Below are 71,907 nucleotides of genomic sequence, written 5' to 3'. Positions count from 1 at the left end.
ATGACATAATTTTCTGGAATTTTAAAGCTGTTTAAAAGGCACAGTCAACATAGTGTATGTAAACTTCTGACCCACTGGAATTGTGATAAATTATTTATCTTATAATTCACTGTCTGTAAACATAGTGTATGTAAACTTCTGACCCACTGGAATTGTGATAAATTATTTATCTTATAATTCACTGTATCTGTAAACAATTGTTGGAAAAATTACTTGTGTCATGCACAAGGTCAACTTGCCAAAACTATAGTTTGTTAACAAGACATTTGTGGAGTGGTTGAAAAACGAGTTGTAACGACTCCAACCTAAGTGTATGTAAACTTCTGACTTCAACTGTATTCTCCAAAATTGAAATATTCTATGTATTTGTATGTGCACTCTAGATGTACTTTAACAAAATCCTTTTCAAAATCAGCTATGAAAACCAGGCCTGGTTTCCCCGATATTCCATAGTATTCTATTGTTTCCAGTACTTGTCTTATATTATCTACAACGTATCGTCATCGTCCATGTAAAAAACCTGTCTGATTAGGATGAATAATATCTGACAATACCTTTTTAGTTCTATGCACCAAGCATTTTGCTAGAATTTTTGCATCACAACACTGAAGTGAAAGTGTCACACCCTGATCTGTTTCACCTGTCTTGTGATTGTCTCCACCCCCTCCAGATGTCACTTATTTCCCTGGTGTATATATCCCTGTGTCTCCTGTCTCTCTGTGCCAGTTCGTCTTGTATGCCGTTGAAGTCAACTAGCGTTTTTCCTGTCCTCCTGCTTCTATTCTCTTTTGCTAGTCCTCCCGGTTTTGACCCTTGTCTGTTTTCTGGACACAGTACCCGTCTGCCTGACCATTCTGCCTGCCTGCCCATTCTGCCTGCCCTGACCTCGAGCCTGCCTGCCACTCTGTACCTCCTGGACTCTGAACTGGTTTTGACCTTTTGCCTGTCCACGACCATTCTCTAGCTTACCCTTTTGGATTGTTTATTAAAAACCAAGACTCAAACCATCTGCCTCCCGTGTCTGCATCTGGGTCTCGCCTTGTGCCCTTAAAGTAAGAGGCCTCCATTTTTTTTTTAAATGGACTAGATCTTTATATATACACCACTTGGATCCTGTTTCAGTAATAATGAAATCAGACCTTCTTGTTGAGTGTCTGATAATCTACAGTTTATATAGGAGTGGTTAAAACATGATAATAATGGTCCTCTGAGTATATCAAAAAAGGTTTGGTATACTTCCACTGGTATGCCATCCAACCCTAGAGTTTCCCCAGCCTTAAAGATTTTAATTGTGTCAAGAAGTTCCTCCTCTGTAATTGTGGCTCCACATGAGTCTTTCTGTGCAGATGTTCATTTTACATTATTAATAGGAAGAAAAAAAAATTGCTTCGGTTAGTGGCGATGGAGGAGACAAACTAAAACATTCTTAAAGTACTTTACTACCTCTTTCAAAATATCATTTGGTGAGTCGTGCGTGACTCCATTTGTAACAAGTTTCAATACTTTTTTTTGGTAGCATTTCTATGTTGAAGATTGAAGAATAATTTGGTGCATTTCTCCCTGTATTCCATCCAGTTCGCTTTATTTTTATAATATTTTACACTTGATCTTTCTTGAATAAGTTCCTCCATTGTTTTTGTTTTTTCGTTTTTCCTATAACTTATTCTGTGCCTCTATGGTAGAGTTTCTATTACCATCTAACTGTACTGTTAGTCCTTCAATTTCCTTTGTCAATATGGACTCTTGATCTAAATTGCTTTTGTTTTATAGATGAATACTGAATTGCATGGCCTCTAAGGGAACATTTAAATGTGTCCCATACAATAAGGGGATCTGCTGTACCTATGTTATGTCAGAAAAAAATCAGTAATAAATTATTCTGGCCAAGCTATAAACAAGTTATCATCCAGTAGGCTTTGATTAAATGTACAATATCCTCGCCCTCGTGGAAATTCTGTAAAAGTAATATACATGCCAATTATGTGATGATCCGACCACATTCTGTCCCCTATCAACACCTTTTTACCTGCACCTGTGAGAATGACATAAGAAAGTAGTCAAGGCGACTAGCTTGATTAAGCCTCCGCCACGTATATCTCACTAGGTCAGGGTATTTAAGTCTCCATATATCCACTAATTCCAATATATCCATGACATTCATGATTTCCTTAAGTACCTGAGGGTGATAGTTTGTAGTGTGATTTCCTTTACGGCCCAAAGAGGTATTTAAAACTGGAATATGAACACTTTGTATTTTCTTAAATTAACAAAAATGAACTACAGTAACTGTTGGCATTTCATTTTCCCGCTGTACCGAAACTGAACTATGACCCCAGAACCGGAATACTTACCCAACCCGGGTTTTTGGTGGCAATCAGCTTTGAAATCAGCATATTTTGTTTTATGGTTAGTATATTATCCCAAACAAAGTACTCGGGTAGTGAATTGATGTTAGCTTTAGCTATCAAGGAAAGTTAACCTACAAAGCTGGAAGCTACCAGAATCTTCTTGCAATGTACTTACTATAACTGATATGTGGTTGTCCCAACTAGCTACGTTATCTTAAGACGAATGCACTAACTGTAAGTCGCTCTGGATAAGAGCATCTTCTAAATGACTCAAATGTAAAATGTAATGAGACGATAACTGACTAAATACACCCAGAAAAAACTATAACTAAACAACAATTATGTTTCATTTCAGTTGACTTAAACAAGAGGAGACAAAAATGACCTGTGACTAAAATCGGATGACTAAATGGATTGGACAAGAGTTTTTGGAGAGATTGAAAACTTTTTTTTGTGGTAAGCACAGTTAATATTAGCAGCACAGATGTGCAGTATAGTTCTGTTCAGTAGTAGGAAGGACACATCACACCTGGCAAACACAGATTGCGTCAGCTGGTGAGCTGCGGGGGAGCAAGCGATAAGTATGGGCAGACAGGCAGACAGGCTTCGGCTCTGCCTCCGATTATACACACCGCACAGGCGACTCTCTTGCTTCACCTTAGCTAACCAGGCTCCACCATCCTTCTTGTTAGCTACTCTTTGCTTGGTTAAGAAACACAAACTGCTTTAATAAGAAAAGAAAATAGCAGCATTGAGTTTAAAAGTAAATTAGGCTATTAGGCTATAGAACAGTAGGTTGTGCCTCTCAATCCTTACAGTTTTCCCACTCCATTCAATCTACATGTTCTGTCCCCAACATAGCCAAGTCTCTCTATTTTCTTCAGAGAAAACAGCTTGATCCCAGCCCTTAGGCTACAATTCAAAGACATGACCCATAATACCGGCACTACGTTTTTTTACGTTCTAAAACTAGGCTACTTGCGGACCTGATCGAAAAACTTTTTTTTTCAGCTACACCTTGTTTAGTCACTTCATTATCTTGTTATAGCTAACAGCCTGCGGTACATTCAGCAGGACGCAACGTTTTGGTATGTTCAGATAGAAATGTCATGTAGAACCAACATGCCTCTCTGACATGTTGAAGAAGGAACAACTTAGTCTACAGTCATGGAAATTCCATCGGTAACATTGGAGAAAATGTTTCAACTGAACATGGCCCTGGTGACATTACCAGTAGCCTACAGTATATGGTGGCACAGAAAGAAAGGAAGGATAACAAACATTTGACTAAATTCCTCCTGCAACTACCTGACTAGTTAAATCACTTTTTTTGGGGGGGGGGGGGACCTAGTGACTCGGACTTCAGCCAAAGAGACTTGGGATTTGACCATTGATGACTTGGACCTCGAGGTTTGACATACTACTTTGCGGCACCATCTGGTGAGAGTGTCTCTCTCTCTCTCTCTGTCTCGGTCTCGCTCTCTCTCTCGGTCTCTCTCGGTCTCTCTCTCTCTCGGTCTCTCTCTCTCTCGGTCTCGGTCTCTCTCTCTCTCGGGATCTCTGCAATAACGAATTTACATAGCCACATAAATCTTATATCATGTATTGTTATATACTGTATGTTTGTCATATTTCTGTTGTTGGAGGAAAAAACAGCAAAAAAATATGTTGGTAGGACAAGGCTATGTATGTTTGACTATAGATTAATGAGGGCATACAAATGGCATGTGACTAAAATGTGACAAAAACGAAAGGGCATCTAGTTGACTAAAATGTCCCCCCAAAATGAACACCGTGTCACATTATTCAAGTGTGTCAACTTCTGTGCAGTATTAGTGAGGCGGTAACATGGTGCAGCCCAGACTCACAGTGTGGATAGCAATGACTAAGTGGAGCAGGAATGTTGCGGCTATAATAAGGGGTCGGCTGTACTGATAGACAGGCTTGATCCATTCGACAGAAATACCGAAAGTAAAAAATACTTTCTCAAACTCAAGGTGCCATGTCATAGCTGACAACCCAATTTTCTGCAGACATCTTTTAATCTTAATTAGATGTTTTTGGAAAACGTGGTCGCAATAAAAACCTGAGGGAGGTTTGACCGTAATTCCGTTACCATGGTTTGCATCTGCACAGTTCTTCCACTACATTTGTCTTTGTAAACTTTTCAAGGCGAATTGTTAAAAGTAGTCCTTGTGCATAGACTTGTATTATGGTTTGTTAAACTTTGAAATCAATGTTAATGTTTGGCATACATTATAAAGTGAAAAAACTGAGTCAAAGCATAAGTCTGTTAATGTTTAATTGCCCTGGGGTAAAATGCAATGCTTGGACCTGTCATTGTAAATGACTGGGTTGTCATTGTAAAGCACACTGGGCCATGCGTCTGGCTTATGAACAGACAGCCCCTACTAAGGTCAATGCTCGGGCCTATCACTCATCACATCCTTTCAGCTCAGAGGAACGTCGCCATGTTGTCATTTCAGACCCTGCCCTCCCCCGCTGTCTCCTCTCAACAGCGTCACGCTGAGAGAATCACCTTCGGCAACTAAGGCAAAGAGGAAGAGAGGAAAAATGTCATGTCATAAGACAAGCGTGTTGTTTGAATTGCAGTGGCTAAGAATGGGTCAAGTAAAACTTGTGTTAAAGTGAGATGTAGTGGGGATGATTTGGGAAGAGCTGTCTAAGTGAGGTTGTTAGCAGTGACGTAGTGGTAACAAAACAAAAAATGTGGCTAAACTATAAACCCCAGTGGCCGATCGAGATAAGACTAACAACTACCGATATAAATGGAAATGTGACTATTTTTAGAAATGTATTGTTTGCGTTCTGGTTGCATTTTAATGTAGGCCTATAGGGAAGACAGGCCATGTCTGCCTCCTCCTTCATGTATTGCAGCCTGCCTCAGCCTCACCACTGTCTGCCACACCACTGTCTGCCACACCACTGTCTGCCACACCACTGTCTGGCTCACTAGTACCCTCTGTAAAGCAACATTATGATGAGAACTTCGTAGCTTAGGAGCTCCCTCCTACTGGAGTCAGCTTGTTACTGACATCCTTCTGGCTCACACTAGCCAGAGCCCTTTAACGTTACGGCAATAAAAGTATATGCCGGCAGCTAGCGGGGGTGGTGGGGGGGTTATGTAGACAGTTGAGTGGCAGACCTTTAAGAAATTGCCTCATCTGTCCGACAACTTGCAAACCCACTCCCAGCAGCATCTCCAGTTAGGCTACTTACCGTTGAGCTGCTAAAGCCCGACTCCGAGCTGGGGTCGTTTGTTTCACATCTCACTGGCCCTCGACCTGTGCCGCGACAGGGTGGAGTTAAGGCTCTTCCAGACATGCAGTGGTAAGCGGTGAAGGTCTCATAGACTTCAATGGGGCTAGGGCTACGGGCGGCAAAACGCAAGTTCGGTACTCAAGGTGCCAAAATATGAAATCAACTGAAGTCTTGACTAATAAACATTGTTAATCTTGTCAACCAATCAAACAATGTTTAAATGACAACATTTGAGCTGACAACAACTGGGACTCTACAAACGGTAGGCAGATTTGTACGCAGTTCAATTGTCGTTTACCACGGCCCGTGTGTAAGCGCCTTTAACCGTTTGAGAGAGTGGGGACTGTGCTGCTATAACAAGGCATATCTGTGGTGCGCTGGAAAACATAACGAACAAACAACGGTTCATGATTCCACTCGTTCACAATGAGGTGGGCGTGATTAGAACTCAGATCACGAATACAAGGATTCTGCCTCCCGAGTGGCGCAGGAGTCTAACGCACTGCACTTACAGACCCGGGTTCAATCCCAGGCTGTGTCGCAGCCGTCAGCACACAATTGGCCCATCCGGGTTAGGGGAGGGTTTGGCCTGCCGGGATGTTCTTGTACCATCGCGCTCTAGCTACTCCTTGTGGCGGGCCGGGCGCATGCACGCTGATGTCGGTCACCAGTTGTACGGTGTTTCCTCCGACACATTGGTGCGGCTGGCTTCCGGGTTAAGCGAGCAGTGTGTCAAGAAGCAGTGCGGCTTGGTAGGGTTGTGTTTCAGAGGGTGAATAGCTCTTGATGTGACAAGACTAACTACCAATTGGATGTAAAAATGTATATATATATATATATATATATATATATGGATTCTGAGCTTTGATCAACACTGGGAATGTGATAATACGTGATTAAATGCTAAATAACAAAATAAAAGGTGAGTAAATGCTATTTCACAAAAAAAAGGTACGTAAATGGTGTTTACCCTCCACTACATCCCTGGTTGTCGTCAGGCAAGCGTTAGTATTGTTTTGCTTTGTGTTCGACCTCAGCTTCTCAGTGAATATTATATTTTCAGGCAAGTGACCTGATGGAAAATTGCTATTGATTAAAAAGAGGACAAACTCACTGCTTTGGTATCTCAATGCTGAAAGCCACCCGCAAAACACACACACACACACACACACTTTCCTCTCCTACTCCTTAGCAATGGCTGTCACTGCTCTGAGCTGGTTCAAGCCCCTGTTACTTGGGCTTTTGCTGTTGGGCGGCAGGTAGCCTAGCGGTTAAAGTGTTGGACCAGTAACTGCAAGGTCGCTAGTTGGAATCCCAAGCCGACAAGGGGAAAAAAAAAAAATATATATATATATATATATATATATATATTTTTTTTTAAATCGATGTGTCCATGAGCAAAACACTTAACCCTAATTGCTCCAGAGTTGCTGTTGAAAATGGCAGATCCTGGCCGTGACCCCACTCTCCGAGGATGTCTCGGGAGAGTTGGGATATGGAAAAAACACATTTCAAATTCATACAGGTGTATTAAAGATGCATTATAAAAGGTTTTGCATCATTTCAACCAATCATTTTGAAAATAGTGCTCACGAGCCCAAACCAGTCCGCGAAAAATGTGCACATCCATTTGGTATGATGTGGTTATGTCCTGCAACAACAACAAAAAATATGCAATTCCATTTCATACAATATGTTACGAATTTGTAAGTGGTTAAGATCCCATTCAATCGCTTTAACACACATTTGTGAAATAAGACAAAAATTAGCACCCACCAAATTATAATTCTTACTAAACCTTGAGTGGAGGCTTGTGCTCGGCTGTTTGAGCCAAAACCAAAGAGGAGAAACACACAAAAAAAACTTTTCGCTAACGAAAGGCAAAAGAAAAAGGAAATGAAAAACAGAAAAACTGTTTCGGTTTGAATTTGAGCTTAAATCTTTTATATGAGATGACAGTACAGGGTGTGACCTTTTATTTGAATGTATTTTCATGCATTCTGGAAAGTATTCAGACCCCTTCTGTAGCTCAGTTGGTAGAGCATGGCGCTTGTAACGCCAGGGTAGTGGGTTCGATCCCCGGAGATTACAGCCTTGAGTCTTCTTGGGTATGAAGCTACAAGCTTGGCACACCTGTATTTGGGGAGTTTCTTCCATTCTTCTCTGCAGATCCTCTCAAGCTCTGTCAGGTTGGATGGGGAGCGTCACCGCACATCTATTTTCAGGTCTCTCCAGACATGTTCGATTCAAGCCCGGACTCCGGCTGGGCCACTCAAGGACATTCTGAGACTTGCCCCAAAGCCACTCCTGCGTTGTCTTGGCTGTGTGCTTAGGGTCATTGTCCTGTTGGAAGGTCAACCATCACCCCAGTTCTGAGCACTCAGGAGCAGGTTTTCATCATGAATCTCTCTGTGCTTTGCTCCGTTCATCTTTCCCTCGATCCTGACGAGTCTCCCAGTCCCTGCAGCTGAAAAACATCCCCACGGCATGATGCTGCCACCACCATGCTTCACCGTAGGTATGGAATCAGGTTTGTGCCAGACGTGACAATTGGCATTCAGGACAAAGAGTTCAATCTTGGTTTCATCAGACCAGAGAATCTTGTTTCTCATTGTCTGAGAGTGTTTTAGGTGCCTTTTGGCAAACTCCAAGTGGGCTGTCATGTGCCTTTTACTGAGGAGTGTCTTTCATCTGGCCACTCTACCATAAAGGCCTGATTGGTGGAGTGCTGCAGAGATGGTTTTCCTTCTGGAAGGTTCTCCCATCTCCCCAGAGGAACTCTGGAGCTCTGTCAGGGTGACCATCGGGTTCTTGGTCACATCGCTTCTCCCCCGATTGCTCAGTTTGGCCAGGGGGCCAGCTCTAGGAAGAGTCTTGGTTCCAACCTTCTTCCATTCAAGAATGATGGCCAATGTGTTCTTGGAAACCTTCAATGCTGTATAAATGTTTTGGCACCCTTCCCCACATCTGTGCCTCATGAATGAATCATGAATAATGATGCGTCCTGACTCTCTGTGGTCACTAAAGATCCCATGGCACTTATCATAAGAGTAGGGGTGTTAACCCCGGTGTCCTGGCTAAATTCCCAATCTGGCCCTCAAACCATCACGGTCACCTAATCATCCCCAGCTTCCAATTGGCTCATTCATCCCCCCTCCTCTCCCGTTGCTGGTCCCCAGGTCGTTGCTGTAAATGAGATTGTGTTCTCAGTCAACTTACCTGGTTAAATAAAAACAAACAAATTAGTGAGAAAATTACAGAGTCAAAAATATCATATGCCCCAAAAATGCCAACCTCCCTGTATTGGTAATGGTGAAGAGGGTAGCGTGTTTTAGGGGCATGAAAAGTAGCAGCAAGGTATTTGGTGGGTGTATGTGTACATGTGTGATAATGTATGTGTGTGTGTGTGTGTGTGTGTGTGTGTGTGTGTGTGTGTGTGTGTGTGTGTGTGTGTGTGTGTGTGTGTGTGTGTGTGTGTACCTGTGTGTGTGTGTGTGAGTGAGTTATGGGTGTGTGTGCGTATCAGGGGAGGCTGGTGGGAAGTGCTATAGGAGGACAGGCTCGTTGTAAAAGGCTTGAATGGAATTAATGAAACGGTATCAAACACATCAAACATATGGAAACCACATGTTTGACTCCATTTGAATTCTTCCATTCCAGGCATTACAATGAGGCTGTCCTCCTATAGCTTTTCCCACCAGCCTCCTCTGGTGTGTATGTGTATATGTGTGCATGTGTGTGTGTGTGTGGATAGAGACCTGTGAGTGTGCATATAGCCAGTACAGGTAGAATCAATAGAGATAGTCCGGATCGCCATTGATTAGCTATTCAACAGTCTAATTGCTTGAAAATCGAAGCCTGTTGTTCCGAGACATGATGCTTCGGTACCACTTGTTGGAAGGTAGCACAGAGAACAGTCCATGGCTTGGGCGGCTGAAGTCTTTGGCAATTTTCTGTGTTTTCCTTAGACACCAACTGCTATATAGATCCTGGATGGCAGAGAGCTCGGCCCCAGTGATGTACTGGCGGTGATGCAGAGGGCGTCCGCACCACCCTCTGTAGAACCTTACGGTCGAGAGCTTTACAGTTGCTGTTCCAGGTGGTGATGCAGCCCATCAAGATGCTCTCAAATGGTGTAGCTGTAGAACTTCTTGAGGATCTGAGGGCCCATGTCAAATCTCTTAAGCCTCCTGAGGAAGAAGCGGCGGCGCTGTTGTGCTCTCTTCACAATTGTGCGGGTGTGTGTGGACTGGCCCTACTCTACTACTGACACTACTCTACCACCGGCCCTACTCTACCACCGGCCCTACTCTACCACCGGCCCTACTCTACTACCGGCCCTACTCTACTACTGGCCCTATTCATACTAACACGCTACTCTCTCCCTTTCCCCATCTCAAACAAACACAGACACACACACATTGCGCATGCACATTCACTCTCATAACAAATGACTCTCTCCAACAAAATACACAGGGGGATGGACAATGCTGGAAATAAGTCAGCCCAGTTCCTGGTGCTCGGAATGTGTCACATCATGGAAGACAGGCCGCAGGACACAAGGCAGCTGCAGCCACTAGGACTACAGTATCCCCCATTGAAAAACAACAGCCCTGTCCCCACTGAAAACAGACAGTACTGTAGGAAGATTGGAGGCCATTGGGGATAAGGGTAGGTGGTGGTGCCATACACATCCACACACAGATGTTTGGTCTCGGTCGAGAAATCGCAGATACTGTTGTTGTTGTGAGGAATTCTGCACGCACACACACAGGTGTTGAGACAAGGAAGGGACTGGAGTAGTAATGAGTACTCAGGGGGATACTATCTGCACTGCCTATCTGTCATCAGCTCAGATAAGCTCAGTCCTGCATGTAGACACACCCGAACACACACACACACACACACACACACACACACACTGCCTAGACTAACACATGACTCAAACACACACAAAACATGTCAAATGAACAGTCTCATAAGTACTAGCCAGTTTCCCACCGGGCACACCGTCATTTAAATGTGGATCATTCGGGTAATTTGGTGGAGACATTGATCATTGAGATTACAACCTATCACCCACTCAAAAAGACAGCCAAAAGTTAGTTGAATTTCCAATATGTTACCACTATGCTTCAAACCATCTAAAAGCACAACCAAATTCCAATGGAAAAACTATGTCCGATTGGTGTTTCCCCTATATGAAATCATGGACGCCAGTGCAACATAATAATAAATAGAATAATAACAACAAAACAATAAAATAACAAAACAAAATTCTGATATAAAGTATGTAGAAAAGATAATGGAGCAATACATTTGAGAACTAACAATCACCTAAATAAAAGGTAGACAGGGAGAATAAAAAATTTAAAAAAGTTAAATGTCATTGCATAGGGCCCCCATTCATTTTGTTATCTTTGAGTCATTCAGAACAAGACATGGCAAAATGTGTAGAATTGCAGAAAATTAGCTTTGAAGCAGCCATTTTCTCTCAGCCCCATGACAAAATGTGTAGAATTGCAGGAAACTTAGTTTAAAAACTGCAAAATGTTCTCTCTGCCCCATGGCAAAATGTGTAGAATTGCAGGAAATTACAGCGCCTGACAAAAAAAAAAATCATAGTGGAAACACTGTCAGATTTTTGGTTTAGCTGTCACCCAAATGTCTATCACTGCGCTTTCAACCATTTAAAAGCGCAGCGAAGTTCAAATGGGAACGCAATGTCAGATATTTGGTGTATTTATACAACAGTCCTTGGTCTAATAGAAGAACCAAATGACCTGGATTGCAATTGAAATTACATTAAAAAGTACATGGTGCAAGTGACAAATGCCATTCGAGATTCTACGCAGATTATTACAGCAAATGTGAAGTTCTCCAAAGACCTGCGACGACCTATGCATGCTATCTTGAACACGCTTTATATGATTACATAAGAAATGTATAGTAACAGAAACCTCAAAATGTGGCCATTGATGTGTTCGTCTTTTTTATGATATCCAAGTTGGTAGTTAGTCTTGTCCCATCGCTGCAACCCCTGTATGGACTCGGGGGAGGGTCGAGAGCCATGCGCCCTCCGAAAACGCTACCGTGCCAAGCCACACTGCTTGCTTAACCCGGAAGCCAGCCGCACCAATGTGTCGGAGGAAACCCCATACAACTGGTGACCGTGTCAGCGTGCATGCGACCGGAGTCACTAGAGCACAATGACATCCTAGCCGGCCAAACCCTCCCTAACCCGGACAACGCTGGGCCAGTTGTGCACCACCTCACGGATCTCTCTCGGGTCGGCTGAGACACAGCCTGGGATCAAACCCGGGTCTGTAGGAACGCCTTAGACTACTGCGCCACTCGGGAGGCCTGTGTTACTCATGGTAATGTTGAATGTTACCATTAGCTTGTATTTCAAAAGTAATATTGAATTGTGTTTGGTTGACAACGCAAACCAAACATCAACATTTGAAGGAGATTTATCTTCAAACCAACACAATTCATTCAATATCACTAAATATCATTACATTTGAAATCAACCAGAGCTTGAAACCCTAAGCCTATTGTATTTTCTATTTTTTTGTTGCATTTCTGGGTTGAAATTAAACAATCGTTTTTAAGTGGAGCACTCGCAATAATCACTTTCACAATAGCACATTGATAATAGTCAGTAACAAATATCATAGCTCTGCTTGGTTAAAACCCTGGATGGCAGACCTAAGGATAGCTGTAGAAAGATCAATTCTCCAGTAGCAGGTGCTGCCCAGCTTGTTTTTTTCCCCCTGAGAGTGGATATAACATTGAAGACCTGACATTGTTTCAAAGGTAAAAATTCAACCTATTTTATACAAGGTTGGTCAATGTTGAAATGTGGTTACCGTGACGACACAATCCCGTGGTTGAAATTTCACCCTCAAAACAAAACATGATGTTGATAACTCTTTTCAAATCCAATGTATTGTCCACGTCGATTCCACGTTACAATAAGTCAACAAATGACTTTGGAACAACGTTGCCTCAACCCGTTTCTGCCCAGTGGGTTATCACTGTACACGTTCATGGATTGGTATGTTGGTTCTCTGGCTCCAACCCCTCTCCCCCAATGTGGAGAGACCATTTTCCACCCCATAGTATCCACCCCATCATCCAATCTAAGTCCTTTATTTTACATAAATGTAAATCACCTCATACACAGACTGCCTAGCAGTTACCTGTCCCACATATACAGGTCCGAACGTGTATGTGTAACAAACATGCCTGACCGCAAACGTCCATTGACGTAACCATTTCACACAGGACTCTTAGTCACGCATGTACACTTCAAGTTAGCATTGAACCCACAGGTACGGTAGGGAGACCTGCAGTAGCATTGCAATCTATACCGGACAGAAATTGAAAACGCAACACGCAGCAATTTCAACATTTTTGGGGATGATTTACAGTTCATATAAGGACATCGGGTCAATTAAAATAAATAAATTAGGCCCTCATCTATGGACGTCACATGATTGGGCAGGGGCGCAGCCATGGGTGGGCCTGGGAGGGCATAGGCCCACCCACCAGGGAGCCAGGCCCAGCCAGTCAGAATGAGTTTTTCCCCTCAAAAGGGCTGTAATTACAGACAGAAATACTCCTCGGTTTCATCAGTTGTCCGGGTGGCTGGACTAAGACGATCGGGCAGGTGAAGAAGCCGGATGTGGGGGTCCTCGGCTGGTGTGGTTAAAAGTGGTCTGCGGTTCAGAGCCGGTTGGACGTACTGCCAAATTCTGTAAAACGGCGTATGGTGGAGACATGAATATTCTCTGCCCACAGATCTGGTGGACATGCATGCAGTCAGCATGCCAATTGCACGCTCCCTCAAAACTTAAGACATCTGTGGCATTGTGTTGTGTGACAAAACTACACATTTTAGAGTGGCCTTTTATTGTCCCCAGGACAAGTATAATGATCATGCGGTTTGATCAGCTTCTTGATATGCCACACCTGTCAGGTGGATGGATTATCTTGGCAAAGGAGAAATCCTCACTAACATTTAAACAGATTTGTGCACAAACTAGAGAGAAATAAGATTTTGGTGAGTATGGAACATTTCTGGGATATTTTCTTTCAGCTCATGAAACATGGGACTTTACATGTTGCATTCATATTTTAGTTTAGTTTAAATGGACTCACACATTTCATGACAGCTTGCTCAGAAATCCAATTAAAAGGTCTGCTAACGATGTACTCTAAATGAAGAGAGGCTAATGAGTCACAAAGCTGTGATCAGGCTCATGGCAGATGGATTGGTTTATTAAAAGGCATTAGTTAGCACCGAGCCTGTCAAGACTACGCAGGTGTAACAGAGGTATTTGGGAGTACCACACTTGTGTGTGTTGGTCTTTCTCTCATGCTCACACACACATATATGTGCATACTCTCTCTCTCACACACACACACACACACACACACACACACACACACACACGGCCCCTTTAGTTAGACTGCAGGTGTTCAATTCGGACTACTTTATCAAAGCCCCTGGAGTGTCGATCTTCCTCCACTCCATAACATCCACAAATAAAGATTTATTACATTAGGACACAGGTCAAGGACCATAGAAAAATAATTTGGGTTAGGACTAAAGAGGAGATCTAACAGAGGGGTAACACGTATGAGGAAGCCAAGCTCCAGAAACTGACAGCAACATCTGTTAAGAGACCACCACACCTTGTGGCCAATGTGCATACTGAGACCGAGGGAAGGGCGGAGAGAGAGAGAGATGGACAGAGAGGGCGAAACAAAATGATACAGACTGATGGTGAGAAAGAGAAGGGGAGAAAGGAAAAGAAACAGAGAGAGAGAGAGAGAGAGCGAAAAAAGAAAGAGGAGACGAGGGAGAATAAAAAAAAGGGGGCAAAGAGAGAGAGGAGAACTGCTTTGTGGTCCGGCAGATTTCATTCTTATTAAAGCTGACGGCTCCATTCAGATGAGAAACATCTAAAATATTGAAATTGTCTGACAGAGAAGCAGCCACATTTGTCCCGATACATTTAAACCAAATCAAATGTGTCGCTGCAGGGTAGAGAGAGAGAAAAGGAGAGAGGGAGATAATGCCTTCGACTGTGAGACGCATCATGAAAATTAATACCTCCTGTCATGGGGACACACTTTCATTTTTCCACCCTGCTGCGATCCCTACCTCCCCGACCTGTGAACAAAGCCTCAGGTGAGCTCTCTCTCCCTCTCTCATTGTGTTTCCCAGTGGCCATAGTTGTCAATGGTCCATGAGGATTTCACTTTCTGTCAGCACTACTGTTACACAATGAAGCCGCCTGTTATTGGAAGGTTTAAAATATATATATTTTTAAAACACTAAAACACACACACTACCCAAACACACATGCCATTGACCCCTGCCCTACACCCCCCATCCACACATACACTCACAAATGCACTCACTCACACGCATGCACACACACACACTCAAAATACACTCGCTCTCGTTCTCTATCCCACTCTTTCTCTCAGTCTCAATTACAGCACTCCAGCTGTCCGTAGGGGAGTGGAACGGCTTGCTGGGATATGTAAGTCCTCCAGAGCCCCCACTGTAATTGGGTGGACTTGTCTGCTGACAACTTGCCATTGGTGTGGGATGGAGAGATTGGGAAAGTGGTGTGTGTGTGAAAGAAATGGAGGGAGAGGCAGAGTGTGCCTCTGATCAAAGTGTGAGTGTTTGTGCGAGAGTGAATGTGTATGTGTCAGAGCTCAATGCTGCATGAAAAGTTTTTCCAGCACAGATTGAGCAGTGCTGACCAAAGGGACCCACTGGGGCCATTTGACCAGCTGGACGGAGCACACATACGCACACCAGCCCAGTTTACTGACTACTCCTCTCCACCCCACGCCTCATCACGCTCAATCTAATGAGGCATGCTGGGTAATTAACGCCTAAATTAAGTGGCTCATTTGCATAGCTGTCCGGCTTAACAAAGGCCTGACGTCCCCTTTACAAAACCAGTACACCATGAAACGAAGATGTTACTCAAAGACAGGGGCTGGGGGCCAGGAGGGGGGTGGAGAAAGGGTAAAGGAGAGTTCGGGATCAGTTAAGGGTGGGAAGAGATGAAGAGAGGGGGAGAAAATGGGACAGAGAGCGAGACGGAGAGAAACAGAGGAGAAAAGAAAACATCTTACATTCACATCGGACCAGTAATCCTTTGAAATGCAAAAACATCTCAACAGAAGACACTTGAGAGAGAGAGAGAGAGAGAGAGAGAGAGAGAGAGAGAGAGAGAGAGAGAGAGAAAGATATAGAGAGTTGAAAGAGCACATTTGTCCTTTCTCCATCTCGTGGCATTTTTTCATCACATCTCTCTGCCTGCCCAAAGACGTCAGCTGAGCGAAGGAGAGAGAAAGGCAGAAGAGGAGAGAAAGAGAGAGAGAGAGAGAGCGAGAAGGCAGACGGAACAGTTCCCAGGCACTGCCGTGTTCTTAAGTCACCGTGTGAAAAGCCTGAGTTATGCTCCCTCGTTCCACTTCAACAATTTATGTACCACTCAGATAATGCTGCTTCTCCAGAAAAGGCACCCATAAATCTGACCCTGTCTTTCAGCGCTCTTGTCTCTCTCTCACACTCTCTCTCTCCCCCCTGTTGTGGTGTATGTCTGTTTTTTTTTGTTGGAAATGAAACAAAAGATAAGGCTTTGTCAGATAATGCTGAATGATCTTTGTCTTCAGAGATATCTCACCTTCACTCACAAGCGCGCGCGTGCGCACACACACACACACACACACACACACACACACACACACACACACACACACACACACACACACACAGTTCAGGAGTCTTTCTTTCCTTGCACCTACATTTTGATAATGTCACATTCAATGCCAGTGGGAGTGAATACCATCACTGTAACGTAATACCAATCATCCACCTTCTCACACTGACATTAATGTTGTGGCGGAGTCAAGGCACACGCGAGGATAAGGCCTCTGCCAAAAAGGTCTGGACCTTTTTGACACGGGCGGTAGTTTGCTTATCTAAAAACTGCACGGTTGCAGGTTCAAGCATCACTTTAAGTAGTTACCCAGGAAATCACTGAATTACAAATAGAGGATGAATCATTGTTTATTACAGTTTTTCCTCCTTTCTCAGCGGACCAATTGCAAGAGGAATATGCAATCTGAATCAAGAGAAGAAAAATAACAATGTTTACTTACAGATACAGATACATTTTCCAGCCCAACCCCATTGTCTCACCCTTGAGACTCAATTAAGACTTGCTGTGCACCGCGGATGCCCTTTTTAAACATGACTCTGCAGTAATTTGTTTACTTTGAAGGCGAGAATAGGACGAAGCATTATTACAGATAGCATATCTACCATACCCCTTTCATGTCTAATACTATAGCCTAGTCTACAAACGCCAGAGAGCTGGGCAGTGGTGTGTGAACGGTCAATGAGGTCCCTATTCTATGCATGGCATCGCTGCGTTATTTGAAGCACGCACCAGCCAATTATTGACTATAAATTGATAGTTTAGATTATATGCTGTTTGCCAAGCTTCTGAGGTCAATAGAGTGCAACTTCCAAGGGTCTCGACAAGATTCATGTTTTGCAGTCTGCGGGAACGCTTTTGTTGAATGATTCATTTCATACATGACTCTTGTTTTCTAAAAATACATTGCACAGCGTGAGTTCAAACAGGAAAGAAACATCTGAAAATCGTTGTGAAGTCTACGCTCGCGTCCGCCAATGCCTCAGCATGCAGGATCACAATCTGTAAGCAACTCCCCTACCTTTTCCAGCGAGAATGCAGGACAGCCCGAAAACCACCCAAACCAGGGCAAATGGCACTCCAAGCATCTTCATGACGGGAGAACCAAGACAAGACGACCTGTCTCTCTCTCCTTCACTTGATATCCCTTACTTTCTTGCGATATCTGTTCGACAACACCTTCTCAATGCGAGGTTAGCGGGGAACTGACGCTGACTGCTAGAGAGACAGAGAGGAGTGGCAGTCCTACTAGGTGGAGCGGTGCTTTGACGTGCTGGCTGATGTTTTGATATTGGGAGGGACCGGCACAGATTTCAGTGCGCCCCGGGACTAGAATTCCACGTCATGCAGGGAAAAATCTAACATCTAACAGCTTTTAGGCTATCATAATTTCCTCTACTTACGATGTGTTCGATTTGATTAACCTATCCATTGAACTGTGCCTATGTAATCATCACCAACCGCCAGCATTTACTCACAAATATTAATGGAATCGATTGCATTCTGGTGCAGCCTATAGAGAGAGTATAGGAGTATTTGAGTTCATGTGGAGATTGGGCAAGGTGAAGTGACTAAACGGCTTGGAGTAACCCTGGATTTTAAACTGTCATGGTCAAAACATGTTGATACAACACGATGTGGGGAAGTCTGTCCATAATAAAGCGCTGCTCTGCCTTTTTAACAACTATAAACAAGGCAGGACCTACATGCTCCTTTGTCGCACCTGGACTACTGCTCAGTCGTGTGATCAGGTGCCACAAAGAGGGACCTCGGGAAAATGACAATTGGCCTAGAACAGGGCAGCACAGCTGGTCCTTAAATGTACACATAGTGTGTTGTGAAAAGTGTTATGAAATGTAATGTGGTAAAAAGAGCTGCCTTGATGTTACTGGACCCCAGGAAGAGTAGCTGCTGCTTATGGGGATCCTTCATAAATACAAATACAGACGTTGCTTACTATATAGTTAGTAGCCTATTATAAACCAAAATGACCACAACGTGTTAATGAAATCCATATTGTTCTCTCAATCATCTGAATATGACTTTTGTTGTTATGAAACCACGTAATTTGACCAGTTTCTCACAGCATGAGAATAATCTTGCAGCAACAGGAAATGTTCATTATTGACTGTTTTTGTAAATGTTGATAAAAAAAATTGCTACGGCAAATCAATTCTGAAATGTTAAAGTGGAAGTTCAACTTTAGAAGTATTTTTTAAACCTCTAAATACAGTACAAGTTTGCATTTCCTGCAGCGCAGGAAAACACAACAACTTGGTGCTCATATTGTGATTCTAAATCTGGATGTTCTCTAAGATGTCTTCGATGTTCGCTGGAAAGGCACAGCTTTGTGGAGGCCATTGTTCAATTCCAGCAAGAGACTGACAAAGGCTTAAAGCCTATTGTATGGAACATCTGCTCCCCCCCTCACAGATTTAACTCATCCAAGTAACCAGTGGCAATATGTCTGGTTTCCTCTCCCGTTATTATTTTCACAACACTCCCTGCCTCTGTTGCGTGTGGTGAGGATTATTGTGTGTGTTAAGCCCCTGTGGTGTTGCCTCATGCTGTCAGGGGCCAGGGGCAGAAGGGAGAAAGTCCCTAGTGGGTCACTCAAAAAGCACAAGAAAGAGTATTTAGACACCCACCATCTCAGATTGTTCTGAAATCGTTTCTGCAGTTAGTAACAGATACATTCCTGAAACATTATTGTGTTGAAATATCATTTGATCTCAGAAATGAAGCTAATTGATTTAATCCAAAATGGCCATTTTAATTCATAGGAATCATATAAAATTCAATAACTATAGTACATAACATCATATTTGGAACAAACTTTTTCTAACAATGAGTTAGACATGAGGAATCCAAAGGAATGTTCAAAAGCCAACCACGGATCCCCCCACAGTATGGAGCTGCAGCCCTGAGTATTGTTTCTTTATCCTATGTAATGTATTCTCAATGAATTAGGTGATGTTTTTAATCGCCCTGTTCAGAGAAATTATTCATTGAATTTGTTCAGTTTATGTCCCATCCTACATCCTGATATTACCAGGTTCTGGCCACTAGATGGTGGTATTCAACCACTAGATGGTGCTGGTCCTGCTATTAGGTGTTTTGTTGTTTAGATTCCCCCTCCTAAATGGTAAAGGTAAAGTTCACCCAAATTGCAAACATAATTAGTTTCCTTACCCTGTAAGCAGTATATTGACATGGTATGACAGCAGCCCATGCTTTGGTTAAGTTGGCCACTGTTTTACATGCGTTGCACAAATCCAATGCAAGTCAATTGTACCTATATAAGCATTTTCACACTTCAAATCATCCTAAAGTGTCTAAAAATGGATTGTGTAACTCAATTATGTTACTTGATGATTGAATGTGAATTGTGAAAATGCTAATATAAGTACCATTGACATTAATTGGATTTGTGCCACAAAGGCTAAAAAGTTAGCATTTGAAACAGTGGGCAGGTAAACAAAACCAAAGCATGGGTTGCTGTCATACCTTGCCCATAGACTGCATACAGGGTAAAGAAACCAATATATCATATTGTGGGATGGGGGTAAAAACATCACCAAATTCCCTGAGAATACATTAGAAGAAGCAATACTCAGAGCCAAAGTGCCTTACTATACTGAACAAAAATATAAACACAACATGTAAAGAGTTGGCACCATGTTTCATGAGCTGAAATAAAAGATCCCAGAATTTTTCCAAATGCACAAAAAACATATTTCTCACAAATTTGTTTTACATCCTTGGTAGTAAACATTTTTCCTTTGCCAAGATAATCCATCCACCTGACAGGTGTGGTGGCATATCAAGAAGCTGATTAAACAGCATGATCATTACACAGGTGCACATTGCGCTGGGGACAATAAAAGGCCACTCTGTGTGGCTTTTGACCACTTCTTTGGACTCCTCATGTACCGCCTGCCGTGCGGTAGCGGAGAAAACAGCCCATGTGTCACGCCCTGGTCGAAGTATTTTGTGTTTATCTTCATGTATTTGGTCAGGCCAGGGTGTGACATGGGTTTTTGTATGTGGTGTGTATGTAGTGGGATTATAGCTTAGTGGGGTGTTCTATAGGAAAGTCTATGGCTGTCTGAAGTGGTTCTCAATCAGAGGCAGGTGTTTTTCCGTTGTCTCTGATTGGGAACCATATTTAGGCAGCCATATTCTTTGGTTGTGTTGTGGGTGATTGTCCTTAGTGTCCTGATGTCCTTGTTCTGTGTCAGTTTACACAAAGTATAGGCTGTTTCGGTTTTCGTTCCGTTTATTGTTTTGTAGTGTTTGTGTTTTTTCGTGTCTATGTTGTTTATTAAAACATGGATCGCAATCTACACGCTGCAGTTTGGTGTTGGATTTGCCTGAAAACATAATGCTTTGTACTCAGGAGATAAAGTTAATTTATTTGCCACATGTTTTGCAGTTTTACTGTAGTGTCGTAAAGCAAACCGGATTCATGTCTTGGAATATTTTTTATTTTGTACAGGTTTCCTTCTTTTACCCATCTACCAACAGCTGCCATTCTTCATGAGGCATTGGAAAACTTCCCTGGTCTTTCAGATTAGATCTATGTTTGACATTCACTGCTCGACTGAGGGATCTTACAGATAATTGTACGTGTGGGGTACAGAGATGAGGTAGTCATTCAAAAGTCATGTTAAACACTATTATATGCAACTTATTATGTGACTTGTTAAGTACATTTTTACTCCTGAACTTATTTAGGCTTGCCATAACAAAGGGGTTGAATACTTATTGACTCAAGACATTTCAGCTTTTCATTTTTTATTCATTTGTAAACATTTCGAAAAGCATAATTCCCATTTGACAATGTGGGGTATTGTGTGTAGGCCAGTGACACAAATCTAAATTGGCTGTAACACAACAAAATGTGTAAAAAGTGTGAAGGCACTATTTCAATCATATTGAAATAAATGTCATATTCAATCAATTGACTTCTATTTTGCGACTAGGCTACTTTCTGTAATTTTCCCCTCAATGTGTTGCATGATGTGTGACAACATGTGCACAATTATGCGCCCAATCTGTGATTTAGTGCATTATTATTGATTAAGCGTAATAAGCCAACTCGCCCTCAATAGCCTATTTGCAGCCAAGGTGGTAATATCTCTCTAAGAGCTGATCCGTCATCGGTATTGTGGAGTAATTATAATGTTAAGGTAAAATTTGAATGGAGGAAGCTGATCCAAGAGCAGTGCTGCTTTTCTTTCGATTCTAGTGATCCCATCAGTATCGACACATGGTCTTACGACTTAGCGAACATGATCTCTAATGTCCTTGTTTGGGAAACACAAAAAGTTGACTCGTAAATGCATCTGTTACAATCATTGTAATGCTTAAGTTACATCGCAACTGGGAAACGAGGCCCTGGTTGCATTAGAGGCCAAACCAGAACCCAAAACTAGTGGTCAACCTCTTTACCCTTTCAGTAGACACTTGTCCCTCATATCTAGAGCACTATTCACTGTGTGAGTGTGTTCTTCAAACCAATGGATCTTATTGGACAATAAATAAATAACAGGGATTTAGAATGAATATGAACAGCGAATACTAAAATGTGAAAATAACACATGTCATGTCTCAAAATCGATGTCCATCTTCTCTCTATATTGTTTTATGTCCTGCAGATTTGAGAAGAAAGATGACGAGTTCAACGGGAAAGTTAGACGGTCAGGCAGCCAGTAGACTTAATTCTTGCACAGTACCCAGCCGAGCTGACACGAGGCAATTTTCCTGATTGGTTTACCACTTTTTTTTCTCTGGCTCCCATTGATTTAGTCACCCTTCTGGCCATCCTACAAGGGTAAAAACGGCAATTACTTTTGAACGGATTATGATAGAGACATGAGGAATGGGACATTGGTTTCCTTAGAGGATTAGCTAGACAATTGGATTATTATTTTACACATTGGTCAACATGTGTATTTTTGATTGGACACCTTTCATGCTGTGTAGCAGAGTTAAATGACATCATTCATTTCACGTACAAAACAAATGACTCAAATTGGTTTGGCTATTTAGATGAGGACTATGATAACCTGTATCATTAAGGTATATTATTAAGGTATATTATTATACTACCTTGATATTCAAACAACAAAAAAGGTTGTGGCAGTTCATTGTGCATGTCCTAAAGATAGCGTTTTTTTAAAGGCCAGGAGTATTAAGTGCTTGAGCAAGTGTGCATCTGCCTCTTTCAGAAGGGAAATTTAAGAGGCTCGCCTCAAACTGATTTACACTTGATTTAATTCCCTCTTTTTACTTTTATTTGACCTGTTTTGAGCACCTTCTGTTTTATTCCTCCGGGAAAATAACAGATACAAACCTTGCACTGATGCAAATGCCCAATCTGGTGCGCCATTGACAGCTGCATGTTGGATTCAAATCCCAATGCTGTACCTTTGACCCATTACTATTTGTAGAAATGTATACCTCTTTAAAATGATTATATGCTGTATAACCTGAACATTTAGTACATAATACTAGCTGTTTAGTACATAATACATATAATAAATTTAGTACATAATAATAGCTGTTTTGCCTGCATTTTCAATTTTATTTTTTCATGACAATCAAATGCAAAGGCCTTGTATTTTATCCCCAATTTCCCATAGTCCCATGTGGTTGCCTCATTGCGTATGTTTAGGCAGTTCTAGTTTGCGGTAAACATATTCCATCGAATTATTGCTAATCTCCTTTCCTGTGTTTTTTTCCCCTTCTGTTTCTTCCTCTAGCGTTAGGATATTCAGCACCATGGACAGCGGTCGGAGTTTGCTTGCAATTTATATTGTCCACACGGGGTCAGACTTGAGTCAATTAAAAACATAACAAAATTGACACGTTCTTGTGTGCATCTTGAGCTGGTTGTGGCAAGCTGTATAAGTCCAATCATTCACCAAAAGCTCAATGGCGAATACAGTGGGTTAAGCAGCATAAGGGTAAAACATATTTGGGGTGAGAATCTGTCTCTGCATCTAGTTAGTTCAGTGACCTTCCAGCTTGTAGTTCAGCAAAAATAATTGCAAACAAATTGTAAAGGTAAGTACAAGGACGTCGTTATAACAGCTCACATTGTATTTAAATGATATAGCTAGTGTGTGTGTGTGTGTGTGTAGGGTAATAAGAAACCTTCCCTTTTTTTCTGCAGGTTGTGTGTGTGTGTGTGTGTGTGTGTGTGTGTGTGTGTGTGTGTGTGTGTGTGTGTGTGTGTGTGTGTGTGTGTGTGTGTGTGTGTGTGTGTGTGTGTGTGTGTGTGTGTGTGTGTGTGTGTGTGTGTGTAGGGTAATTAGAAACCTTCCCTTCTTTCTGCAGGTTGTGTGGAAGTGTTTGTGTGGTAGAGACTTGTGCTAATTGTACAGTGCCTTCAGAAAGTATTCAGAACCCTTGACTTTTTACACACACACAAAAAGCAAAAACTGAAATATCACATTTACATAAGTATTCAGACCCTTTACTTGGTACTTTGTTGAAGAACCTTTGGCAGCGATTACAGCCTTGAGTCTTCCTGGGTATGGCACACCTGTATTTGAAGAATTTCTCCAATTCATCTCTGCAGCTCCTCTCAAGCTGGATTGGGAGCGTTTCTGCACAGCTATTTTCAGGTCTCTCCAGAGATGTTCGATTGGGTTCAAGTCTGGGCTCTGGCTTGGCCACTCAAGGACATAGAGAATCTTGTCACGAAGCCACTCCTGCGTTGTCTTGGCTGTGTGCTTAGGGTTATTGTCCTGTTGGGAGGTGAATCTTCGCCCCAGTCTGAGGTTCTGAGTGCTCTGGAGCAGATTTTCATGAAGGATCGCTTTGTACATTGCTCTCTTCATCTTGCCCTCAATCCTGACTAGTCTTCCAGTCCCAGCCACAGAAAAACATCCCCACAGCATGATGCTGCCACCAACATGTTTCACTGTCGGGATGGTGACAGGGTTCCTCCAGATGTGACCCTTAGCATTCAGGCCAAAGGGTTCAATCTTGGTTTCATCAGACCAGAGAATCTTGTTTCTCATTGTCTGAGAGTCCTGTAGGTGCCTTTTGGCAAACTCCAAGCAGGCTGTCATGTGCCTTTTACTGAGGAATGGCTTCTGTCTGGCCACAAACAAAAAGGTCTGATTGGTGGAGTGCTGGAGAGATGGTGGTTCTTCTGGAAGGTTCTCCCATCTCCAAAGAGGAACTCTGTCAGAGTGACCATCAGGTTCTTGTTTACCTCCCCCTGACCAAGGTCCTTCTCCCCCGATTACTCAGTTTGGCTGGACAGTCAGCTCTAGGAAGAGTCTTGGTGGTTCCAAACTTATTCCATGTAAGAATGATGGGAGGCCACTGTGTTCTTGGGGACCTTCAACACTGCAGACATTTTTTGGTACCCTTCCCCCGATCTGTGCCTCGACACAATCCTGTCTCGGAACTCTACAGACAATTCCTTCGACCCCATGGCTTGGTTTTTGCTCTGACATGCACTGTCAACTGTGGGAACTTATATAGACAGGTGTGTGCCTTCCCAAATCATGTCCAATCAGTTGAATTTACTACAAGTGGACACCAATCAAGTTGTAGAAATATCTCACGGATGATCAATGGAAACAGGATGCACCTGAGCTCAATTTCGAGTCTTATAGCAAAGGGTCTGAATACTTATGTAAATAAGGTATTTCTGTTTTTAATTGTTCATACATTTGCAAAAACTTGATTTTGCATTGTCATTCTGGGGTATTGTGTGTAGATTTATGAGGGGAAAAGATAGTTTAATACATTTCAGAATAAGGCTGTAATGTAACAAAATGTGGAAAAGGGGAAGGGGTCTGAATACACTGAATGTACTGAATGTACAGTACTGAATGTACAGTACTGAATGCACTGTACTAACATGTGTCGTCCTTTGATGTGTGTAAATATGTCAGTTTCATGTGAAGAACGCAGATCTCAAACAACGTGTGTTCTTTTTGTATAAAAAAAAAAGAAAATAACGTATGTTCTGTATTTTTGCCACTAGTTGTCTCTATCGTGCCATAATACTACAGAACCTTTATTCAACGTTGCTCCAAACTGGGGAAGGCAAAAAGTGTAAGTGTGTGTACACTACATGACTTTCAAAATCCTAACATTGCTGAGCCTCTCACTGTTTGTTTTTTTTGTCTTGCCAATTTAGTGGTGAGCACACAAAACGATGTGGCACAGACTGGATGTCACACACTACAAGATTATTCACTTGATCGTGAGGATTGTCGATACCACGCTGTGTCGCGAAAACAATGATGTGATTAGATTATCTTCAACGAGCTGTGGCTCAAAGCAGCCTCATAAACGTTTTCATTCAGACATTCACGCTTGCCATACAGAGTTGAAATGTATAGCCAACATTTTGGTTTGAATAACAAGAGTATACATATTCTGGCCACCGGATTATTTACATTGACATCCTCCATTTGTTTTTATTTACACTGCTGCTACTCGCTGTTTATTATTTATGCATTGTCACTTCACCCCTACCTATAAATGACCTCGACTAACCTGTACCCCCGCACATTGACTCGGTAACGGTGAAATCTACCTTGAATGACACAAATAAAAAATGCTTTCTGCTACTAAAATCAGAGAAATGTAGGCTAAACTGACAACGGAGTGAAGAGCAGAAATCTCATCTAGCAAGCAAGTCGCAGCAATGAAGAATTGAGTACATGCGCGTTCACGTGAAGGGGGGTGCTCTCGTCTGCTTTAACACCAAATATTGATCCAGGTTAGATGTGACAGCAGAGATGAGGTGCGCACTGTCGACCAGGCTCGCTGCCTTTGAGAATCTCCGGCGCGACATGCATCAAGCATGGTGGTGAGATCAGACTCATTTCCAGTTGACTGTCCCACATTAAAATAATGTGATGGTGAGTTGAGAAGACAATCAGAAATACTGTTTGAATGTTTTTCAATTGACTGCCATATCCCCAAATTTAAAAAAGTCAACATTGGCAGTTAATTACATATTTTTTTCACATGTTTGGGTTTGAGAGAATTTTCAGATATCAAAATGGGGTTGAGGGCCAAAAAGTTTAGGAACCCCTGGTATGAGACATTCGATGTGTGTATTATAGTTAGCCTGCTATCAATGTCAATCACCTGTAGCCACCTGATAAACACTGGTAACTAACCATGTCTGCCATCTATGATGGACTAGGTAGCTATGTAGAAAAAAAAGACTAGCTAGATGTGGAAAATAGTTTTATTTTGGCAGTTAAATGTATGCTGTACCTAGTTGCACCCAAAAGTCACTGGTTGTACCGTCTGTCCTTGTGTTATTATGAAGCTATGTCCCATTCCGATTCCGTACACTTCCTCAATAAACCCCAAAATCACAACCTAACTCCCATCATAGTTACCATGATTAATACCTCAACATCTTTCCACAGTGGTAAACCTTCTCTTAGTGAATTTAAGCCCTTCAGTACCTATGGTAGATAATCAAGTATTCAATTTATGCAGGCATTATGTCTGAATTGCTGGTATTATTGAATGCATTTCCCCAATCGTCACTAATTCTGCATTTTAGTGTTCTATGGAGTTGACCATGGTTTGAGGGAATGTGTGTGTACATACAGTCTACTTATATCAACCAGAGAAACATTACTGCACTTCAGTTGGAATAAATCATTATCTTAGTTTCCAATGGACCCCGGACATAAGATATCAGCTGCCCTATGAGAATGTAAACATGTACATCATGGCTGTATAGTATAAACTATATGGCATGATTACAAGAGATTTATTTTCCCATATTGTAGAAAACACTTTTTTATTTTTAGATACAGTACAGTAGATATAGAATTGCCCTTAATGCCATAGCCGTGTGACTGGTCTTAGCCCTTTCTGGGGCAACAAGGAAGAGAATATCACACTGTCAAGGAGTGGGGAGGATCAAGACTCTCATCAACCAATCATTTCCTTCCTTTCAGGTCAGTTCCAGGTGGTGGGTGGGATTGTGTCTACAGTGAGAGACGGTTATGGCAAGCAGGGCCTGGTATTGGCCAAGCACCGCATCGGCATGGCAAGGCTGGCACTGCAGAGCTCATACTGAGTAAGGAGCCCTACCGGACAGCGACGGTGTTCACAATGAGGTGTAGAGCCACACATTTTCTCAGTTTCAACCTTTAAAGTAATTGATTCAAGTAACTAGTACACATCCCCAAAATGGCTTCTCTCTGAAAAAAAAACGTTTTGAGAAGTCTTTATTACGAACATGAGGCGAAAGTGACGAACTACACTTGCTGTCTCTGCCTCTCCATTGGGATTATCTGCCTCTAACCCTGGTTCCGCTCTAGGTTTCTTCTTAGGTTCCTGCCTTTCTAGGGAGTTCTTCCCAGCCACCGTACCTTGACATCTGCATTGCTGGCTGTTTGTGATTTTAGGCAGGGTTTCTGACACCTGCAGATGTAAAAAGGGCTTTAGAAATACATTTGATTGATTGATTTTTTACAGTTTGGATGAGCAGTGTAATACAGTACACTCAGAAATGTATATGATTTGAGATTTTTAAAGGATCCGCATTGCCTTGCGATGTAACTGGGCATATGAACCACACATTCATCATCATGCAAATGAGCCACTAACTGTAATCCCTTCATAACTTTGTCTGGAAGTCTTTCTGTTCAAAATAACGCAAATGTCACGTCTACTCCCGCTCCCGATCTCCGGTGCTCAACGTCGCCGGTTTACTAATCACTGTCTCTGACAACCACCATTACGCGCACCTGCGCCTCATTATGAGACTCACCTGGACTCCATTACTTCACTGATTACCTCCCCTATATATGTCACTCCCTTAGGTTCATTCCCCAGGTAGTATTGACTATGTGGATCATGTTCAGACACAACGCTTCGTTTGTATCGTGTCTTGTTCATTGTATTATTAAACTCACCACCTGTTTCTCGACTCCAAGCGTCTCAGTTACAGAAAATCGGATTCAGAGTTTTTACGTAAGGTCTGATAGGTCAGGATTCCACCTCAAATCTTAGTGGCGGCAGGTATCCCAGAGGTTTAAGAGCGTTGGGCCAGTAACTGAAAGGGCGCTATTTCAAATCCCCGAGTTAACTAGGTGAGAATTTGTCAATGTGCCCTTGAGTAAGGCATGATAGCGTCTGCTAAATAACTGAAATGTAAAGTCGTTGAAAAGTGTCGTTACCCCAACCAAACTATGCTGGTCAGGTTTGAATTCTGAGCGCTCTGGACTATTGTTCAAGAGGTTTACTTAAGAAATCCTTCAATACAGCTCTATGTACATGAAATATTATGTTGTAAACATTTCAAATCCCCTTTGGCGTAGACAAAGAACATCTCAGCATGCAGAGGCTTGATTTACCCGTCTACACCGGACATTTAAAATAACTTCTATAATCCTATCACAAATGGTTAAAACAATCTCCTTAAGGACTTAGTTTTCATCCACACCCTGTATTAAAATGTGTCCCACCATGATGTCACATCATGCCTCTACTGTCCATGTTGTGAGTGATTTCCCACTGCAATAATTTTGACCATTTTATCGACTACACAAGGCATCCATCTACATGTCCACCGGCTGAGGGGGACAATACGTTTCAGGTGCTTCTGTCTATTCTGCTCCTGTCCATTAACATAACATTTTACTGAATGTGGACAACGTCTAATCACATTTGAATACCAGGTGTACACTGGTCCGAAGCCTTGGTTTCTCTCCATGTTGTGCTCTACAGCCCCCCTATCCTTGAGCTCTCCATTAGCTGTTTAGCGCTCTGTATAATCTCTTCTTCCCGCTCTGCAATAGAAAAACAATAGAGCTCCCTGGGTAGAAATCCCCTCTTCTGCTGCTCCTTGACAACTGTCCATAGTGCTAGAAACCAGTCCAGATTTAAGTCTGAGATGCCAGAGGTTCTAGGGATATTGCGCCAACATGGGGCCACGCCAGTTCTGGGTCTTTACTGGGGTCAGCTCTGGGTCCCTCGCTGCTGGCTGTGGTTTTTTTGCTATTGTGACTTGACACTGTGATTAAGTAGATGTAGGACACTTGCGTTTGGTGCGGCTGATCAACGAGTTGACGCTATGCATACAGAAAGTTACCTCCACTTTACATGCGTGGGACGTTAAAATCTCCCACAATGTTAGTCACTGGGGATTTGATCGAGAAGTCAAACAAATGCACCAGCACTTAATTACACATGAACATGACATGCATTTAGTTAAATGTAAACAACCGCACATCACTCTGTATTTATTTGGACAGTGATAAAATGTGTACATTTTGCTCTCTACTGCAGCATTTTGGATTTGAGATCAACTATTTCATATGAGGCGACAGTACAGAATGGCACCTTTTATTTAAGGGTATTGTCGTATCTGTTTTACCTTTGAGAAATGAAAACACTATGTGTATCGTAATGTGAATAAGTAGTCAAAAGTTTAGTATTTGGTCCCATATTCCTAGCACGTAATGGCAACATCAAGCTTGTGGCTACAAAGTTGTTGGATGCATTTGCAGTTGTGTTTTTGTTGTGTTTCTTCAGCCCAATAGGAACTGAATGGTGAATAATCTATTGTGCCATTTTGGAGTCACTTTAATTGAAAGTACGAATATAATATGTTCCTGAACACTTCAACATTATTGTGGATTTCACCATTATTACAGATAATCCTGAATTATTCCTGAATAATAATGAGTGAGAAAGTTAGAGAAACAAAGATCATACCCTAAAAACCAGCTAACCTCTCACCATTACCAAATAACAGGGGAGGTTAGCATCTTTAGGGGGTATGATATTTATGCCTGTGTAACTTTGTCACTCAGCATTATCCATGATTCATTCATTATTATCCATAATCATGGTAGCATCCACATTAATGTAGAAGTGTTCAGAAACATATTCTATTCATATTTACAATGAAAGTGACTCCAAAATGATACAATACATTATTTACCATTAATTTCTGTTGGGCACAACATATAATCCTAAACACAACCAAAAGAACTGCAAATGCATCTAACAAGTTTGTAGAGTCGGAGAAAATCGGAAACATTGCAAGCAAAACATCTTTGTGGCCCCCCTCTTTACAGTGGAAATAATTGTTTTACATTTTAGAGGTAATTTTGTGCAAATCTAGACATTTTGCCATGGGGTGTAGAGCAAATGTTTCCGTTTTAAAGCAAGTTTGTTAGCAATTTTCTAACAAATTTTACACAATTCTACTAATTTTGTCATGGGGCAGAGAAAAGATTTGAAAAAGTTCTAACAGATTTATTGCAATTCTCCTCATTTTGTCATGGGGCAGAGAAAAGATTTTAACATTTTCTAACAGATTTATTGCAATTCTTCTCATTTTGCCATGGGGCATAAAGGAAAATTAGCTGTTTTTACAGCTCCTTTTCTGTAATTCTACACATTTTGCCATACGGTGGGGAGAAATGTTGGCAGTTTTTAATATGATATCTGACTGAGACTGACTAACAAAATGACTGGGGCGCCCTCAGCTGGTAGTTCAACCATGATAACAAGTTTAGATTGCTGGCCGCTACACTAACTTACCAATGTAAATAATGTTAGCTGACATGGGCTAATTGACTGACTATCAGTGACTGACATAAGAGAAAAACTGATGCACAACCACATTTTAAAATTGCACCTGGTGTATTCTGCTATTCTACCTAGCAACAATAAGAAAGGCCGCTAGTTGCCCATCCCCGTTGTAGTCATTGCATGCTAGGAATATGTGACAAAATACTAAACTTTTGACTGCTTTAATACTTAAGACACCTTCAAATGGGGGGATAAGATACAGTGCTTTAATTTCTAAACGGTAAAAGAGATGCGTATGAAAATACCCTAAAATAAAAGGTGACATTCTGTACTGGTACCTAATATTTAAACATTTGCTGGAGTATAATGCCAAGAGCTAAATTAAAAAGTTTTAGCTTCACTGTCCAAATAATTACGTAAGGGAGCGTATGTGCACCCATGCGAATGTAAACACACAAATGCACACACAGCCAAAGTGCTGATTCCACTTGTGATGTATTATACAACTCCCCCTGCTCTGACAAATCTTGTTGTGCAAGTTATCGGCGCTCTAAGCAGTGTTTGCACAACAAGGGAGCAAATTAAACCAATGATGTGGCCACATTGGAGCAGGGCTGTGGGAACCTGTGATATTATGTAAACCAACGCCGAACAGAGATCTTCTGAGACATCTGTAAGAGGCTTTGCTCTCAACAGTAGATTCCTTCATTGGTTTTCTTTGCGTTTGTCATACGTGTATTTGTGTTAGTTTCTCCCTTTACTTTGGTCTGCTATTATTATTATCTGTGTTATTACTTTTCTGTATTTCCTCTCTCTGCATTGTTGGGAAAGTCCCGTAAGTACGCATTTCACTGTTAATCTACACCGGTCGTTTACGAAGCATGTGACAAATACCATTTTAAGACCCTCCTTTACCTTGCACTCTCTAGCTCCGTCCCATTCCACCCCTTAGCCCCTTCTCCTTTATATGTTCAAAGATCTAAAAGGAGTGGATAGGTCAGTGGTCTGCAACGTGTGGCTCTGGATCCGCATTAGGCTCTTTACTTGCCCCTTTGTGGTTCCAATGGCAATTCTATAATGAGTATTTTTAAGTAATCAACTATACAAGTAGTTGAATTAACAAATCAAATTAGCTATACTCACACTTAAACAACTGCATGAGAAGTATTTTACAACCATTTAAATTGGCCTTCCTTTCAACACAATTTTGTTTTGTGAGAATTTTTATGCGAAATGGACTAAAATGCAACCATCCTCCATTAGTTATAAGCCTCCAAATTGGTACCGGCCTCCTTTCCTCACTGTTTAATTACCTAGTTTGAATCTTATTTAGGTTGAAATATGTATAGGGTCTGTTTTTTCCTATTCTGAAGCAAACTAAGTCGTCTTTTATGCCCTCTTACGCATGCTTCTCTATGGAAGCAGCTTTATGGGAGCAGCTTGCTCATTACAGCTAATGATTTTTAGGGGGGTTGCATTGAAGTTTCAGTATTGGCCAGGGAAGATACATTGTAAATTGAGCCAAACGCACTAATAGACACACAGCATTCCTATCCAAGTCTGGTGGATATCTGTCAGAGAGAACTCTTATCAGAAATTCCTTTGGGGAGACATTATCTACACTGAACAAAAATAACATAAGAGCAACAATTTCAAAGATTTTACACAGCACAGAGTTACAGTTCATATAAGGAAATCAGTCAATTGAAAAAAAATCATTATCAAATAGTACTGGTCACTTACTCATGGTTAACAGATGTTATTGCGAGTGTAGCCGAAATGCTTGTGCTTCTAGTTCCGACAGTGCAGCAATATCTTACATGTAATCTAACAATTCCACAAAACTACCTAATACACACAAATTTAAGTCAAATTAGCCCCTAAACTATGGATTTCACATGACTGGGAATACATATATGCAACTGGTGGTTACAGATACCTGTGGGGTAGGGATGTGGATCAGAAAACCAGTCTGTATCTGGTGTGATCACCATTTGCCTCATGCAGCGCAACATCTCCTTCACATAAAGTTGATCAACCTGTGGAATGTTGTCCCACTCCTCTTCAGTGGCTGTGCGAAGTTGTTGTATATTGGCAGGAACTGGAACACGCTGTCGTAAACGTCAATCCAGAGCATCACAAACATGCTCAATGGGTGACATGTCTGGTGAGTTTACAGACATTTTCAGCATCCAGGAATTGTGTACAGATTATTGCGACACGGGGCCATGCATTATCATGCTGAAAAATTAGGTGATGGCAGCAGATGAATGGCACGACAATGGACCTCAGGATCTCGTCACGGTATCTCTGTGCATTCAAATTGCCATCGATAAAATGCAATTCTGTTCGTTGTTTGTAGCTTATGCCTGCCCATACCATAACCCCACCGCCACCATGGGGCACTCTGTTCACAAGGTTGGCATCAGCAAACCGCTCGCCAACAGGACGCCATACACGCTGTCTGCTATCTGCCCGGTACAGTTGAAACCGGGATTCCTCCTTGAAGAGCACACTTCTCCAATGTGCCAGTGGTCATTGAAGGTGAGTATTTTCCCTCTGAAGTCGGTTCTAATGCCGAATTGCAGTCAGGTCAAGACCCTGTTGAAGATGACGAGCACACAGATGAGCTTCCCTGAGCCGTTTTCTGAAAGTTTGTGTCTGGGTGGCTGGTCACAGACAATCTAGCAGGTGAAGAATCCGGATGTGGAGGTCCTGGGCTGGCGTGGTTACACGTGGTCGGTATGCAGTTGAGGCCGGTTGGACGTTTATCTAAATGACTTAGAGTATGTGGACAACTACTCATGCTGCCAAATATACCCTCGTAAAACTGACCATCCTCCCGATCCTCAACTTCGGCAATGTCATTTACAAAATAGCCTCCAATACCCTACTCAATAAATTGGATGCAGTCTATCACAGCTCCATCCGTTTTGCCACCAAAGCCCCATATACTACCCACCACTGCGACCTATATACTCTCGTTGGCTGGCCCTCGCTTCATACTCATCGCCAAACCCATTGGCTCCAGGTCATCTACAAGACCCTGCTAGGTAAAGTCCCCCTTATCTCAGCTCGCTGGTCACCATAGCAGCACCCACCTGTAGCACGCGCTCCAGCAGGTATATCTCTCTGGTCACACCCAATACCAATTCTTCCTTTGGCCGCCTCTCCTTCCAGTTCTCTGATGCCAATGACTGGAACAAACTACAAAAATCTCTGAAACTGGAAACACTTATCTCCCTCATTAGCTTTAAGCACCAGCTGTCAGAGCAACTCACAGATTACTGCACCTGTACATAGCCCATCTATAATTTAGCCCAAACAACTACCTCTTCCCCTACTGTATTTATTTATTTATTTTGCTCCTTTGCACCCCATTATTTCTATCTCTACTTTGCACATTCTTCCACTGCAAATCTACCATTCCAGTGTTTTACTTGCTATATTGTATTTACTTCGCCACCATGGCCTTCTTTTGCCTTTACCTCCCTTATCTCACCTCATTTGCTCACATTGTATATAGACTTATTTTCTACTTTATGTTTGTTTTCCTCCATGTGTAACTCTGTGTTGTTGTATGTGTCGAACTGCTTTGCTTTAACTTGGCCAGGTCGCAATAGTAAATGTGAACTTGTTCTCAACTTGCCTACCTGGTTAAATAAAGGTGAAATAAATCAAAAATGACCTAAAATGACGTCAGAGGCAACTTATGGTAGAGAAATGAACATAACATTTTCTGGCAACAGCTCTGATGGACATTAAGACACCAAAGACATCCGTGGCATTGTGTTGTATGACAAAAGTGCACATTTTAGTGGCCTTTTATTGTCCACAGCACACCTGTGTACCTATGATCATGCTGTTTAATCATCTTCTTGATATGCCACACCTGTCATGTGGGTGGATTATCTTTGCAAGGGAGAATTTATTTTATTTTATTTCACCTTATTTAACCAGGTAGGCCAGTTGAGAACAAGTTCTCATTTACAACTGCGACCTGGCCAATATAAAGCATAGCAGTGCGACAAAAACAACAACACAACACACATAAACAAGCGTACAGTCAATAACACAAAGGAAAACAAACATAGAAAAATCTATCTAGGCCATAGAGGCAAAATAATTCAAATTTGGCATTAATACTGGAGTGATAGATGTGCAGATGATGATGTACACGTAGAGATACTGGGGTGCAAAAGAGCAAGAGGGTAAGTAATAATATGAGGATGAGGTAGTTGGGTGTGCTATTTACAGATTGGCTGTGTACAGGTACAGTGATCTGTTAGCAGGTACAGTGATCTGTTAGCTGCTCTGACAGCTGATGCTTAAAGTTAGAGAGTGAGATACAGTATAAGACTCCAGCTTCAGAGATCTTTGCAATTCGTTCCAGGCATTGGCAGCAGAGAACTGGAAGGAAAGGCAGCCAAAGGAAGTGTTGGATTTGGGGATGACCAGTGCAATATACCTGCTGGAGCGCGTGCTATGGGTGGGTGTTGCTATGGTGACCAGTGAGCTGAGTTAAGGCGGGGCTTTACCTAGCAAAGACTTATAGATGACCTGGAGCCAGTGAGTTTGGTGACGGATATGTAGTGAGGGCCAGCCAACGAGAGCATACAGGTCGCAGTGGTGGGTAGTATACGGGGCTTTGGTGACAAAAACAGATGGCACTGTGATAGACTACATCCAGTTTGCTGAGTAGAGTGTTGGGCGCTATTTTGTAGATGACATCGCCGAAGTCAAGGATCGGTAGGATAGTCAGTTTTACGAGTGTATGTTTGGTGGCATGAGTGAAGGAGTCTTTGTTGCGAAATAGGAAGCCGATTCTAGATTTAATTTAGGATTGGAGATGCTTAATGTGAGTCTTGGAAGGAGGGTTTACAGTCTAACCAGACACCTAGGTATTTGTAGATGTCCACATATTCTGGGTCAGAACCGTCAAGAGTAGTGATGCTAGTCGGGGGGGAGGGTGCGGGCAGCAATCGGTTGAAGAGCATACACTTGGTTTTACTAGCATTTAAAACCAGTTGGAGGCCAAGGAAGGAGTGTTGTATGATGTTGAAGCTCGTTTGGAGATTTGTTAGCACAGTGTCCAAAGAAGGGCCAGATGTATACAGAATGGTGTTGTCTGCGTAGAGGTAGATCAGAGAATCACCAGCAGCAAGAGCGGCATCATTGACAAATACAGAGAAAAGAGTCAGCCCGAGAATTGAACCCTGTGGCACCCCCATAGAGACTGCCAGAGGTCTCTGCCAAATGCTCTGCCAACTGCCAAATGCTAACTAACAGGGATGTAAACAAATTTGTGCACAACATTTGAGAGAAATATGCTTTTCATGCATATGACGAATTGGTAAACCAATGCCTATTCTTCCCCTCTCAAAAAAAAGCAAACAAGAAGAGGACCTCTTCTTAAACTTGGTAGTTACAGTGCATTCAGAAAATATTCATACCCTTTGACTTATTCCACATTTTGTTGTGTTATAGCCTGAATTCAACATGTATTAAATATAGTTTTTTTTCTCACCCATCTACACACAATACCCCATAATGACAAAGTGAAAACATGTTTTTAGAAATGTTAGCAAATGTATTGAAAATTAAATAAGAAACGATAGGGTATTGTGTGTAGATGGGTGAGAAAAAAATATTTTTCAAATTGTGGACTTCAGGCTGTAACGCAACAAAATGTGTAATGAGTCAAGGGGTATGAATACCTTCTGAAGGGGATGTAGAACCATGCCAAAATGGAGTCTGAGCTCTAGAATTTTAGGTAGTCGGTCTTAGTTGGAACTACATATACCACACATGGAATTGAATTGAATACATTTTTTTGATCCTCTTTTTAATCATGAGATTGATCTACTCATTAACTGTCTTTCCAGGGTTTGGTGAGCACTCTTTCCATGAATACAGGTTACCATGGTTTATCTGCACAAATGACTCCATATCCCCAGTCCTGTCACTTTTAAAACAAGCTGTTAAACAAAAAAAGCGTAATGGATTTTCAGTCCCATATACAGTAGTGTGCCTGTGCTTATGGTACCTTATATAGACAGGTGTGTTTCTTTCTACATCATGCCCAAACAATTGAATTGGCCACAGGTGGACTCCAATCAAGTTGTTGTGACATCACAAGGATGCACCTGAGCACAGTTTGGAGTGTCACCCAGCGTCATAACACATTATGACATGGTCATAATCATGTCATAACAGCTGACATAACGTGTCATATAACCTGTTATAATATAGCCATAACACTGTCATAACATATATATTTAGACCTGTTGTGACAATTGCATTATTTTATGACTGCGATGTCGATGACAGCCTATGGCTAAATGCTCAAGACAGGCTTGATGCAAACTATTGCCTGCTAAACTTTTGTTTCTTTCATTCATTTCATGTGTTTCATTTGATTACAGTACACCCATGTTGTAATTATAACTGAACAAGACATGTATTCTTTGCATTAAAAGATTGTGAAAAATGTCTTCAAGGATCACCCCTTTGATCACACATGGGATATAAATGATGGAAATGGGATTTTCAGTCAATTTTGATGGATAGTGCAAGTGTATTGTCTAATGTCAAAGCAGTGTAATGTACTACAATGTACAGAACTGTAGCATATTCCATTCAAAGGGCCATTTAGAAACATGTATCTTGCTTTTTTTTAAACTATTGGATGAACTGGTTGTTAAAACAACTCAATTGAGAAGATATCATTATGTAGTGTTTTTGTGATTAAATCAATGTTCTCATGATATTTCACAGTAAATGTATTTTTTGGATCAATGACTGTGTGGTGACATATGACTCCAAAATGAATGTACAACAAAAGGTTTTGAATATAAGACTGGCTGCTTTACTAGTGTTACTATATAGTTTGGAGTTTTGTGGCATACCACATTGAGCTCTTCATTGGGTAGGCCCAGCCATTCTGTACCCCTCTATCGGATGTCACACTGGGTGACTCAGAGCTTTTCTCTCAGGATTTTAGTAATCCTGACAGTCCCCTGCAACAACGAGAGGTATTTTCTCATTTAAAAGAATGCCAAGCGAAACGTCTCTGTGTTACCAACCCACTTGGCATGTGTTACTAAGATAGTGGCTGCCATGGTCAGCTCAAAAGACGGCTATAATCGAATTAGCTTAATTACTTCATTACAAATGATGTGCCAGACCAGTCGTATATGGTCGCCTTAGAGAACATTGTGCTAAACAGAGCGTTGGAAGTTATGCGCATTGCGCTGCATAAAAAAACGTGTTTTCAATAGTTATGTGGTTTGAATAAGATAGTAGCCTATCTGTACAAAATCGAGTCGCATTTGTCGTACCGTGAAAACGTGTATCATAAAATTACACTTGACATTTTTGTTTTTCATCCAAACTAGGCCGAAGAGAAATATTCTTAATTAACCTACTCCTAACTGATCTTAATAAGCACTTTTAAATATATAGCACATGCATTAATGCATGGGAAAGTGGGGTACATTTATCCATTTTTTTTTTAACATTCAGCATAACTCCGTCAAGGGAATATGGGGTGTTTCTTAAAATGCTAACTACTGTGCTGCGAACTACGCAAATTGGAGCACGGGAGGGTCAAGAGTATGAGTCCAAATCAAATTATGCGAAAGGGAGCACGGAGGGCACTTCTCGAATATGTATACTCCGTTTGCCTGTTAAACTATCTGGTTAGCTACATTATTACGCTTTACATATAGCTAGCTGAAGGTTGTGAAGTAAAAAGGTTGTTTTGTGTATATCTTGATTAATCTCTCTCCATTGTTGTCCTGGCTGGAACACGGTTCAGGGAATGGGTAAATCCATAGTACGTCAATATGGCTATCACGAATAATTGCTACTATAGCTACCAGCGAAAAATGTCTACCTTGCATAACATTAGTTTAAGGTCATTTTGCCTGTTTTACTAGCTGGCTGGCTAGATAATTATGTTAGATTATTACAATTCACATATCTAGCTGATAATTATAAAGTAAAACGTTTTCTTTGTGCATATCTTGTTTTGTCTATTGTTGCCATTGTCCTGCCTGGGAGAAAGTTCAGTGGAAGCGTGAGGTAATACAGTACGTGGAGTCCGAGTGCTTCTCAAATGTATTGCTTTATACATTCTCCACACTCTCGTCCTCACAAGAACGTACTCAAGAGAACGTGGTCGGAGAATGCACTCGGAGCATGAAAGTGTGGAGCATGGCAATATGCGCATTGAGAAACACCCATGGTGTTATTTCTAACAAAGATATCAACATATATTTCAGGATGTTGAGGCCCTGTAAATAATCATGTCAACCTTACGGTTTTGAAAACATAGTTTGTCCAAAAGAAGTTTCTCTTGGTATAACATAACTGAAATTGAGCATGGGGACAGGTAAATTAAGCCACCTACACATTTCTGTAATGAATGAAATATTACCACATAATTTGTTTAAAAAAACACGTCTATCTTTAAATACCGCATAAAAAAACATGAGCTGGCACACACCCAGAGGAAAGTATTTTATGTAGAGGTGCTGACTAACAGCGAATAAACTACAAGCTATAAAAAGAAGGCACAGTAATGTCGAAACGTTGGTGATTTACCCAATAAATTACTATGAGTTTATATATAGAGTGTGTGACTCTCTTTATTTTTTATTTTGATAGCTTATATCTTTATTTCCAAAACACATTTCAACACAATCACAATCGCTTTATATATTTTAAGCATATTTTAACACAGGCGTAACATCTAACAAACAACTTGTACTTTTTAAAACACTTTTAACATTTGCCAGGCCCTGTTCTTACCTCATATCCCAGCGATAATGCCTGGCATCATTCCTGGGAAAGGCTTAACATCTAACAAACAAGTTGTACTTTTTTAAACACTTTTAACATTTGCCAGGTCCAGTTCTTACCTCATATCCCAGCGATAATGCCTTGCATCATTCCTGGGAAGAAAACACTTAAATTTGTTCAACTTGCCATTGTCTTAATTTACCCCATGGCCATTGGCTCAATTTACTCCAAGGCAAACATGTTTACTATACTAGCCCACACAGCTACATGGCTGCACTTTCATGCTAGGTTTAGGACCTCATATTGAATTTTATAGAGACCCCAACTGATGCACAGAACCATCTTTAAATTATCTACTTTGGTTTACATGCAAGCATCATGAAACCTCTTAACACAATAAATTAATTGGATTTGGTGATAATCCGTTTTTTGGATTTAATTTGTTTACCACTTTTTCCATGTAGTTTCTTCCTTCACATACTCCATGAAATGATAACCTATTCATAAATATTTGGTCAAATTATACATTTAGTGTATGGTTTCAAAGGTGGTTCAATTTACCCCTATAGCTCAATTTACCCAACTCTCACATATGTATAATCTCGTCCCCAGCCTGTTCTCTTGAGTCTAGGCTGGCGTTCATTGATGTATGGCTCGTTTCAAATGCGCAGTTTGCGTAGATCAGCTGTGGTGGGAGGGCGTTTCCAATTCTTGTAAAAAAAGAAGAAAGCTGTTAAGTAATCGGATTAAAGGGATTCTGGTTCAAATAGGAGGCCTGGACAGCAGTCATGCATTCCGTCGCAAGTGAACAGCGATATCGGATCTCCTTTGCCCATTTCACCAGGAAGTAAGGAAACTAGAAACACAGCCAATATGCCAGTTGATCTGAATGGGTATTGGAAAATGATCTCAAATGACAACTTCGAGGAGTACTTAAAGGCCCTCGGTGAGTTGTTACAGCATTTTTGGGGGATGATTCGTTGAAGGGGGACTCCAAACTTCAGTTAAATTGATGATGCGCAAGGATATTGCTGCTCCATACGTCGAGTTCCGTTGCATCAGGACCACTGCGCCCTGCGGTCAATATTGAGCTCTAAGCATTAATATACCTAGCTAACGTTATGGAATTTAGTATAGTTCAAAAGTGTGTTTATTGGAGCACGGGTGTAGATACTGACATATTGCTTGCGTTTGAAAGTGCTGCATATTTACAAAGTATCCCAAAAATAGCGAGATTGCTGGTATTAGATCCGGTTATGGCCTATACAGAAACATAGGTCATGAAAGTGATGTTAGGCTATAGATGACTGTAGCTCTCTCTCTCTCTCTACTCGCTCTCTCTCTCTCTACTCGCTCTCTCTCTCTACTCACTCTCTCTCTCTTCCCTTTTTTGGGGACCCATCACACAGATGTAAATGTTGCCATTAGGAAAATTGCCACCTTGTTGAAGCCTGACAAAGACATCAATCACGATGGTGACCACATAGTCATCAAGACCCTCAGTACCTTTAAGAACTACAACATGGATTTCCATGTTGGCAAGGAGTTTGAAGAGGATCTGTCAGGGGTGGATGACAGAAAATGCATGGTGAGTTGACAAGAACATTCCCATCACACATTCAGTTGTTGTTTATCAAAACGTATTTCTGGAGACTAGAGATACAGAACAAGGATTCATTTTGATGTTTCAGCAGTGGTTTGTCATATTCTCTCTAGTGTGAGATCACAAATGGCAGTCCTTATGTGTGCTCATCAATATTTGATTGAGGTACCACTGCGAACACAAGGGGCCTTGAGTTGAGGCTAAGGGGGAAGCAGTAGATTGCTGCATTAGAGAAGACACCGGTGTCCTTGAAAACATAAAAGGGCTTTTCACACTACTGAGCCGAACAGAGCAGAGCCAAACCTAGCTGCACTGAGCTGGCCTAGTTGGGCATCCACGTAGTTGCTGGAACTGCTGAAAAGGACAATGTGAAAACGAATAGATGTTTTGTCAGGAGATCTGAGAAAAACTTGTATGATACAATTTTTCTTCTGATAAGATTTTTTTTCCCTGGGACCTGATTAGGATCTGCATATTTTTCTCCCCCCAAAAAAGAACAGCCCTTGTAAGCCTGTAGGCTGATTTCTTTCCAAGCCCATAAACCATTACCTTGTGGGCGGCTGCAAATACCATCAGGGAATGGAAGTCCTTTATTGGCCACTGGGCCAACTATATTCTGTATTGTTGTAACTTACCATTTGTGAGACTTTGCTATATCTATAACTTTACGACACCTTTATGACTATTTATAGAGTTTAATCCTAACTTGTTTATGTAATGAAAGAACTGGTGTGTATAATATATGGGAATTATTGAATATATACTGTATAGTCATTATTACTTAAAGGAAAAGTGGACCCAAAAACTATATTTTGGTATTTGTTTCATTAGTCCATTGTTGACATAGTCCCAAAAAGTTTTCAAGATATGTAACTTTCAAAATACAGCCGGTGAATTCAAGTCGAACCACCTAGCCTCCATCTCCCATCGAATTGTGGTATCTAAAGGGTTTCATTCCTATGCTGTGAGCTCTGAGCTACAGAGCTGTCTGTCCTCAGAAGACCCCTTCCAGAGCAAAGGGTGAGGGAACAGACTCCTAAGCCAAAAAGGACATTGAAATCGGGAGGATGCTCAGAGAGGTGCGCCGGAGTAGTGCGTTATCGAACAGCTGAAGGCCTAGTTTTCCCATGGTGCCCCAGGTTAATGAGTTAATAATTGCTTGATTCAGTTAATCACGCAATTAGAAACTTTAATCATTCGATGAACAACAGTCGTCACATTAACTTATGCAACGTCACGACACATGCGTCTGTTTGTAAGTCTGTAAGTTGTTATATATTCCTGCACACTACTGTGTGTGTGTGTGTGTGTGTGTGTGTGTGTGTGTGTGTGTGTGTGTGTGTGTGTGTGTGTGTGTGTGTGTGTAGGGCATGCTCCTATTTGCTAATTGACAGTAGAATGCATAATGTTGTCTGTCCTCTCTCTCTGTAGACCATTATCTCATGGGAGGGGGACAATCTGGTGTGTGTGTGTGTGTGTGTGTGTGTGTGTGTGTGTGTGTGTGTGTGTGTGTGTGTGTGTGTGTGTGTGTGTGTGTGTGTGTGTGTGTGTGTGTGTGTGTGTGTGTGTGTGTGTAGACCACTATCTCATGGGAGGGAGACAATCTGGTGTGTGTGCAGAAGGGAGAGAAAGAAGGAAGAGGCTGGACCCATTGGGTGGAGGGGGATGAGCTTCATCTGGTAAGAGAACACATTCATTCATAGCATTTAAATGCAAGTCTTCTTCCTCAGTTCCTGATTTCACTTTTTGTCACAACAGATCTCAGATCAGATGAACATGTAAGACAATAAATAGCATAGATGAAAAACATTTATTCAAAGCTTTTGTGAAAATATAGCTGGTTTCTGGCTTTGGTAACCTCACAAAAAAAGATTTTAACTAAGTGTGGACCACCAGGGCAAATACTCCATGACAAAATTCCTACACTTTGTGGATAGAATTGGAGTTTAGGGACCCTCAATAAAATAGTATATTTGTAGTGCACCTCTAGTGTACCCATACATAAACATTAGTAAATCTACTGACCTCGACAATGACCACCGTATGACCACTTTCATTACCTTGTCATTACGGATTTTCATTGCTATGATTATTGTCATCAAAGCTGAGTAAAAGGCATCTGACTGCCAAATTATTTAGTCAAAGTGATTCTAACAGATGTTCGCAATTAGTAGCCATGAAATTATTCATTAGCAGAGTGGCTCCCTGGAGTCACTAAGCCCAGGAACACTGAACAGCAGCTGCCTCTGCTGGTTAAAAATATAACTGCAAGTACATGTGCTTTGCCTTTGGTTTTCTCCATAGAGGAGATTGATTACTGTGAACATTTTTGACATCTTCACAGCTGTTTACCTCAATTAATGATGATAGGGTGGTATACAAAAACAAATAAATAATGGGATTTATTAAAAATCCTGTTTAATCTCTCGATGAAACATAATTTTACCTTCTGTTCACTCTGCAGGAGCTGAGAGCTTGTGGAGCTGTGTGCAAGCAGGTCTTCAAGAAAACCTAAACCAGCACTGGAATTACAGAATGGCGCCCCCTACCTGAGCGCTCAAGAGAGACACAGACACAAACCAACCCTGTGACAAAGAACCCTCTAATACACTCATCCATCCATCCATTCAACCATCCATCCATCCACCCACCCGCCCACCCATCCAATCATCCATCCATCCATCCTTCCATCCTTCATTCCATCAATCCTTTCACATTTCTTTCCATCATTCAAACTATTCAAACTAACAGACAGGGGTGATGTATCTCTCGATCACTTGTACTGTAACTCTGTCTCAGGGTGAGAGCCCCTTTGATTGACATGTTATAGGTGTGTGGATACATTAACACTGAAGTACGTGTAGTAGGCTTTGTGATTAGTGCCTCAATCTCTAATGGTGTCCTGAGTTTACAACTGGGGGTGAACTTGACCAGAAGGAAGGAGGGTTTTAGTAGAGTGAAAAAGAAAATGAGGGTGAGAGAGGTAAAGAATGAAAATGAAATGGAGAGACAGCAGAAGATGTGACAAATAGCTCCCAGGCCTGTGCAGTTGAGACATCATCACCGTCTTAGTAGAAAACTTTACAAGTACTAACGTGTTCAGGAAATAACAGCAGACTTTGTCTGTGTTTTTCCTCAATTCATTTGGGAGTGTCCCCTTGATAGGAAAAAATCACTCAATAAATGAATCTCAACAATGTGGTCTGTCTGTGAGAGTTTTTGTCTTTAAAAGTGAGAAAACAAACAGAAATGTTTCTTTCACCAATGTAAAGTCAACTAATATTTGGGCCATGAGCGAAGCAGCAAAATTCATTCAAACACAATATTTTTTTAAATATAAAAAAAATCTGTAAGTAAAGAATACAAATAAATACAAAAAGATGCTGTGATCATGTAACCAGGAAAACAATCAAATACAATAAATCATTGATTTACAATATGTAAATCGTTGCTCTTGTTTTCCTTTTAATAGGATGTCGGTGGGCGGAGCCAGGAGGGTTATCATTGAAATGGGACACACCTGGGCTCAGGTGTTCCGGGATAAATGCACCACTTCCCCATTCATTGAGGAGACTCTCTCCATGCAGACACTGATAGATTTTTTTTTGTGTGACCGTTTTGTTTGTTCATTATCACATTTATGCATGAGAACACCCGCTTACATTACTGCCTACACACACACACACACACCATTGTTAATTGTATTTAGTTTACTTCAGTTAATAAATATATTTTGTTATTCCTCATTGCCATGTTTTCTCACTTTTTGTTATGAACTACGAGCTGGGTTTGTGACAAGAGGGGGCTCGTCTGTGATCATGAGGTTGGTTCCTAGACATTTTAGCGCATAGCACTTTGTTGCATTATGGAGGACTAATACTAGTGTTGTTGGGCTTACTCGTATGTGTTGTGTTTGGGGGGGTTCATGTTTGAGAACTCTGTAGGTGCTTCATAACTTTTGTTGCAGCTTTTGAGTTGTATTGTTTGGTAGGCCCAGTGTTTGTTGCCTTTGTTTGGTATACTTGCTACTGTGGTGGATAGTTTGTGTGCTGTGTTGGAGAGAGTACATTGGTTAGTTTCCAGGCCTCTGCCCAGGCTGGATACTCTTGCTCTACTCACTTTTGGGACATTTGTCTGAGATGAGTACAATTAGATGTGTACCTCAGTGGGCTATTTGGATAGGGTAGTGACACTTGCTACCTGGAGCTGTAGCCTTTCTTTTTTCCCTATTAGGCTTAGTGACATGTTTCACTTTGGAATATGTTGGGCATTGTTATTTCTGTGGCATCTATGGACTGCGCAGTTGTCTTGGGGGCACATCTGTGGCTTGGGGAAATCTGCCAGCATATTGTCCCCCCCCCCTGCCAGCTGGGAACAGTGTAATTACCCACTGCAAATCTGCACGATGACTGGGGTTGAGTTATTGTAGGTTTTGGGGAAGCTCCATATATCTCATCTCTCTTCTGTGGTGCCCAGTGTGATTTGTAATTTCTCTGGTCTGGTGTGCTCAGCAGAGGAGAAGAGCAAGAATTTTTGTATTTACTTGTGACTATGGTGTCTTGAGTCAAAGTTAATTTGCTTTTCATCAGAGGAACTGTTAGAATGATGTACTAAACAGCTGTTGAAGATCGCTGAACACTACAAGGTTGAAATTAGTGATAAACGTCAAATTCTGTTAGGTTGATATTGAAAGCCAGAGTTGGTTATGGAAGGAAAGCTCTCAGGGGAGAGTTTGCTCTGGGAGGTGACCCAGATTTACCTAGGGGTTGCTCTTTCGGTCATGCCCCGGACACATTTGTTATTGTTGGGAACTTACGGTTGTTGCCAAAATTTAATGAGGACCCTGAGACATTATTTTCCTTGGTGCTGGTTGCTGACACGCTATCTCGCTGTTCCTAAATGTCCACGTGACTGACCTGTCTTGTTTGGTATTGTCCTGTTCTATCGCTCCTGTTTGTTCCCTTCTGGTCTTGTTTTTGTCTTTTCAATTAAAGTTTGCTTCCTGTGTGCAAAGGTTGCTGAGGTCTGGGGAGAACAAAGTTGGCTGGGGCAAGTGGAAGTGTGAACATGTACCCCCAGTATCAATTTGGGATGCTGGGTCAGATTTGTTTGACTGGTATGATGTTTCTTGTTGAGCCCTAGTTTTATTGGGGGGGACCCTCCTTCTTTGCTCTTGTTTTCCTTATTAGGATGTCGGTTGGCGGCGCCAGGAAGGTCGTCATTGAAATGGGACACACCTGGACTCGGGTGTGTGCCAGGATAAATACCTCTTCCCCATTCATTGAGGAGACTCTCTCCATGCAGACACTGGCAGATTTTGGTTGTGGCATTATTGTGGCTGTTTAAATTTTTGGCACCTTTCAACACCTTATCACATCTATGCACACAACCACTCACTTATGCTACTGACTACACGCACACCATTGTTAATTGTGTTTAGTTTACATGAGTTAATAAATAAATTCTGTTATTCCATATCTCTATGTTCTGACATAAGTGACTCATTATTTACCATTTCTATTGGGCAAAAAATCTGCAACACAACCAAAACAAACAGCAAATGCATCCAAGCTTGGGACAGCCACAAGATTGATGTATTCATTGCTAGTAAAGAACGTCACGCTCAGTGACTTCAACTTAGCTATTATGTTGCTAGATTTAGCAACTTTTCAGACTACCCTGCACCCTTTTTTCAAGCAGCACCTACCAACAAATGTAGCTACTTTTAAAATGTATTTGGAACTTTTAGCAACTTTTGAAGTGACTCAAACGCTAAAATGCACGCATTGTCCCTCTAAATGAGACAACGATTTTTTTTGTCAGTCACAACACACGTGCCTGGCTGCAAAAGTGCATTGAGTGACTTCAGCAGAGTGCACAGGCAGCAATTTCAGTAAATTGCATTGTTGGCTGCAGCAGTAGTACGGGTTCGACGAGCCAACCCCAATGAATACAGTTGGTTACGAATGCTTGATCTTGAACAGAACTTCTATCAAAATTGTACAGCCAGCAGTCGGTACCTGAACAAATGTCAAATATTTTTTGCCGAGATGGCCATCAATTTGAATAACGTTATTGTGTATTCAACGTAATGACAGTTTTACGTCATCTGGCACTGGTCATGCTGCTTACCACTTCCTTCCTCACGTGATCGCCCTACCTCGAGCGTTTTAGCCGATTGCACCACCTCAAAAGCTAGCTAATGAGAAGATGCAAGTGGCATTTCAGGATTAGGAGTACATTTCACACATCCCCTACATTCCCCCCTCAAATTTACTCAGTCAAGAGCGTGCAGAGCTGTCATCAAGGCGAAGGGTGGCTACATTGAAGAATCTAAAATATATTTTGATTTAATACTTTTTTGGTTACGTGATTTCATGTCTTCAGTTTTGATGTCCTCACTATTATTCTGTAATGTAGAAAATATTAAAAACAAAGAAACCCTTGGATTGGAGTAGGTGTGTCCAAACTTTTGACATAAAAATAATCCCCATCAAAATCCGCCAGTTTATGTTATTTAGATTGACACTCATTAACGTTAATAGACTCGTAAGGGTTTGTCCAATAGCAGTCATGTAGGCTATTGTTATCCTCATCACAAACTGCTAAAGTGGTGGACTTGTTATCAATATTGTTTTTTTAACCGTGGTTCCGAGCACACCTCTTATCGTGCTTTTATGTTGAGGATTCAAAACGCATGTTTATTATAACGCATAAACTCTAAAACATTATAGGCCTGCATGTAAGTGTAACAATCTGTGACAATTACATGAACTAGGCACTTTACACAGAGAGCAGTTTCACCGGTCAGTCAAATACACGTGATAACATAGTTCAGGGTTTCCCAACTGGTGGTCTGCGTCCGAAGTTTTCTGAGCACAAAAAAAAGAATGTTATAATTTTTCAATTTTATGGTTGCACATTTTTTTTAAAAAGACTGTAACAGCACCAGCATATCAGCTCCAAGTGATTTTTAAAATCTGTTCCAAAGTATTCCCACGCATAATAAAGAGATATGTGATCATATATAAATGTAAGTAAGGTTTGAAAGGATGTTTTAGCATACATATCTGTTTGGGCTTCTTGGTGTTCATTTTCAGTCTACAATTCTTTTGTAATTATGTTCTGGCCCCCTTACTATCCTCTCAGGAATAAATCGACCTGTGGCTGAATCTAGTTGATGATCCCTGGCCTAGTTGCTTTGATGATCAGTGCATTGTGACAGGTATGTTAATTAGGACTACATCTACAATTTTAATTGGCTGAAAAAACTGTGCCAATATGTAATCACTTCATCTGATGGGACCAGCTACAATTTACAGTATGTGCAAGTAAATCAAACATTTTAATTGGCTGATATGCATTTTGTGCGTGAGAACCTGTTTAACTTTAAATGCTTGCTTATATTCACAAGTATGTCCCCCTTCTGTTTTCTGTTAGCAGATACTGGATTTGCACATGTTGAACTTACTCTACCTGCATGCTCAAAGTTAAATAGTCTTTTGAGCAGAATATATGCAAGACACCAAAAATAATAATCTAACTTTAAACTGTGCAGTCTCAGTCGATGAGTCTCACTCTGCCTGTGTGTGTGTGTGTGTGTGTGTGTGTGTGTGTGCGTGCGTGCGTGCGTGCGTGCGTGCGTGCGTGCGTGCGTGTGTGTGTGTGTGTGTGAATTGGCACTACTTACTGTATCTCCCGATAGGCCTCTTCTATGACCGCTCTTCCCATCCCATCACCCCTCCTGTCCCCCCTACAGCCATAGCACTCAACTACTTTATCAATAGTACTCTGCCCTCTGCCTTGGCTGTTATATAAAGAGGCTGGGACACCGTGTACCTTCCCATTCTGATTCAGCCCAAAGTTCACCAGCCCACAGAACCAACATGCCTGTAGACTTCAATGGCAAATGGGAGTTGGAGAGCAGTGAGAACTTTGAGGATTACATGAAAGCACTGAGTAAGATCTTTCTTCATTATCTCTATGGATTACCACGATGGAATATATCATATTTTTCCATCCATCTGTAGAGAAGGGTGACAAGAAAAGGGGATGTACAAGTGCCTGTGCAGTGTGCACTACCACTGCCAATATATTGTAACTGTATAATGTGCAGGTCTATTGTACAATAGATTTAGATAGTACTTTTCAGCAGTGTTAACTGAGAGATTCACATGGGGACCACCGGATTCTGAGGTGCAATATGTAACATGTATAGTGGTGCAACATTTCATGCCTGTATTCTGCTTTGATTGTATATTTTGCATAGAGCTAAAAGGTTCAACTAAAGTATTGCTATTGTCCTTTTAGACAGATTTGATGTTATAAACATGCATACTATTTCCAGTTACATCTCTATTACTCAAATGTTACGTGTGATTTGATCCTTACAACTTTTTTCAAGCTTTTACATATTTTACTTTTTTTTTTTTTACCACAGACATTGACTTTGCCACACGCAAAATAGCAGTGCAGCTGGCCCAGACCAAAGTGATCATCCAGGATGGAGACAAGTTTGAAGTCAAGACGCTGAGCACCTTCAGGAACTATGAGCTGATGTTCACTGTGGGGGTGGAGTTTGTGGAGCACACCAAAGGACTGGACAACAGGGTGGTCAAGGTTGGACACGTGGGCTGTGTTCAAATACTGTAACAACGCATCCTTCTTGCTCTCTTTTTGGGATGCACATGTAATCACTACTGATCGCACGTGATTAGCTAGGTGTAAGCAATGATTTATTACAATAAAAAGTCCAGTCACATGAACGATTACTTCAAATAAGGAAGAAAAGAAGGATGTAGCTTTAAACTATTTGAACAGATCGGTCCATCTCTTCCTCATCTACCTCCTCCGTTTGATATTTTTCTACTTTACCGTTTGCTTCTTTTTTTTCTGTCCTTAGATCTTGGATAATAGCATTTTCACTTTTGTGTCACAAATGTGGTTTCCTTTATAACCATACATTATCAATTTTGACTGTACCTTAACAGGCTCTTGTGGTGTGGGAGGGGGACAAACTAGTGTGTATCCAGAAGGGGGAAAAGGACAACCGTGGGTGGAAGCACTGGATCGAAGGAGACAAACTGTACCTGGTGGGTTAACATTATTTACTTAATTGATCATGTTGGTGATACGTTATAGTGTCGTAATAAAGAAATAGCAGTGTAGTATCTCCATCCTTAACATTGCAGGTAGAAATATGAATGTGGGCCTGAAATGAGTCCTTACTTTGCAAGACAGAGAACATGTTAGTGCTGCACATCAGACAGTCCTATACTTCTACTGTATCTCAATGTTCTTTAAAGTTGCACCTTCCTCATGAGCTGATGAACAGCATAGAGATATCGCCACCTGCAGAATATAAATGTGAAACTTATTTTACAGACAGGAGAATGCCATTCCTAGGTAGCATCAAAGACGGCGGATTATAAAATTGACCCAAAAAGGCCTTTTAACAAGAAACTCTTTTTGTTTTTTTGTTTACAGTTCCAGTCTACTTAAGGGGTGGCTCCTCCATATGCACCAATGTGATAGCAGGTCTACTTAGTTCATTCTCCATGTTATACAAACCAGAAAAAAGGAGCCTTTAATTGTCTCACTTTCTCTATCATCTCTGGTAGCATATCAATGGTCCTTTCCTTAATTTGCACTGATCGACCAGGACTAACCTGTTTCTTCAAAGGGAATGAGATAAGGCGAGGAATATGGCACCCCAAGCTCCTAATCCCAAACTTGATATCTAACCTCAGACTGAGATCTGACATCAGATTTGTTCTCTCTGAATTCACAGGAACTGACGTGTGAGGACAAAGTCTGCAGGCAGGTGTTCAAGAGAAAAGAATAGAAAGACAATATCTGGATATCAGTTGCTGGATTCATCCACTTTTTCATACCTTGTGTCAATATAGTAAACTCCTGCTGTTACCATTTAAACTTGTCATAACGGTTTCAAACTCACAAGCAAACCTGAATAAAGCATTGTATATTGTTCACTCTTCTAAGCCTATTGGTACTATATTTATTTTTTTGTTGGGCAAATCTTCCTTAACTAATACGTTGTTAGTCTTTTCATACAAATTAAATAGTCAAATGTTAGCCTATGACTTCTCAACGTTGACCATGGGAACCCACGCTATTGCTCAATTTCCCTCTGGCTGATCATTGTTTTGCCACTCAGTTGTATAGCCCAGTGTTTCTCAACCCTGGTTCATTGACCGGTGCCAGTCCGTGCGATGTGGCGTTCCTGTCGCTGAGATAGTTAACTTACACTAATGGAGTCAGTTTTACAGTGCTATTTTAATGTGAGTGTCCTCCATGGAGGAAAACCATAACTTGCTGGTCCCTGACACAAGAGGGACCATAGTTTGCTGGTCCCAGCTGGAATAAAATAACTTTGAGAAACGACTACCTTATCAATGACAATCCGCCTATGGCCATTGGGTGATGATACACAGAGATTTTGCCCTGAAAATAACACTGTCTGAACATGCTTGTAAACTGCAGTTCTTAAAATGCACAATTTGTACAGTATATGCTATGTTTGAAATAATAATTTTAAAAAGTTATAGCTAAACTGCAGACAGCAGTGCAGCTCAGGACACCATGGAAAATGGGAGAAAAGTGCCACGCTCCAAAATGACCCAAAATGAACCTCCAAAATGGCACGTCATCGTTTCCCATCGCACGCCGTTTCAGGAAGTTCCACGTCACTCGACAGTCCGTCCACAGAAAACGCAACACCGACTGGAACTATTCATAATTCATTCACATAAAAAGAGACAACCCACTGATAAAACATGGTGAGACAAGTGTGCATTCATTGTTGAAAGATGTGTAGTCTGAATTGCATGTAACCAGTTTATTTCAGTAAAGCCGGTGTCGATTGTGATAGGCCAGCCATGTTAGCTAACAAGAAAACAAGCTAGTCCTCTGTAGCTAGCTAACATTAGGTATCTTACCATTTACCGACCTAGCTAGTCCGATTCATTATTATTTATTGGGATGATAAAAGCTAAGCACTCGTCAGCAATCTAGGTCATTCAGCAAGGATAATGCTAACTAGCTAACGTTAGTTGTGTTAGTTTCGTCTATCCGTGGCAAGGATGCTCGTCTTCTTTGCTAACTAGCTCCATGTCACATCTATACTAAGCGTGAGCAGTTAGCTAAGTAGTTATTTCTACGTTTTGCATGTAAAATCGTTTTATTTAGATGGTACGGTACCTTGATAGATATTTTGCTGTCAGTGTTGGCAGTTTTTTGGATGTGGTCATGAAGGATTATGGTCGTGTTTTTATAAGCTAACGTTATCACTTTTAGCAAACGTTATCTGGCAAGCTAGCTAGCTCTCTGCAATCAGATGAGTACGTTGTGCACTGCCCTGTCTGTTTATTTGGATTGACTTGACATCTGTCTCAAAGCCTCTCAGGCTGGACATCAAGCGGAAGCTGACAGCCCGGTCAGACCGGGTGAAGAGTGTGGACCTCCACCCGACCGAGCCGTGGATGCTGGCCAGCCTGTACAATGGTAGTGTCTGCGTCTGGAACCATGAAACACAGGTACACGCACAAACAGGTTGATGTTGAATATTTGCACAATGGAGATGAACAGCTCTAAGCTAAACTTGTATGCAATTAATGAGAATGTACAATTTGTAAATATATCCTTTTCAGACCTTGGTGAAGACCTTTGAAGTGTGTGACCTTCCAGTGAGAGCATCAAAGTTTGTAGCCAGGAAGAACTGGGTCATAACAGGAGCTGTGAGTGATGCTTTAAATTCAGGACAAGCATCTAGCTAATGAGAACTTTTGATGGTTTATCTTCCCATGGAGACTACACGCTTACTGTATTTGCAGGGTCATAATATGTCTTTCCTCCCTTCTCTGTGTAGGATGACATGCAGATCCGTGTGTTCAACTACAACACCCTGGAGAGGGTTCACATGTTTGAGGCCCACTCTGACTACATCCGTTGTATTGCCGTGCATCCCACCCAGCCCTACATCCTCACAAGCAGTGGTACACAATCAGTAACTTGTCTTTTATGACTTGCATCATTTTATACATATGGGTCAAATACATAAACTGATTATCTATCACACAAGTATTATATTAACTAATTGTGTGTGTGTGTGTGTGTGTGTGTGTGTGTGTGTGTGTGTGTGTGTGTGTGTGTGTGTGTGTGTGTGTGTGTGTGTCCAGATGACATGCTGATTAAGCTGTGGGACTGGGAGAAGAAGTGGTCTTGCAGCCAGGTGTTCGAGGGCCACACCCACTACGTCATGCAGATCGTCATCAACCCTAAAGACAACAACCAATTTGCCAGCGCTTCTCTGGACAGAACCATCAAGGTAACACCAGACACAGTGTGTTTGTTGACTTTACCACACAAGTCATGTGTGTGCTTACAAGAACCTAGTGTAGATGTTTGTGAATAGTGTGAGTGTATTTATTTGACTAACTCATCCTCTGCCCTATCCCAGGTTTGGCAGCTAGGCTCCTCTGCTCCTAACTTCACCCTTGAGGGCCATGAGAAAGGTGTCAACTGCATTGACTACTACAGTGGAGGGGACAAGCCCTACCTTATATCAGGAGCTGATGACCGCCTGGTCAAGATCTGGGACTACCAGGTAAGACGGCTGAGGAATGAAACAAGCACTTTTAGCTTGAGAAAGCTGGTAACCTGTTCAGCAGATGGGTTTTCTGGTCTTTGATGATACTGTATTGGTCCAGGCAAATGTCTCACACTGCTGTCCTGTGTCTATTCAGAACAAGACGTGTGTGCAGACCCTGGAGGGACACGCCCAGAATGTGTCGTGTGTCAGCTTTCACCCAGAGCTGCCCATCATCATCACAGGCTCAGAGGACGGTGAGTAAATACCTTATACACACTTATTAGATTCTGATCCTTTGTCGATACTTGTTCTGTTTGTGGTGAGCAGACGAACGGCTATGTATTAACTAGAGGTCGACCGATTATGATTTTTCAATGCAGATGCCAATTATTGCAGGACCAAAAAAAGCAGATAACGATCAATCGGCCGTTTTAAAGTTCTTTATTTGTGATAAGGACAATTACAACAATATTGAATGAACACTTATTTTAACTTAACATAATACATCAATAAAATCAATTTAGCCTCAAATAAATAATGAAACATGTTAAATTTGGTTTAAATAATGCAAAAACAAAGTGTTGGAGAAGAAAGTAAAAGTGCAATATTTGCCATGTAAGAAAGCTCACGTTTAAGTTCCTTGCTCAGAACATGAGAACATATGAAAGCTGGTGGTTCCTTTTAACATGAGTCTTCAATATTCCCAGGTAAGAAGTTTTAGGTTGTAGTTATTATAGGAATAGGACTATTTCTCTCTATACCATTTGTATTTCATTAACCTTTAACTATTGGATGTTCTTATAGGCACTTTAGTATTGCCAGTGTAACAGTATAGCTTCCGTCCCTCTCCTCGCTCATACCTGGGCTCGAACCAGGAACACAACGACAACAGCCACCCTTGAAGCAGCGTTACCCATGCAGAGCAAGGGGAACAACCACTCCAAGTCTCATAGCAAGTGACGTTTGAAACGCTATTAGCGCGCACCCCGCTAACTAGCTAGCCATTTTACATCGGTTACACCAACCTAATCTCAGGAGTTGATAGGCTTGAAGTCATAAACAGCTGCTGGCAAACGCACGAAAGTGCTGTTTGAATGAATGCTTACTAGCCTGCTGCTGCCTACCATCAGAGTCAGACTGCTCTATCAAATCATAGACTTAGTTATAACATGATAACACACAGAAATATGACCCTGAGGTCATTAATATGGCCGAATCCGGAAACTATCATCTCGAAAACAAGACGTTTATTCTTTCAGTGAAATACGGAACCGTTCCATATTTTATCTAACGGATGGCATCCATAAGTCTAAATATTCCTGTTACATTACACAACCTTCAATGTTATGTCATAATTATGTAAAATTCTGGCAAATTAGGCTGCCCAAACTGTTGCATATACACAGATTCTGCGTGCAATGAACGCAAGAGAAGTGACACAATTTCACCTGTTTAATATTGCCTGCTAACCTGGATTTCTTTTAGCTAAATATGCAGGTTTAAAAATATATACTTCTGTGTATTGATTTTAAGAAAGGCATTGATGTTTATGGTTAGGTACACATTGGAGCAACGATATGCACCGCATCGATTATATGCAACGCAGGACACGCTAATATTACTAGTTTAACTAGTGATTATGATTGCAATTTTTTTTTTTTTATAAGATAAGTTTACGTGCTAGCTAGCAACTTACCTTGGCTTACTGCATTCGTGTAACAGGCAGGCTGCTCGTGGAGTGCAATGTAATCAGGTGGTAAGAGCGTTGGACTAGTTAACTATAAGGTTGCAAGATTGAATCCCCCGAGCTGACAAGGTAAAAATCTGTCGTTCTGCCCCTGAACGAGGCAGTTAACCCACCGTTCCTAGGCCGTCATTGAAAATAAGAATGTGTTCTTAACCGACTTGCCTAGTTAAATAAAGGTGTTAAAAAATATTTTAAAATCGGCCAAATCGGTGTCCAAAAATACTGATTTCCGATTGTCATGGAAACTTGAAATCGGCCCTAATTAATCGGTCGACCTCTAGTATTAACTCTACTCTGTACAATGTACACATGTTTTTTATGTATAAAAAGCTCACAGTTCTGAAAGAAACCAATCGTTTCTCTGGTTCCATAGGCACTGTGCGCATCTGGCACTCGAGTACGTACCGTCTGGAGAGCACGCTGAACTACGGCATGGAGCGCGTGTGGTGTGTGTGTGGCCTGCGAGGCTCCAACAACGTGGCCCTGGGTTACGACGAAGGCAGCATCATCATCAAGGTGTGGAATATGGCCATATACACTACATGACCAAAAGTATGTGGACCTGCTAGTCAAACATCTCATTCCAAAATCATGGGCATTAATATGGAGTTGCCCCCCCTGCTGCTATAACAGCCTCCACTAGCAGTCAGCCTTCCAATTCATCCCAAAGGTGTTCAAAGGGGTTGAGATCAGATCAGGACATTGTCATGCTGAATCGGGAAAGGGCCTTCCCCAAACTGTTGCCACAAAGTTGGAAGCACAGAATTGTCTAGAATGTCATTGTATGCTGTAGCGTTAAGATTTCCCTTCACTGGAACTAAGGGGCTTAGTTCGAATCATGAAAATCAGCCCCATCCCTCCTCCACCAAACTTTACAGTTTGCACTATGCATTCGGACATGTCGTGTTCTCTTGGCATCCGTCAAACCCAGCTTCGTCCTTCGGACTGCCAGATGGTGAAGCGTGATTCATCGTTTCCACTGAGTCCAATGGCTGCAAGCATTACACCACTCTAGCCGATGCTTGGCATTCCGCATGGTGGTCTTAGGCTGCTCGACCATGGAAACCCATTTCATGAAGCTCCCGACAAATGGGTCTTGTGCTGACGTTGTTTCCAGAGGCAGTTTGGAAGTAGGTATTGAGTGTTGCAACCCAGGACAGACGATTTGTACGCACTACACGCTTCTGCACTCTGTGGTTCCGTTCTGTGAGCTTGTGTGGCCTATCACTTCGCGGCTGAGTCATTGTTGCTCCTAGACATTTCCAATTCACAATAACAGCACGTCCAGTTGACCGGGGCAGCTCTAGCAGGGCAGAAATGTGAAAAACGGACTTGTTGGCATCCTATGACGGTGCCACATTGAAAGTCACTGAGCTCCTCATTACGGGCCATTCTACTGCCAATGTTTTCTCTATGGAGATTGCTTGGCTGTGTGCTTAATTTTATACACCTGTCAGCAACGGGTGTGGCTGACAAAGCCGAATCCACTAATTTGAAGGGGCATCCACATACGTTTGTATGTATGTATGTATGTATGTATGTATGTATGTATATGTGTATTTGTGCATAAGATTCAAAACAGAAGAACCCACAGCTATTTCACAATAGAGTTTGATAGAATTTCAGTTTGTACACGTTGCGCACATGCCCTTTTTCAAAGTACCCTTCTATGTTGAAACAACTACTTGGTGACATCTCTGAAAGCCACGGTACTTTACTCAGTCCATCCTCTCCTCCACCTCTCCTGCGTGCTGTAGCTGGGGCGTGAGGAGCCAGCCATGTCCATGGACACCAATGGGAAGATCATCTGGGCCAAGCACTCAGAGGTGCAGCAGGCCAACCTGAAGGCCATGGGTGACACGGAGATCAAGGACGGAGAGAGGCTGGCGCTGGCCGTCAAAGACATGGGCAGCTGTGAGATCTACCCCCAGACCATTCAGCACAACCCCAACGGAAGGTCAGTCCGACATCAGCTATTCAGTGAACCTAATTAAACGTCTTGCACAACAACTCCATGTTAGTGTTTGTGTGCCACACATTTTAAAGGCAAGGTAAGTTGTTTTCAAATGTTTGGAGAAATATGATATATTTATCCAAACACTTCTTCTGTTGAAAATCTGGATTATTTTGTGGAGCCTCTCTTTAATCCAAATGTGTTGTCAGGTTTGTTGTGGTGTGTGGAGACGGAGAGTACATCATCTACACTGCCATGGCACTGAGGAACAAGAGCTTCGGCTCAGCCCAGGAGTTTGTCTGGGCACATGACTCCTCTGAGTGAGTCCAACACACACACACACACACACACACACACACACACACACTCTTTGTTATGGATGGTTACTGTCTGTCAGTGGTTAATGTGCTTGGTCTGCCTTGTCGCAGGTATGCCATTAGAGAAAGCAACAGTGTGGTCAAAATCTTCAAGAACTTCAAAGAGAAGAAGTCTTTCAAGCCAGACTTTGGGGCTGAAGGTAAGTGGAAGAGATCAGTTGCAGGTAGTTTGTAGTGTGAAAAAATATACTGCATAAGAAGATGATGGCAGTTTTGATGGAATCTGGCAGGCAACAGAAAATGTTTTAAAATGTTTTGCAACAGAAAACAAAAATGTTATTCGACATGTCCAGATAGCTTAACTGAGGGACTAACTGTGTGTGTGTGTGTGTGTGCAGGTATCTATGGAGGCTTCTTGCTGGGCGTCAGGTCGGTGAACGGTCTGGCCTTCTATGACTGGGAGAACACAGAGCTGGTCCGCCGCATTGAGATCCAGCCCAAACATGTGAGTACTGCTGTCGAGGAAAGGGCATCTTGATCAGAATATAGATGGGTGCGAGACTGCCCTTGCATGTACAAATGTTTGTTTTGGTCAATGTTTGTTTTTCCACCCAGTACCATATTGGTAGAAATGGCCATATGACACAATTTGCATTATCGTCATGAAATCAGGACTGTAAGTGAAGCATGAAATAACACTTCCTCTCTCTCTCTCTCGGGTTTGTAGATCTTCTGGTCAGACTCAGGGGAGTTGGTGTGTATAGCCACAGAGGAGTCCTTCTTCATCCTGCGCTACCTGTCCGAGAAAGTAGCCGCCTCCCAAGAGAACAACGAGGGAGTGACTGAGGACGGCATCGAAGACGCCTTTGAGGTGTGTGTGTGTGTGTGTGTAACAGGCTAATACTCGATATTACCTTGTACCTGCACTGACCTAGCAGGTAGACTCTGCAACTCTACAAGAGAGGCTTATGGTTTCGACTGAAGACAAAGCACAATGCCTATAGCCATCCAGTAGAGGGCCCTAGACAACAGGGCACCAGTGAACACTCACCATCTGCCCTCTACCCCCAATCTGTCCCCAATCTGCCATTTTGTGTCTTGATCCTCTAGGTCCAGGGGGAGATCCAGGAAGTGGTGAAGACAGGTCTGTGGGTGGGAGACTGCTTCATCTACACCAGCTCTGTCAACAGACTCAACTACTTTGTGGGGGGAGAGATTGTCACCATCGCTCACCTGGACAGGTACTGCGTACCAGGGTTGTATATTTACTAGTGCACAGCGTAGCAATATTTTGCAACTGAAAAAGAAAACAAGTGTTTGGGTAGGTCCTACCCGTTTTGGCCCACTTGTTTCATTTGGCTCCTAGTGAATACTACCCAGGATTAATAGGCTGGAGTAAGTGAAGCTCAATACTACTGTTGCTTTGGGTCTGACCCTGTTTTTTTGGGGTGTAAAGCACCAATGTTGGGGATGTAAGACCAGAAACAATAATCTCAATATTCAAACGTTGCTTTTTGGAGAAGGATTAGACTAGCTGTTTGTTAAGTCAGCCAATATTATCTTAATGTTAAACCAAAAATCCCCACTAGTGTCCTCCATAGGGCTACATTTGAGTCCGTCAAGACATTTTGTGTTTTGAAAGCCCACCCATTATATAAAAAGTCAAGTTCAGAGGGCCTTCCAAGAGAGTGCCACCAGTTGCCCATCCCTGTATTAGGTGGCTTAGAGTTTAAAGATCACATGATCAGAGAGCTTTCACACCTTTTCGTGCGCCTGTAGGAGAATGGCACTGCTATTGTCAGAGGGCTTCTCGAAGCCTCTATATGTACTTCATAAGCAGGTCCACCTCGCTTCTGTCTAGCAACGTGCTTCTGCTACATTGACATCGCATTTATCCTACAACAAGACTATTCAACAAATTAAAATTGGGGGGGTGTAACCCCTACATACAGCCTAATTTACTTCAAAAAAATACATTGAGGTAGTTTTCCAGACAAAGATTAAGCCTAGTACCATACTAAAAAGATCTTCCCATTAAAATCTTCCTACTAAAAAGTTCTTCCTCCATTGAGCATGCTTTTTAGTTTAGAACTAGGCTTCATCTGTGTCTGGGAAACCATCCCTAAAACTCCATCTCAAAGTGTGTTTTCCTTTTTAATTCCAATAACACGTTATTGATCTACTCCATCCGTAGAACCATGTACCTGCTGGGCTACATCCCCAAGGACGACCGCCTGTACCTGGGCGACAAAGAGCTGAACATCGTCAGCTACTCCCTGCTGGTGTCTGTGCTGGAGTACCAGACAGCTGTGATGCGCAGGGACTTTGGCATGGCCGACAAAGTGTTGCCCACCATCCCCAAGGAACAGAGGACCCGTGTGGCCCACTTCCTGGAGAAACAGGTCAGAACCAGGAACTTCCTGTTAATGAAGGAAATGAGGTGTGTAGAATGGGGTACTTTAACTCTATGGGGGCGCTGGGGGGAGTGAGTAGATTCCAGCTAGACTATGGAATGTTATAGGGTGTCCAATTCATAATGCATCTTTTGACCAAAATAATGTTAATTGTGTATATAACCCTCTTAAGAAAACCTATGGTCCAAACCTCATGTCTCAAAAGTAGAGTTTTTATCCTTGTAGGATGGCCAGAATTAGGGTGATGAAATTGATGGGGGGGTGTAATTAAATCAGGAAAATTACATTGCGTCAGCTAGACTGGATTCTGTGCAAGGCTCACTTTCCCATTGAACTCGTCATCTTTCTTCTCAAATCTGCAGGACATAAAACAAAATAGAGTTAAGATGGATATCGATTTTGAGACATGTAGTATTTAAAAATATATATATTTTAGTATATGTTTCTCATATTAATCTGAAATTCCTGGTCTTTTTAGAAGGTCCCTTACATAAACAAGCGTATCCCTGAAGCACTGACTGTATACCAGGCTTTTTATTCTCAAAGCCTCTTACATTTGGTTCAGCTTGTTATGCTAATTTGAGCTTTTTTTGCGATCCACTAAAACAACTTTGAAGACGACTACCACACAATGTAAAATCCTCACATGTTGTTACGATAAACCTGCACTGCTATGTCAAGAGCTCGGTGCTTATTATGGGATGTATTGGGTTACGAAATTTGACTTTTTGGATATAATGTCAATGATTTGTAATTGGGAGAAACATTTATACAGTTACATATCGGATATTATTTTTGACAATATATAATTCTGAGCTCTTCATCTTCAACACGGGTCAAGCTGCGTTTTGTGTGGCTGCTGTTTTACTGTTGTGAGAACTGACTGTGTTTGTGTGAAATGTTATGTTTACTGACATGTTATTTTTGGTCATCCAGGGCTTCAAGCAGCAGGCTCTGGCCGTGTCGTCAGACTCGGAGCACAGGTTTGAGCTGGCCCTGCAGCTTGGGGAGTTGAAGATCGCCTATCAGCTGGCTGTGGAGGCAGAGGTGAGATCTTCAGTACACTAGACTTTGGAGAGACCACTTCACACACACTACAAGAGAGTTCAAAGACTGTAAATCAAATGTATTTGTCACATGCAACGAATACAACTGCTGTTGAAATGCTGGTATTTTGCTTCCCAATGATGCAGAGTAAAAAATACAAATAAAATAATAACACATGGAATAAAATAACCAAGAATGGAGCTACAGTGCCTTGCGAAAGTATTCGGCCCCCTTGAACTTTGCGACCTTTTGCCACATTTCAGGCTTCAAACATAAAGATATAAAACTGTATTTTTTTTGTGAAGAATCAACAACAAGTGGGACACAATCATGAAGTGGAATGACATTTATTGGATATTTCAAACTTTCAAAAATTGAAAAAAAACAAAAAAACAAATCAAAAACTGAAAAATTGGGCGTGCAAAATTATTCAGCCCCCTTAAGTTAATACTTTGTAGCGCCACCATTTGCTGCGATTACAGCTGTAAGTCGCTTGGGGTATGTCTCTATCAGTTTTGCACATCGAGAGACTGAATTCTTTTCCCATTCCTCCTTGCAAAACAGCTCGAGCTCAGTGAGGTTGGATGGAGAGCATTTGTGAACAGCAGTTTTCAGTTCTTTCCACAGATTCTCAATTGGATTCAGGTCTGGACTTTGACTTGGCCATTCTAACACCTGGATATGTTTATTTTTGAACCATTCCATTGTAGATTTTGCTTTATGTTTTGGATCATTGTCTTGTTGGAAGACAAATCTCCGTCCCAGTCTCAGGTCTTTTGCAGACTCCATCAGGTTTTCTTCCAGAATGTTCCTGTATTTGGCTCCATCCATCTTCCCATCAATTTTAACCATCCTCCCTGTCCCTGCTGAAGAAAAGCAAGCCCAAACCATGATGCTGCCACCACCATGTTTGACAGTGGGATGGTGTGTTCAGGGTGATGAGCTGTGTTGCTTTTACGCCAAACATAACGTTTTGCATTGTTGCCAAAAAGTTCAATTTTGGTTTCATCTGACCAGAGCACCTTCTTCCACATGTTTGGTGTGTCTCCCAGGTGGCTTGTGGCAAACTTTAAACAACACTTTTTATGGATATCTTTAAGAAATGGCTTTCTTCTTGCCACTCTTCCATAAAGGCCAGATTTGTGCAATATACGAATGATTGTTGTCCTATGGACAGAGTGTCCCACCTCAGCTGTAGATCTCTGCAGTTCATCCAGAGTGATCATGGGCCTCTTGGCTGCATCTCTGATCAGTCTTCTCCTTGTATGAGCTGAAAGTTTAGAGGGACGGCCAGGTCTTGGTAGATTTGCAGTGGTCTGATACTCCTTCCATTTCAATATTATCGCTTGCACAGTGCTCCTTGGCATGTTTATCGCTTGGGAAATCTTTTTGTATCCAAATCCGGCTTTAAACTTCTTTACAACAGTATCTCGGACCTGCCTGGTGTGTTCCTTGTTCTTCATGATGCTCTCTGCGCTTTTAACGGACCTCTGAGACTATCACAGTGCAGGTGCATTTATACGGAGACTTGATTACACACAGGTGGATTGTATTTATCATCATTAGTCATTTAGGTCAACATTGGATCATTCAGAGATCCTCACTGAACTTCTGGAGAGAGTTTGCTGCACTGAAAGTAAAGGGGCTGAATAATTTTGCACGCCCAATTGTTCAGTTTTTGATTTGTTAAAAAAGTTTGAAATATCCAATAAATGTCGTTCCACTTCATGATTGTGTCCCACTTGTTGTTGATTCTTCACAAAAAAAAATACAGTTTAATATCTTTGTTTGAAGCCTGAAATGTGGCAAAAGGTCGCAAAGTTCAAGGGGGCCGAATACTTTCGCAAGGCACTGTATATACAGGGAGTACCAGGTCAATGTGGAGCTTTTTACAGGGAGTACCAGGTCAATGTGGAGCTTTCTACGGGGAGCACCAGGTCAATGTGGAGCTATATACGGGGAGCACCAGGTCAATGTGGAGCTATATACGGGGAGCACCAGGTCAATGTGGAGCTATATACGGGGAGCACCAGGTTAATGTGGAGCTATATACGGGGAGCACCAGGTTAATGTGGAGCTATATACGGGGAGCACCAGGTCAATGTGGAGCTATATACGGGGAGCACCAGGTCAATGTGGAGCTATATACGGGGAGCACCAGGTCAATGTGGAGCTATATACGGGGAGCACCAGGTCAATGTGGAGCTATATACGGGGAGCACCAGGTTAATGTGGAGCTATATACGGGGAGCACCAGGTCAATGTGTAGAGGGACGAGGTATTTGAGGTAGATATGTACATGAAGGCAGGGTAAAGTGACTAGTCATCAGGATAGATTATAATAAGAGTAAAATAAAGAACAGAGTAGCAGCAGCAAATGATGAGTGGTTGTGTGTGTTTGTATACACTTCATGTACAGAATCCCTCCCCCCTCCCCCCTTTTGTCCTCCAGAACAGCCTCAATTTGTCAGGGCATGGACTCTACAAGGTGTTGAAAGTGTTCCACAGGGATGCTGACCCTTGTTGACTCCAATGCTTCAGTTGTGTCAACTTGGCTGGATGTCATTTGGGTGGTGGACCATTCTTGATACACACGGGAAGCTGTTAAGCGTGAAAAACCCAGCAGCGTTGCAGTTCATGACACAAACTGGTGCGCCCGGCACCTACTACCATGCCCCGTTCAAAAGCACTTCAATCTTTTGTCTTTGCCTTTCACCCTCTGAATGGCACACACTCAATAACCTGTCTCCTTCATCTACACCAGTGGAGGGATGTAGACAGCCGTGATGATTATGGATAAGAACTCTCTTGGTCCATAAAGGTCTGCAGCTTACCATGAGGTAATCTATATAGGGCTGTTGAGGAGACTGTATTACCAGCGGTCACGATTCACGAAGGCTGTCAAATTCCACGTGACCGTTTAGTCACGGTAATTAGGCTTTTCCAAGCTCTGATGCTGCTGCTGGTCATTAGTAGAATACCAAACTTGATAACTGCCTGGTACTCAGCACTCTATTGTCCCTCTAATCACTCTGACGTCAGTGCCAATGTGATGGAAAATCTAATCAAACACTTCACGAGAGCTCATGTTCTATAGGTTATGCAATTGTGAGAAAACGGTGTGATGGCCTCTTAAAATTGTCAGTTTTCTATAGGCTAGGCCTACTGTATTTATTTCTCAACATTCCTAATATTAAGCACATTGCTTCTCTTTACAACAGGAGTATAGCCTACCTGGCTGGCATGAAAATGAACCACGGGAAAAGCGTCCTCCATTCGCTTTAAGTGCATAGATGCCATGTAATTTCCCCCCTGCCCGTTTTGAGACCGGTGCATGATAATGGTCCATTCTAAATCCAAACAAATTTCATACACATTATTTAGTGTATATGTAAAGACAAGAATTAAGTCAAGAATAATCTGTGTGACTATATTATCCTACCACTTGTGAATTATATATTATCACTTGTGAATGATGCCCAGCATAAAAAAATGCCTTTGAAAAAAAAAATTACAACTTATTTTAATCATAGTCGCACACCTCATGTAACCTAGCCCATAGGCCTATATGTTTTGATATGGTTTGTATCGCAACTAAAGTGGCCAAATAACGTCTTAAAATGAAGCACATTAATCCGCTGTACAAGGTGTAGAGCCTAACTGGCATACATAAGCAGTGTGTGAGTATCAAGTTTGGGGAAGATCATTACATGCTTTTGGGTTGTTTATAATGATTATATTTAGCCCAAGGGCACAACAGCCACTGGCTGCAGAAGACGAGTGCATTACGGCCACACAAAGGGGATTCCGCCGGGAAAGTTGAGGCATTGTGCCTTTTCAAGTGACTTTTTTCCTAATCTTTATTAGAGTTGCATCTTGCAACTTCACAATGCATTAAAAATCAGAACAGAGCCCAACGTTTGTAGAACAACTAAAGTTCCATTAATAACTCTCAATGAAGCATACAGGAGGACTTATTTAACCGCTCAACACAGAATAGCGGCATGTGTGCACTCCATCGTCTGGAGAAAATATCCCTTTCTATGTTATTCAGGTTTGCTCAATTGTATTCATGCTATGAAATAATGCCACGGAATTCTAAGGTAAATGTTGTCTGCTAAGTGAACTAGTGTAGCCCACCGCCATATGGCATAACCAGATCAGGACCTAACATAAGGACATCTGAGTATGCGATTCTGTTCTTCTGAAATAGACTACATTTTTTTCCTACCATGTTTCTTTAGACCTGTCTAAAATAAGATTTATTGTGAAGGTGTAGGCTATATTACATGGATTTAGACTTTCTAAAAATGAAGATGTTTCAAAACGTCTGCATCAGTGGCTTGTAGGAAGTCTAGAGATGCTTAATGGGTCAATTACCGTGAGACCGGCAGTTATTTGCTTGACAATCACCGGCTGACGGCGTTTTCTGACTATCACAGCCCTAGTTCTATATCAGGTGAGCAATATCTTGAGATTTCCTTCACTGGGAAAAAAAACACACCCCTCCTTTAGACTTGCCCGACGATGCCAACCGATTGTGTACTGCGTGCATAGCGCCATCATACATGTCAGTCGTTCACGAATGAGTTATTCAATACTGAAGAGTAGTATCTGCTCAGTTTTAAATCTATTCAGTCAACATCTGATTTAGATCTGAGTCGATTATGTACTCAATCATATCGTTAAATGTATTAACTGTCCTTCTGCACTAAACAATATATATATATATATATATATATAACATTGGAACTGTTTCCTTTTTCTCTGGTGGCAGTCGGAGCAGAAGTGGAAGCAACTGGCAGAGCTGGCCATCAGTAAGTGCCAGTTTAGCCTAGCCCAGGAGTGCCTCCATCATGCCCAGGACTACGGCGGCCTGCTGCTGCTCGCCACGGCCTCGGGCAACGCTGCCATGGTGGGCAAGCTGGCCGAGGGCGCTGAGCAGGACGGCAAGAACAACGTGGCCTTCATGACTTATTTCCTGCAGGGGAAGTGAGTACAAGGGAGGGTAGAGGGGGACACAACAATGTCATATCCAGCTTTCCTAAATTCAGTAGCGTTACAATGAGGTATTGGAATCCTACACGACACTACTCCTGTATGTTTGATCTTTGATGGAGCATGTGATCAGTAGCAGTGATTTGGACCTCTTTCTGATACTGGTCTCAAGTCTCCTGTCTGTTTTCCCCCAGACTGGACCACTGTCTGGAGCTGCTGATCCGGACCAACCGGCTGCCCGAGGCAGCCTTCCTGGCCCGCACCTACCTACCCAGCCAGGTGTCCAGGGTGGTCAAGCTGTGGAGGGAGAGCCTGGCCAAGGTCAACCAGAAGGCGGCCGAGTCGCTGGCCGACCCCACTGAGTATGAGAACCTGTTCCCCGGTCTGAAGGAGTCGTTTGTGGCCGAGCAGTTCCTCCGCGAGACCTGCCTGGGCAACTCCCGGCCAGCCACTGACTACCCTCTGGTCACAGTGAGTGGTGGGGGTTCGATGTGGGACTGTAGAAATGAAATGGAAATATCTGGCTGGCAAATCTCTAAACTGAAAGCTTGCTATGGATGTGTATTTGCTGCACAGGAGGAGTCCAACTTGAATACGTAGTAATTCCTATCGTTCCCTTTGCGGTCTTCCTACTTATTTACTCACATTATCCATATCTTGCCTCTTTTCTCCAGCCCAATGAAGAACGTAATATACTAGAGGATGCCACGGGCTACGAGCCCAAAGGAGTTCCCCTCTCACTTGCCACACTGGTACCAGTAAGTCTGCTTCTGAGACCTTCACTATACAGTTAAAGTAATAGCCAACTTGATCAAAGGACTTTTATTTAGATCTACACAGACTAGGTGTTTTTTCCATCATAGGCCTGGAAGAGTCGAGTTTCAAATCTAGAAATGGCCTCATGTGTTGGCTGGATTGATGGGCAAGGCTGAGACACTGGAAACAGAGTCCTGCTCATGCCTGTGTGTCTGTCAACAGGGTGAAGACTGCAGGGAGGAGACCACGTTGGCTGCTGGAGCTCTGGCATCCGTGTTGACGCCCCCCGCGATCCCCTCGGAGCCAGAACCTGAGGCTGCACCTGAAGAGGAAGAGGAGGCGAGCCCCGGTTCATCTGAGGCACTGAAGAACAAGGTTGGCAACGGTCTCCCTAGAAAGACAGTAGGGCAGACTCTGGACAAGTAATGCACTGTACCCAGCGAGAAGAATGGGAGATGTATGAATGTAACCCGTTGCAGTATTCAGTACCGTTGCTGTGTTATTTTTATTTATTTTTTATTTTATTTCACCTTTATTTAACCAGGTAGGCTAGTTGAGAACAAGTTCTCATTTGCAACTGCGACCTGGCAAAGATAAAGCATAACAGTGTGAACAGACAGAGTTACACATGGAGTAAACAATTAACAAGTCAATAACACAGTAGAAAGAAAAAAAAGAGTCTATATACATTGTGTGCAAAAGGCATGAGGAGGTAGGCGAATAATTACAATTTTGCAGATTAACACTGGAGTGATAAATGATCAGATGGTCATGTACAGGTAGAGATATTGGTATGCAAAAGAGCAGAAAGGTAAATAAGTATAAACCGTATGGGGATGAGGTAGGTAAAATTGGGTGGGCTATTTACCGATGGACTATGTACAGCTGCAGCGATCGGTTAGCTGCTCAGATAGCTGATGTTTGAAGTTGGTGAGGGAGATAAGTCTCCAACTTCAGCAATTTTTGCAATTCGTTCCAGTCACAGGCAGCAGAGAACTGGAACAAAAGGCGGCCAAATGAGGTGTTAGGGATGATCAGTGAGATACGCGTACTACGAGCGCGTGCTACGGGTGGGTGTTGCCATCGTGACCAATGAACTGAGATAAGGCGGAGCTTTACCTAGCATGGACTTGTAGATGACCTGGAGCCAGTGGGTCTGGCGACGAGTATGTAGCGAGGGCCAGTCGACTAGAGCATACAGGTCGCAGTGGTGGGTGGTATAAGGTGCTTTAGTAACAAAACGGATGGCACTGTGATAAACTGTATCCAGTTTGCTGAGTAGAGTGTTGGAAGCTATTTTGTAGATGACATCGCCGAAGTCGAGGATCGGTAAGATGGTAAGTTTGGCGGCATGAGTGAAGGAGGAAATCAGATTGCACAGCGGAGAAGGTACGGTGGGTTTGTTGACTTGGCTTTTGAAGACCTTAGAAAGGCAGGATGGATATAGGTCTGTAACAGTTTGGGTCCAGGGTGTCTCCCCCTTTGAAGAGGGGGATGACTGCGGCAGCTTTCCAATCCTTGACGATATGAAAGAGGTTGAACAGGCTGGTAATAGGGGTTGCGACAATGGCGGCGGATAGTTTCAGAAATAGAGGGTCCAGATTGTCAAGCCCAGCTGATTTGTACGGGTCCAAGTTTTCCAGCACATCTGCTATCTGGATTTGGGTAAAGGAGAACCTGGAGAGGCTTGGGCGAGTAGCTGCGGGGGGGGGGGGCTGTTGGCCCGAGGTTGGAGTAGCCAGGACGAAGGCATGGTCAGCCGTTGAGAAATGCTTGAAGTTTTCGATAATCATGGATTTACCGAGCCTCCGCACAGTGGGCAGCTGGGAGGAGGTGCTCTTGTTCTCCATGGACTTAAGTGTCCCAGAACTTTTTGGAGTTAGAGCTACAGGATGCAAATTTTTGCCTGAAGAAGCTTGCCTTTGCTTTCCTGACTGACTGCGTGTATTGGTTCCTGACTTCAGTTGCATATCGCGGGGACTATTCGATGCTATTGCAGTCCGCCACAGGATGTTTTTGTGCTGGTCGAGGGCATTCAGGTCTGGAGTGAACCAAGGGCTATATCTGTTTTTAGTTCTGCATTTTTTGAACGGAGCATGCTTATCTAAAATGGCAAGGAAGTTACATTTAAAGAATGACCAGGCATCCTCAACTGGGCCAGGTGTGTTATTTCACGCTGTGTTATTTCCCCCAGGCCCTGGACGAACTTGAAGATGACCTGGACAACTTGGAGCTGGACGACATCGACACCACGGACATTAACCTGGACACCACAGACATTAACCTGGAAGATGACTTCTTAGATGACTGAGAACCCCCCGCTATGAATTTATTTAAGAGACCAAACCCCCTTTTGTATTTGTACTTAACATGTGTTTTGTTAGTCCTACGGTGTTTGTAAGACTGAGTAGATGAGAAATCCATGCAAGGGGAAAGAGGCAAATTATACTTCTTGATTCTTAAGCAGATTTTACACTTCATCCAGGGCCTTACCTTCACTAACTATCTGTGCATTGAGCTATATATTTACTCTCTGTATGTGTACAATGATAAATCACTGTTCATTTACGCCTAATAAATTGCTATTGCTGTACATTTGAACAGTGGTGTTGTCGTTTTGACATTTTTGGGCCCATACAGGATTTAATCATTAGACGGTGGCTTTTAAACTAAAACTAGATTCTTTACATTTGGTGTCGGTGCTGTGTTTGTGCTCCGTTATCAGCAAAAATTGCCTTCACAGTTGACTTGATTATGTTAGTTAACTCATTTTTAGCTTCAGCGTATGTATTCATTTTTCCATTCATGTATAAAATTTGCTGGTTTTAAATGTTATTTCAATCAAATTACTCTAAAGTAACTATTGACATACCAGTAAGTCATCTTAAAGGGATCTTTCACCCAAATTATAAAATGACATTGGTTTCCTTACCCTGTAAGCAGTCTATGGGCAAGGAATGACATCAATCCATGTTTTGTTTACCTGACCATTTGTTTTTTTAGCATTTGTCGAACAAATGCTAGTCTATGGTACAAATATTAGCATTTTTGCAGTTAATTTCCAAATCGATATTTACCAGCAGCTACATAACAAAATGCTGTGATCATAACCAAGTGGGGAAGTGGTAATTACCAGTTGGATGCACTCATGTGCTTTGAGCTTGTTGAGAAATGCCGATTGGCTAATGGCCAACAAGCTGCGTCAACCATAAACTAAAAGTACCTCTATCATGATTGTAAATGAAAACCAAATATATTTATTTTTATAAATAATGTTTTGATATATTTAAACTGAAATTCTGTTATCAAGGTCCTTTAATAGGTGAAGTCAGGTAAGCATTTGGGAGAAGTTGGCGCTCGGGATGATAGTTTCCAACTAGTAATTACGAGTTGGAGTGGCGTTCAAGTGGATTTTTCAGTCGTATGTGGCAAATACCACTTTCAACTTGTTTATGAATGCAGCATAATAAAGGGGAAACTAATACTGTCATGTTCAGCAGGCCAAACCATTGCGGAACATTAAGAAAATGTTTATGTAGAACGCCCACTCTGTTATTTGAATCCTGCACAGATTCAACCAAAGTTTGATTCAACAATCCAAAATGTCAGAGTATTACTACACTCCCCAATGTCAAAAAGACTCAGTACTAGCTCTGAGTGTGGTTGTCTGTGCTAACTGCAATGTAGTCCATCTCTAAAGTTCACCCTCAAGGGTTTTGTCTAGATACAGTTTGTCAAAAGTGACTTTGTGGCAGTTAAGAAAATTAGGTTAGGGTTAGCAAAAAATAAACACATTTTCTTTTGACGTCAATTTGACATAAGATGCCTGTATTCCATCTACTCAAGATTGTTGGAAAAGCATTCCTCATGAAGCTGGTTGAGAGAATGCCAAAAGCTGTTATGAAGGCAAAGGGTGGCTACTTGGAAGAACCACAAATATAAAATATATTTTGATTGCATGTGTGTAATTTCACAGAAAACATTGACAAAACAAACTTGAATGAGTAGGTGTGTCCAAACGTTTGACTGGTACTGTACATGTTATTAGGGGTGAAGTGACTATGGCTAGATAAACAGCGAGCAGCAGCATAAAAATTTAAAAAGAATGAAAAAAAAAAAGGGGTGGGTCAATGCAAATAGTCCAGGTATCCGTTTTATGGCTTGGGGGTAGAAGCTGTTAAGGAGCGTTTTGGTCCTACACTTGGTGCTCTGGTACCGCTTGCCGTGCAGTAGCAGAGAGTAGTCTATGACTTTGGTAGCTGGAGTCTTTGACCATTATTTGTGCCTTCCTCTGACTCCGCCTTGTATAGAGGTCCTGGATGGCAGGAAGCTTGGCCCCAGTAATGTACTAAGCATGCACCACTGAGGGGCTCCCATGTTGAGGATCAGCGTGGCAGATGTGTTAACTATCCTTACCAGCTGGAGGCGGCCTGTCAGGAAGTCCAGGATCCAGTTGCAGAGGGAGAGGTTTAGTCCCAGGCCCTTAGCGTTGAGCTTTGTGAGCACTATGGTGTTGAACGCTGAGCTGTAGTCAAAGATTAGCATTCTCACATAGGTGTTCCTTTTGTCCAGGTGGGAAAGGGCAGTGTGGAGTGCAATTGAGATTGCGTCATCTGTGGATCTGTTGGGGCGGTATGCGAATTGGAGTGGGTCTAGGGTTTCCAGGATGGTGTTAATGTGAGCCATGACTAGCCTTTCAAAGCACTTCAT

The 71,907-nt window shown here is 42.0% G+C and overlaps 4 protein-coding genes across 5 annotated transcripts in view; 3 read left to right on the top strand and 1 right to left on the bottom strand.

Annotated features, from left to right (window-relative positions):
* Nucleotides 1-17,670, bottom strand: part of LOC118402563 (calsyntenin-2-like) — a 286,368-nt gene extending 268,698 nt beyond the window's left edge. Inside the window, exon 1 of one of the 2 annotated variants that reach the window (XM_052477130.1) lies at nt 17,412-17,670. In XM_052477130.1, the coding sequence (XP_052333090.1) occupies nt 17,412-17,484 (73 nt within the window). In that variant the 5' untranslated portion in view covers nt 17,485-17,670. The remainder of the gene's footprint in view (nt 1-17,411) is intronic. The other variant, XM_052477128.1, reaches the window with a different exon arrangement.
* A 22,812-nt stretch (nt 17,671-40,482) lies between these two features.
* Nucleotides 40,483-44,555, top strand: LOC118402562 (retinol-binding protein 1-like). Its single transcript, XM_052477126.1, has 4 exons — nt 40,483-40,697; nt 41,161-41,339; nt 42,932-43,033; nt 43,819-44,555. The coding sequence occupies exons 1-4, from the start codon at nt 40,625-40,627 to the stop codon at nt 43,867-43,869; spliced, it is 405 nt and encodes a 134-aa protein (XP_052333086.1). The 5' UTR covers nt 40,483-40,624; the 3' UTR covers nt 43,870-44,555.
* A 4,589-nt stretch (nt 44,556-49,144) lies between these two features.
* LOC118402269 (retinol-binding protein 2-like) lies at nt 49,145-51,351 on the top strand. The gene is made up of 4 exons (XM_035800323.2): nt 49,145-49,313; nt 49,795-49,973; nt 50,345-50,446; nt 51,145-51,351. The coding sequence occupies exons 1-4, from the start codon at nt 49,241-49,243 to the stop codon at nt 51,196-51,198; spliced, it is 408 nt and encodes a 135-aa protein (XP_035656216.1). The 5' UTR covers nt 49,145-49,240; the 3' UTR covers nt 51,199-51,351.
* Nucleotides 51,352-51,989: 638 nt separating this feature from the next.
* LOC118402561 (coatomer subunit beta'-like) lies at nt 51,990-69,798 on the top strand. Its single transcript, XM_052477125.1, has 21 exons — nt 51,990-52,153; nt 52,772-52,909; nt 53,024-53,110; nt 53,242-53,368; nt 53,552-53,700; nt 53,833-53,979; nt 54,119-54,218; nt 56,085-56,227; nt 57,469-57,668; nt 57,875-57,985; nt 58,094-58,182; nt 58,381-58,487; nt 58,710-58,853; nt 59,093-59,223; nt 60,177-60,384; nt 61,333-61,443; nt 66,221-66,435; nt 66,636-66,912; nt 67,116-67,199; nt 67,420-67,572; nt 69,392-69,798. The coding sequence occupies exons 1-21, from the start codon at nt 52,151-52,153 to the stop codon at nt 69,506-69,508; spliced, it is 2,841 nt and encodes a 946-aa protein (XP_052333085.1). The 5' UTR covers nt 51,990-52,150; the 3' UTR covers nt 69,509-69,798.
* Nucleotides 69,799-71,907: the final 2,109 nt, after the last annotated feature.

The sequence above is a fragment of the Oncorhynchus keta genome, chromosome 23 (assembly GCF_023373465.1).
Source record: "Oncorhynchus keta strain PuntledgeMale-10-30-2019 chromosome 23, Oket_V2, whole genome shotgun sequence".
NCBI classification, from domain to species: Eukaryota; Metazoa; Chordata; class Actinopteri; order Salmoniformes; family Salmonidae; genus Oncorhynchus; species Oncorhynchus keta.
The sequence above is the reverse complement of the archived record's forward strand: the minus strand, read 5'-3'. Positions and strand labels throughout refer to the sequence as shown.

What these genes read in the sequence shown, in the direction of transcription:
- LOC118402562 (XM_052477126.1), top strand. Translation starts at nt 40,625, where the DNA reads ATGCCAGTTGATCTGAATGGGTATTGGAAAATGATCTCAAATGACAAC. An exon ending in GGAGTACTTAAAGGCCCTCG is followed by an intron (nt 40,698 to 41,160) that starts GTGAGTTGTTAC and finishes CCCATCACACAG; the next exon opens with ATGTAAATGTTGCCATTAGG. An exon ending in AGGGGGATGAGCTTCATCTG is followed by an intron (nt 43,034 to 43,818) that starts GTAAGAGAACAC and finishes TTCACTCTGCAG; the next exon opens with GAGCTGAGAGCTTGTGGAGC.
- LOC118402269 (XM_035800323.2), top strand. Translation starts at nt 49,241, where the DNA reads ATGCCTGTAGACTTCAATGGCAAATGGGAGTTGGAGAGCAGTGAGAAC. An exon ending in GGATTACATGAAAGCACTGA is followed by an intron (nt 49,314 to 49,794) that starts GTAAGATCTTTC and finishes TTTTTACCACAG; the next exon opens with ACATTGACTTTGCCACACGC. An exon ending in AAGGAGACAAACTGTACCTG is followed by an intron (nt 50,447 to 51,144) that starts GTGGGTTAACAT and finishes CTGAATTCACAG; the next exon opens with GAACTGACGTGTGAGGACAA.
- LOC118402561 (XM_052477125.1), top strand. An exon ending in CAGCACAACCCCAACGGAAG is followed by an intron (nt 57,669 to 57,874) that starts GTCAGTCCGACA and finishes ATGTGTTGTCAG; the next exon opens with GTTTGTTGTGGTGTGTGGAG. An exon ending in GCATCGAAGACGCCTTTGAG is followed by an intron (nt 58,854 to 59,092) that starts GTGTGTGTGTGT and finishes TTGATCCTCTAG; the next exon opens with GTCCAGGGGGAGATCCAGGA.